General features: G+C 37.9%; 3 protein-coding genes across 3 annotated transcripts; 1 reads left to right on the top strand and 2 right to left on the bottom strand.

Moving 5' to 3' along the window:
- Positions 1-22,002: 22,002 nt before the first annotated feature.
- Positions 22,003-22,938, bottom strand: LOC124982908 (olfactory receptor 6C76-like). Its single transcript, XM_047549785.1, has one exon. It carries the CDS (start codon positions 22,936-22,938, stop codon positions 22,003-22,005), a length of 936 nt encoding a protein of 311 aa, XP_047405741.1.
- Positions 22,939-47,780: 24,842 nt separating this feature from the next.
- Positions 47,781-48,716, bottom strand: LOC124982907 (olfactory receptor 6C76-like). Its single transcript, XM_047549784.1, has one exon. It carries the CDS (start codon positions 48,714-48,716, stop codon positions 47,781-47,783), a length of 936 nt encoding a protein of 311 aa, XP_047405740.1.
- Positions 48,717-62,480: 13,764 nt separating this feature from the next.
- On the top strand, positions 62,481-63,419 carry LOC124983960 (olfactory receptor 6C74-like). The gene has a single exon (XM_047551667.1). It carries the CDS (start codon positions 62,481-62,483, stop codon positions 63,417-63,419), a length of 939 nt encoding a protein of 312 aa, XP_047407623.1.
- The last annotated feature ends 8,670 nt before the right edge of the window (positions 63,420-72,089 follow it).

Raw genomic sequence — 72,089 nt, 5'->3', positions numbered from 1 at the left:
ACTGCATGGCATATGAAAAAAAAAATGTTGCGATGATTAATAGTGAAGGACTATCCCAGGTTGTATGATCCAAGACCAAGTATTTGGTATCTTGTTTCCTAAAATTTCTTTAACAAGAACAAAGTCCTGACCCTAGATGGTAGGAAACCTGAAATGCATTTTACTTGGCTCTTACCAAGTATTATTTAAAGAAAGATTGGTCGTATTTTTTTTTTTATTTTGTTTACCTTCAGTTAGAAAACTTGGTTTTACAAATACTCTTTCTTAAATCACCGAACTAGTGTTATGTGCTTTTTTCCTCCTCCAAATAGACACAGGGGATTCTTGTTGGAGAGCAGAATTAAAGTGCCTCTGGAGAGTATGGTACTGATGAGAGCACCCTAAACTAATTTTAATTAGCCATCTTTCAGAAATCATGTTTTTTTTTTCAACATTAAACAGCAGTAACATGTACAATGCTAGCAACAACAATGGAGAAATGATGACCTTGATTTACTTTGGGCTTCACATTGTCAATCTTATTTTCTTTCACACTGAAATAAATATGCCAAAGTAACATAATCCCACTTCTTGAGAACATGTAAGAAAGCAGAAAATAGTAGGAGGTGAGGCCATGAGAATGTTGTGTTAGTCAGCTTTTGGTTACTCTGACCAACATACCATCAAGGACAGTTAGAGGATAGCCTATTTATTGGATCACCATTTCATTGGTTCAGTCCATGGTTGGTTGATTCCATTGCTGTGGGTCTGAGGCATAAAGCAGTATCCTGGCAGAACTGTGTGGTGGGGAAAAGTTGCTGACCTCATGGCAAATAGGATGGAGATATATATGTAGATAGTGAGAATGAAATATAAACAGGCATGCCTCCAGTGACCTACTTTCTCAAAGGAAATCCAATCCACCTAGTTAATCCATTCCAGTTAAGATGATCTGATATTTTTGCACTCTTATGAACTAATTATTTTATCTTTGTACATTTTTGCATTTATTTAGGAACTTGTTGGGGACACCTCATATGCAAACCATAACACATATTAACTGTTCCATTCAGATTCTTATTTTTTGATAGGAAGAATACTGAGTATGTATTTTCAGCAAAATAAAGTTAGTAAATAGGCACATTAGCAAGATATGATGAAAATCAAGAGTACAATATAAACATAAAGCTCATGAAATTGATATCTGAAAAACCTCCTCATATATTGTTTCTTTCTATCGTCCATGTATGTGTAATTATGTGAAAATATACTCTACTGCTATGGGTATCTAAAGAGTAAATATAACAAATTAAAAAATACGGTTCCTTACAGGTTAGAAACAAAACAAGCAATGTTCATGTGCTGTTTTTATTTCTATGTCTGATTTTGTGTTGGACATTTGGAGTCTGGTGCCTTGTTTCAGGTACTGAATTCTCTGAATACAGTTGTTTGTTATGTATGCTAAATTTGAATTGCTTTTGTCCTTAGAATTGTGTTGAATCTACTTGGATGTGCTATGGCAGATGGATGTATAGCAATGGGGGAGTAATACTGGTGAATTATTTTGATTGTTTTATTTTAAGAGAATGTTCAGTGAAGACAGCATTTTTTAACGAAAAACAAAAGAAGTCTCTTCCCTCTTTCTCGTGAATTTTAATTGGTTATTTTCAGTTATACATAACATTAGAATTCATGTTGACACAGAATTAAAGCATGGAATATGATTAGCTGTAATTAAATTCCCTCTGTTTGCCCTTTCTCTTCTCCTCCCTGTCTTTGTTCCCTCTCCTCTACTCTACTGTTTTTTCTGCCATTTACTTACAGTTTCGTTTTAGTATTGTTGTCTTGTGGATATGCATAGTTTGAGATTCACTGTGGTATATTTGCATAAGTACATAGGAAATATAGGTCAGATTTCTTCAGCTGTTCTTCCCTTACCCTGTTCCCCTACACACTCAATTCCCTTCTTCTCCTTCATTGATCTTTATACTGTTTGAATGAAATCCCCCCTCTTTGTTTAAAATTTCCCTTCCTTACTTTGGACTAGCTTTGGCTTATCAGATAAAACATTTAACTTTTTGGTTCTGGCTTATTTCACTTAGCATGATAATCTCCAGTTAGTTTGCATTGATCTGCAAATGCCATCATTTCATACTTTTTTATAGCTGAGTAATACTTCATTGTGTCGGTACACCACATTTTATTTATCGATTCATCTATTGAAGGGCACCCAGGTTGGTTCCACAGCTTGGCTATGGTGACTTGTGGTGCTATAAACATTGATTTGGGGGCTGGGGATATAACTCAGTTGGTAGAGTGCTTGCCTTGCAAGCACAAGGCCCTGGGTTCAAATTCCCAGCACCACAAAAAAAAAAAAAATTGATTTGGCTATTTCAGATAGTAGCGATTCTTCATCAGATTTTTTTCTAGACAGAGTCTTTTTTTTCGGTACTAATTAGTTATAAATGAAAACGGGATGCATTTTGACTCATTTTATACAAATAGAGTACAGCTTTTCATTTCTGTGATTGTACAAGATGCAGAGTCACACCATTCATGCAATCATATATGTACATAGGGTAATGATGTCCTTCTCATTTCCTCATCTTTCCCACCTCCATACCCCTCCTGTTCCCCCATTCCCCTCTGCACAATGCAAAGTTCCCCCATTCTTCTTTGCACATCCTCCCCTGCATTATGGATGAAAGTCCACATATCAGAGAAGACATTGGTTTTTGGTTTTTGGGGACTCGTTTACTTTATTTAGTGTGATATTCTCCAACTCTATCCATTTACTGGCAATTGCCAAATCTCATTATTCTTTAAGGCTGAGTAATATTCCATTGTGTATATATACAACAGTTTCTTTATCCATTCATCTATTGAAGGACATCCGGGTTGGTTCCACACATTAGTGTAAATTGAGCTGCTATAAACATTGATGTGCCTGTGTCACTGTAATATGAAATTTTAAGTCCTTTGGGTATAAACTGAGGAGTGGGATAGCTAGGTCAAATGGTGGTTCCATTCCAAGTTTTCTGAGAAATCTCCATACTGCTTTTCAGAGTGGTTGAACCAATTTGCAGTCTTACCAGCAAGGTGTGAGTGTACCTTTTCCCCCACATCCTCACCAACACTTATTATTGCTTATATTCTTGATAATTGTCATTCTCTTTGGAGAGAGATGAAATCTCAAAGTAGTTTTCATTTGCATTTCTCTGATTTCTAGAGATGTTGAACTTTTTTTCATATATTTATTGATCATTGTATTTCTTCTTCTTTGAAATGTCTGCTCAGTTTCTTTGCACATTTATTCATTGGGTTATTTGTTTTTTGGTGTTACTTTTTTGAGTTCTTTATATATCCTGGAGATTAGTGCTCTATCTGATGTGTGAGTGGTAAAGATTTTCTCCCGTTATGTAGGCTCTCTCTTCATAATTATTGATTGTTTCCTTTGCTGAGAAACTTTTTAGTTGGAATTCATCCCACTTATTGATTCTTGATTTACTTCTTGAGATTTAGGAGTTTTGTTAAGGGAGTCAGATCCTAAGTGGACATGGTGAAGATTTGCACCTGCTGTTTCTTCTATTAGGTGCAGGGTCTCTGGTCTAATTCCTAGGTCCTTGATCTACTTAGTTGAGTTTTGTGCAGGGTGAGAGATAGGGGTTTAATTTCATTTTGCTACATATGGATTTCCAGTTTTCCAGCACCATTTGTCGAAGAGACTATCTTCTTCAATGTATGTTTTGGCACCTTTACGTACTGTGAGATTGTGTTTCTGTGAGTTTGTCTATGTGTCTTCTTCCCGGAAGCCAACCCCAGCAACTTGCAGTGTCCCCGAAGGATGGGTGCAGTCAGCGCAGAGGAACGACACGAACCCCTGGAGCAACTTGAAGCAAGTGTTGCTCAGATGTTTTTTTGCTCTTCTTTTATAGTACTAAGAAAAGCAGGATTAAACAAGATACAAGCTATAGAGAAATTACCACAAGATTTGTCATTAACCACACTTTCCAGCAGGTGTCTCCAACACATATTGGGTACATTATGGTCAACTTTCTATATATACTTAAAACTACTCATATAAGCATATTACAGTGAAAGATATTTTCCTCTTTTTATCCTACTGACCTTTGTTTACCCTTTGGTGTCAGACTTATTGTCAGTTTAAGGCTCTATTTTGTTTTAAGCTAATTTTACGCGAACTGCTAAGCAAAACATGTACTTAATCTTTAGCTCATATTATTCTATTTTTGATTTGACCTTAAAGGTCTACTCTATTACCTAAACAAGATCAGTTAAAACTAAGTTAGGTTATTTACTGCCAATCAGTGTGAGTGCTTAACTTTTATCCTAATATTCTTTATACTATTGATTTATTCTCTAGCTATTGTAATGCACATGTGAGACCTAAGCCAGCATAAACTACTCATGACCAGTTAACATGCAATGAGGGCATTTCATCTTAAAATAATATTTTTTTCATTGTCTGCATATGCTGTTTCTTTGTTCTTTAGTACTACATTTCCTGGGTGGCCCTTGATGTCCAAGTCTTTGAAGGAAGGACAAATATTGGATATTTGTCCATTTACCATTAGTATTAATTATTCATTCACCATTTTCATTGTACACTCCCGTATAGGGAAGAGGTGGATCTGTGGGAGGTGGGTCCTTATACTTACTTGCTTGTTTCCCTCTACATGAATACCACAGACATCCCCTAATCTTGTAAGTTAAGTAGGGCGGTCCTAGTACTGTGGGGACAACAAGTCTCCTGTTCTGTTTGTCAGGCTGTTTTACTGGGGCAGGTGTGGTCAGCATAGGAGCAAGCAGTTCCTATAACTGTATTTTTCCAAAGAACTCCTCAAACTCTGTACTTTCAGATTTATCATGTGTGATATTGGTACATTTTTTAAAGCATTTCTCATCCTCCCCCAAACTCCGCAGACTCATTGAAGTGAAATTCTTATCACAACAATCCAGGGAATATGATCTGCAGTTGCATAGTTGTAAGTATGATAATTACAGGACAACACACAATTCCTAGGAGAGGTGGCAGCGGCAGTTTCCTGGAATGGTGGTCTTGCCAAGCCCTTCCCCATGCTCCGACCTTGTCAAGCAGCATGGCGGAAACGGTCCCTGCCACAGCTTCTGCTCTGTACCATTGGTCTACAAGTCTGTTCTGGTGCCAATACCATGCTGCTATTGTTACTATTGTTCTGTAGTGTAGTTTAAGGTTGGTAGTGCGATGCTTCCTGATTCACTCGTCTTGCTAAGGATTGCTTCTGCTATTCTGGGTCTCTAAATTTTCCAAATGAATTGCCTGAATGCTTTTTCAATGTTTTTGAGGAATGTCATTGGGATTAATTGGAATTGCATTAAATCTGTATAACACTTTTGGTAGTATAGCCATTTTGACAATATTCTGCCTATCCAAGAACGTGGGAAGCCTTTCCATCTTCTAAGGTTTTCTTTAATTTCTGTAGTATTTTGTAGTTTTCATTGTAGAGGTCTATTTTAGTCAACTTTTTTGCTACCATGAGTAAAGTATCTGACCAGCACAATTATAGAGAAGGAAAAGCTTTATTTGAGGGCTCACGGTTTCAGAGGTCTTAGCCCATAGAATGCTGGTTCCATTCCTCGGGGCTGGAGGTGAGGCAGGACGTCATGGCAGAAGAGCATGGCAGAGGGAAGCAGCTTGCATCATCAAGAAGCAGAGAGACAGTCTCCACTCTGCAGATATAAAATATACCCCATAGCACACCCCAATTCCAATCTCCTCCAGCCACGCCCTACCACTTCAATTAATCCCATCAGGGATAATTCACTGATTGGTTTAAGACTCTTACAACCCAATCATTTCTCCTCTGAACCTTCCTGCATTGTCTCACATGTGAGCTTTTGGGGGACACCTCACATCCAAACCATAACAAGGTCTTTCATTTCTTTTGTTAGATTAATTCCCAAATATTTTTTTTGAGGTTATTGTGAATGGGGTAGTTTTCCTAATTTCTCTTTCAGAGGATTCATCACTGATGTATGAAAATGCATTTGATTTATGGGTGTTGATTTATATCCTGTTACTTTGCTGAATTCTTTTATTAGTTCTAGAGTTTTCTGATGGAATTTTTTGGATCCTCTAAATATAGAATCATGTCTTTGACAAATAGTTATAATTTGAGTTCTTCTCTTCCCTGTTCATATCCCTTTAATTTGTTTACTCTGCCTAATTGTTCTGGCTAGTGTTTCAAGGACTATGTTGAATAGAAGTTGTTAAAGTGGTCATCCTTGTCTTGTTCCATTGTTTAGAGGGAATACTTCCAATTTTTCTCCATTTAGAATGATGTTGGCCTTGGGCTTAGCATAGATAGCTTTTACAATGTTGAGGTATGTTCCTACCATCCCTCACTTTTCTAGTGCTTTGAACATAAAAGGGTGCCATATTTTGTCAAATGCTTTTCCTGTATCTATTGAAATGATTATAAGATTCTTAACTTTAGGTCTATTGATGTGATGAACTACATTTATTAATTTCTGGATGTTGAACCAACCTTGCATCCCTGGGATTCACCCCACTTTATCAAGGTGCACTATCTTTTTAGTACATTTTTGTATGTGATGTGCCAGAATTTTATTAAGAATTTTTGCATATATGTTCATCAGTGATATTCATCTGAATTTTTCCTCCATGTGCCTTTGTCTGGTTTTGGTATTAGAGTGATACTAGCTTCACAGAATGAGTTTGGGAGGGTTCTGTCCTTTTCTATTTCATGGAACAATTTGAGGAGTATCACTATTCTTCTTTGAAGGTCTTGAGGAACTTGACTGAGACTCTGTCTGGTCCTGGACTTTTCTTGGTTTGTAGGTTTTTGATGGATTCCTCTATTTCATTGGTTGAAATTGATCTGGTTAAATTGTGTATGTCCTCCTGACTCAGTTTGGGTAGATCATATGTCTCTAGAAATTTGTCTATGTCTTTGAGATTTTCTATTTTATTGGATTATATATTTTCAAAATAGTTTCTAATTATCTTCTATATATCAGTAGTGTCTGTCATGATATTTCCTTTTTCATCATGGATTTCAGTAATTTGAGTTTTCTCTCTCCTTATCTTCATTAGTGTGACTAAAGTTTTATCAATTTTATTTATTTTTCAAAAAATGAACTTTTCATTTTGTCAATTTTTTGAATTCATTCTTTTGTTTCAATTTTATTTATTTCAGCTCTGATTTTAATTATATCCTTTCTTATTCTATTTTTGGTGTTGATCTGTTCTTCTTTATCTAGGGCTTTGAGATATACTGTCAGGTCATTTATTTGTTGACTTTTTATTCTTTTAATAAATGAGCTCAATACAATGAACTTTCCTCTTAGTGCAGCTTTCATAGTATCCCAGAGATTTTGATATGCTGTATCAGTGTTCTTATCTACCTCTAAGAATTTTTTTTTATTTCCTCCCTGATGTCTTCTGCTATCCATGTGTCATTCAATAGCATATTATTTCATCTCTAGGTGTTGGAACGGCTTCTATTTTTTATTTTATCATTGATTTCTAATTTGATTGCATGATGTGATAGAATGCCCAATAGTGTCTCTATTTTTTGTGTTTGCTAAGACTTCGTTTGCATCCTAACATATGGTCTATTTTAGAGAAGGATTCCTGTGCTGCTGAGAAAAGAGTATTCACTCGTTGATGTGTGAAATACTCTATATATGTCTGTAAAGTCTATATTATTGATTGTATTTTTGAGTTCTATAGTTTCTTTGTTTAGTTTTTGTTTGGAAGATCTATCCAGTGGTGAGAGATGTGTGTTAGAGTCACCCAGTATTACTGTGCTGTGGTCTGTTTGCTTCTTGAATTTGAGAAGGATTTGTTTGATGTTTATAGATGCTCCATTGTTTGGGGCATAAATATTTATGATTATTATGTCTTGTTGATGTATGATTCCCTTAAGGAGTATGAAATAGCCTTCTTTATCTCTTGTGAATAACTTTGGCTTTAAGGTCACTTTATATGGTAGGAGGATGGAAATCCCTGCTTTTTTTTTTTACAGAGACCATGAGAGTGATAGCGTTTTTCCCCATCTTTTCACCTTCAGTTTCTGGATGTGTTAGGAGGTGAATCTCTTGAAGGCAGCATATTTCTGGGTCTTTTTAAAAAATTCAATCTGCCAGTCTATGTCTTTTGATTGATGAATTTTTGTCATTAACATTCAGGGTTATTACTGAGATATGATTTGTATTCCTGTTCATTTTGGTTTATTTTTGTTTCTTTTATTGTAAACAAATGGGATACATGTTGTTTCTCTGTTTGTACATACAGTAAAGGCATAGCATTTGTGTAATCATAAATTTACATAGGGTGATGTTGGTTGATTCATTCTGCCATTTTTTCCCTTCCCCCCACCCCTCCCATCCCTGTTTTCCCTCTATACAGTCCTTCCTTCCTCCATTCTTGCCCCCCTCCCTAACCCTAACTCTAACCCTAACACTAACCCCTCCCACCCCCCATTATGTGTCATCATCCACTTATTAGCGATATCATTCTTCCTTTGGTTTTTTGAGATTGGCTTATCTCACTTAGCATGATATTCTCCAGTTTCATCCATTTGCCTGTAAATGCCATAATTTTATCACTCTTTATGGAGGAGTAATATTCCATTGTATATATATGCCACAGTTTCTTTATCCATTCATCAATTGAAGGGCATCTAGGTTGGTTCCACAATCTGGCTATGGTGAATTGAGCAGCAATGAACATTGATGTGGCTGTATCTCTGTAGTATGGTGATTTTAAGTCCTTTGGGTATAGGCCAAGGAGTGGGATGGCTGGGTCAAATGGTGGTTCCATTCCAAGTTTTCTAAGGAATCTCCATACTGCCTTCCAGAGTGGCTGCACTAATTTGCAACCCCACCAGTAATGTATGAGTGTACCTTTTTCCCCACATCCTCGCCAACACCTGTTGTTGCTTGTATTCTTGATAATCGCCATTCTGATTGGGGTGAGATGGAATCTTAGGGTGGTTTTGATTTGCATTTCTCTTATTACTAGAGATGTTGAATATTTTTTCATATATCTGTTGATTGCTTGTACATTTTCTTCTGTGAAGTATCTGTTCATTTCCTTAGACCATTTGTCGATTGGGTTATTTGTAGTCTTGGTGTTGAGTTTTTTGAGTTCTTTATAGATCTGGAGATTAGTGCTCTATCTGAAGTATGATTGGCAAAGATTTTCTCCCACTCTGTAGGCTCTTTCTTCGCATTGCTGATAGTTTCCTTTGCTGAGAGAAAGCTTTTTAGTTTGAATCTATCCCAGTTGTTGATTCTTGCTTTTATTTCTTGTGCTATGGGAGTCCTGTTGAGAAAGTCTGGTCCTAAGCTGACATGTTGAAGATCTGGACCTACTTTTTCTTCTATAATCTGCAGGGTCTCTGGTCTGATTCTGAGGTCCTTAATCCATTTTGAGTTTAGTTTTGTGTATGGTGAGAGATATGGGTTTAGTTTCATTTTGTTGCATATGGATTTCCAATTTTCCCAGCACCATTTGTTGAAGAGGCTATCTTTTCTCCATTGCATATTTTTGGCCCCTTTGTCTAGTATGAGAAAATTATATTTATTTGGGTTTGTGTCCGTGTCCTCTATTCTGTACCATTGATCTACCTGTCTATTTTGGTACCAATACCATGCCGTTTTTGTTACTATTGCTTTGTAGTAGAGTTGAAGTTCTGGTATTGCAATACCCCCTGCTTCATTTTTCCTGCGAAGGATTGCTTTAGCAATTCTGGGTTTCTTATTCTTCCAGATGAATTTCATGATTGCTTGTTCTACTTCTGTAAGGTACATCGTTGGGATTTTAATTGGAATTGCATTGAATCTGTATAGCACTTTTGGTAGTATGGCCATTTTGACAATATTAATTCTGCCTATCCAGGAACATGGGAGATCTTTCCATCTTCTAAGGTGTTCTTTAATTTCTTTCTTTAGTGTTCTGTAGTTCTCATTGTAGAGGTCTTTCACCTCTTTTGTGAGATTGATTCCCACATATTTTATTTTTTTCGAGGCTATTGTGAATGGGGTAGTTTTCCTAACTTCTCTTTCTGAAGATTCCTCATTTATGTATAAAAATGCATTAGATTTATGAGTATTGATCTAATATCCTGCTAATTTACTAAATTCATTTATGAGTTCTAAGAGTTTTCTGGTGGAATTTCCTGGTTCCTCTAAGTATATAATCATATCATCAGCAAATAGGGATAGTTTGAGTTCTTCTTTCCCAATTCGTATCCCTTTAATTTCTTTGGTCTGTCTAATTGCTCTGGCTAGAGTTTCAAGGACGATATTGAATAGGAGTGGTGAGAGAGGGCATCCCTGCCTTGTTCCAGATTTTAGGGGGAATGCTTTCAGTTTTTCACCATTTAGAATGATATTAGCCATGGGCTTAGCATAGATGGCCTTTACAATGTTAAGGAATGTTCCCACTATCCCTATTTTTTCTAGTGTTTTGAGCATGAAGGGGTGCTGTATTTTATCAAATGCTTTTTCTGCATCTATTGAAATAATCATGTGATTCTTGACTTTAAGTCTGTTGATATGGTGAATTACATTTATTGATTTCCTGATGTTGAACCAACCTTGCATCCCTGGGATGAAACCCACTTGATCATGGTGCACTATCTTTTTAATATGTTTTTGTATGCGATTTGCTAAAATTTTGTTGAGAATTTTTGCGTCGATGTTCATTAAGGATATTGGTCTGAAATTTTCTTTCCTCGATGTGTCTCTGTCTGGTTTAGGTATCAGGGTAATATTGGCTTCATAGAATGAGTTTGGGAGAGTTCCCTCCTCTTCTATTTTCATGGAATACTTTGAGAAGTATTGGAATGAGCTTCTTCTTTAAAGTTTTGTAGAACTCGGCTGAGAAACCATCAGGTCCTGGACTTTTCTTTGTTGGAAGGCTTTTGATGACTTCTTCTATTTCATTACTTGAAATTGGTCTATTTAAATTGTGTATGTCCTCCTCGTTCAGTTTAGGCAATTCATATGTCTCTAGAAACCTGTTGATGTCTTCGAAATTTTCTATTTTGTTGGAGTATAGATTTTCAAAATAGCTTCTAATTATGTTTTGTATTTCAGTCGTGTCTGTTGTGATATTTCCTTGTTCATTCCGAATTTTAGTGATTTGGGTTTTCTCTCGTCTTCTCTTTGTTAGTGTGGCTAAAGGTTTATCAATTTTGTTTATTTTTTCGAAGAACCAACTATTTATTTTGTCAATTTTTTGTATTGTTTCTTTCGTTTCAATTTCGTTGATTTCAGCTCTCAGTTTAACTATTTCCTGTCTTCTACTACTTTTGGTGTTGGTCTGTTCTTCTTTTTCTAGGGCTTTGAGCTGTAGTGTTAGGTCATTTATTTTTTGAGTTTTACTTCTTTTATTGAATGCGCTCCATGAAATAAATCTTCCTCTAAGTACCTGCTTTCATAGTGTCCCAGAGATTTTGATATGTTGTTTCTTTGTTCTCGTTTACCTCTAAGAATTTTTTAATTTCCTTCCTAATATCTTCTGTTATCCATTCATCATATAGTAGCATATTGTTTAATCTCCAGGTGTTGGAGTAGTTTCTGTTTTTTACTCTTTCATTAATTTGTAACTTCAATCCATTATGATCTGATAAAATACAAGGAAGTGTCTCTATCTTCTTGTATTTGCTAACATTAGCTTTGTGGCATAATATATGGTCTATTTTAGAGAAGGATCCATGTGCAGCTGAGAAGAAAGTGTATTCACTCTTCGTTGGATGGTATATTCTATAAATGTCTGTTAAGTCTAAATTATTGATTGTGTTATTGAGATCTATGGTTTCTTTGTTCAATTTTTGTTTGGAAGATCTGTACAGTGGTGAGAGAGGCATGTTAAAATCACCTAGTATTATTGTATTGTGGTCTATTTGGTTTCTGAGATTGAGAAGGATTTGTTTGACATACATGGGTGAGCCACTGTTTGGGGCATAGATATTTATGATTGTTATGTCTTGCTGATTTATGGTTCCCTTAAGCAGTATGAAATGTCCTTCTTTATTCCTTCTGATTAACTTTGGCTTGAAGTCCACTTTATCTGAAATGAGGATGGATACCCCAGCTTTTTTGCTGGGTCCATGTACATGGTAAGTTTTTTCCCATCCTTTCACCTTTAATCTTTGGTATCTCTTTCTAAGAGATGAGTCTCTTGCAGGCAACATATTGTTGGATCTTTCTTTTTTATTCAATCTTCCAGTCTATGTCTTTTGATTGATGAATTCAGGCCATTAACATTCAGGGTTATTATTGAGATATGATTTGTATTCCTGATCATTTGACTCATTTTATTCATTTATTTGTTTATTTTGACATGACTTGGTTCCTCTTTATTTGAGAGTTCCTTTAGGATATCTCCTCCCTTTGCTGATTTGCTTCTTTGTTTTTCATCTCTTCTTCATGGAATATTTTGCTGAGAATGTTCTATAATGCTGGCTTTCTTTTTGTATATTCTTTTAGCTTTTGTTTATCATGGAAGGATTTTATTTAATCGTCAAATCTGAAGGTAAGTTTTGCTGGGTATAAGATTCTTGGTTGGCATCCATTTTCATTTAGGGCTTGAAAAATGTTATTCCAGTCCCTTCTAGCTTTTAAGGTCTGGATTGAAAAATCTGCTGATATCCGTATTGGTTTCCCCCTGAATGTAATTTGGTTCTTTTCTCTCACAGCCTTTAAGATTCTGTCTTTATTTTGTATGTTAGGTATTTCATTATAATGTGCCTTGGTGTGGGTCTGTTGTAATTTTGTGTATTTGGAGTCCTATAAGCCTCTTGAACTTGATTTTCCATTTCATTCTTCAGATTTGGGAAATTTTCTGAAATTATCTCATTGAATAGGTTGTTCATTCCTTTGATTTGTTTCTCTAAGCCTTTCTCAATCCCAATAATTCTCAAATTTGGCCTTTTCATGATATCCCATAGTTCTTGGAGATTTTGTTCATGATTTCTTACCATCTTCTCTGTTTGTTCAACTTTGTTTTTGAGGTTAAATATTTTGTCTTCAATATCTGAGGTTCTGTCTTCCAGGTGTTCTATCCTATTGGTTGTGCTTTCTATGGAGTTCTTAATTTGGTTTATTGTTTCCTTCATTTCAAGGATTTCTGTTTGGTTTTTTTCCAATATCTCTAACTCTTTATTGAAATGGTCTTTTGCTTCCTGTATTTGTTCTTTTAACTGTCAATTGGTGTGTTCATTCATTGCCTGCATTTGCTCTTTCATTTCATCGTTTGCTTCCCTTATCATGTTGATTATGTACATTCTGAACTCCCTTTCTGACTTTTCTTCTGCCATGCTGTTATTGGATTTTATTGATGTACCATCCAGATTTGTTTGAGGCATTTTCTTCCCTTGTTTTCTCATGTCGTTCAGGTATCAGTGGACTGCAGAGATGTTGCAGATTTCCTCTATTGACTTATAATGTCCCTGAAGATTGCTAGTGTATCCCCTCTTACCCTTCAGTAGCCTGAAGTCTTAGAGGAAGTTGATACTGCGGTGTTCCCCTAGTAAGCTGCCTCTCTAGGGGTGGTGGTCTTCAGGTGGGGTATATTCCCTGCTAGTGGGCAGAGGTGCCTCTACTTGTTGACCAATGGTCATCCAACGGGGATCTAGACTGTGGGCTGAGGCAAGGCCTGTTTGGGCCTGTGTCTCTGGTTTTACCGTCCTTGTGGGAAAACCTCACCCGGCGGGGAAGACTCACCCGGTGGGGAGGTCTCGCTGGTCAGTTCCCCTCCTAGAGGTTCCCGTCAGTCCACATCTACTGCCTGGGCAGGGCAGCCTTCCCAGGCAACGTTCCCAGGGGCCTGGACCTACCTCCTGGGCCTGGGAGCCCTGCCCTTCGCAGACGAGTCTCCTTAGGTAGCCCCTCCTCAGAGAAGCTGCCCGCAGTCCTGGAACCTTCTCTCCGCCCCTCAGCTTGTCTCAAGAAAAGGTGCCTAGGTTCCCAGACCGGACCGTGCTTTGCACCTAATTGCCTGGCTATGAGACCCCTCCTCTGAGCAGTCACTTGGAGCCTCGTACATATACTCCAAGCCCCAGTGACCCGCCGCTCGTCTCTTCCTCCAGGCAGCCACCTGGTGTTCTGTGTGGGCGCTTGTAGACCAAGCAACTCACTGCACACCTCCACCTCCTCAGAACAGCCCCCTCCCCATTTTCAGGCGGTTACTGAGTCCAAATAGCTCGCCGCCCAACTCTTTCTCCGGCAGCCGCCGGAGCCCTGGCAGATTGCTCCAAAACTAAGCGGTGTGCTGTGCGGCCTCCTCTGCAAAGTTCCCCGCTTTCTGAGTTCACTGCTCCAGAGGGGGGAGGGATGTCTTGCCGCCTGGGCAAGGCAGACTTCCCAGGCAACGTTCCCAGGTGCCCGGACCTACGTCCTGGGCCTGGGAGCCTCACCCTTCGCAGACGAGTCTCCTTAGGTTGCCCCTCCTTAGAGAAGCTGCCTGCAGTCCTGGAACCTTCGCTCCGCCGTTTTTTTCGCTCCGCTTTGCTGTCCGTGTTTACCGCTCCAGCCGGGGGAGGGGCATCTTGCCGAGCCACTCTACTTCACAAAGTTCTCTGTGTTCCGGGGCTACCGCCCCATCCAGGACACCTCCCCAATGGGAGAAACTCACCCGGCGGCTTTGAGTTGGTCCCAAGTCACTCACTATTTCCTCTTTTGAATCTTGAGTCCTGGAGCAACATGAAATGCAGCCGCCCTCTAGTCCGCCATCTTGAAAACCCCTATTTTTGGTTTTTAACCTGATTTGGTTTCCCCTTTGTTTAGCTTTTCCGTTAGTATAGTTCCTCCCTTTGCTGACTTACATTGTTGTTTTTCATTTCCTCCTCATGGAATATTTTGCTGAGTATGTTCTGTAGTGCAGGCTCTCTAATTATAAATTCTCTAACTTTTGTTTATCTTGGAATGTATTTATTTTGTCATCCAATCTGAAGCTTAGTTGTGCTTGATATAACATTCTTGGTTGGCATCCATTTTCTTTGAAAGCTTGGTATGTGTTGTTCGAGGACCTCCTAGTTTTAGGGTCTGGGTTGAGAAATCTGCTGAGATATGAATTGGTTTCCCCCATATGTAATCTGATAATTTTCTCCTGCTGATTTTAAAATTCTACCTTTATTCCGTGTGCTAGGCATTTTCATTATAATGTGTATTGGTGTGGGTCTCTTGTATTTTTATACATTTTGTGTTCTGCCTCTTGTATTTGGTTTTTAATTTCATTCATTGGGTTTGGGAAATTTTCTGATATTATTTCATTGAAAAGATTGTGCATTCCTTTGGTTTGTATCTCTGTGTCTTCCTCTATCTTGATAAATCTTGTATTTATTCTTTTCATGTTTTCCCATAATTCTTGGAGGTTCTGTTCACCTTTATTTTCCAGATTATATATTTTGTCTTCATTGTCTCACTCTGTCTTACAAGTGATCTAGTCTCTTTGTGATGAATTTTTTTGTGTGTGTGTCTCTGTATTGAATTTTTAGTTTGATTTATTGTTTCCTCCATTTCAAGGATTTCTGGTTTTTTTTCTCTGAATATCTTTCTCTTGATTGAAGTAATCTTTTTTTTACCTGTATTTGCTTTCTTATGTCTTTATTAGTGTGATCTTTTTCTGCCTGCATTTGCTTTCTTATATCATCCTTTATTTTGCAGATCATTTTAACTACGTACATTCTGAACTCCTACTTTGACATTTCTCCTACTTTGCTATTAGTGGATTCTATTATTGTAGTATCTTGGTTTGTTTGGGGACACTTTCTTCCCTTGTTTTGTCATGTTTTTCATGTGTATTTTAGCAGTGCAGAACTGAGGTATTACACTTTCTTCCCTATAGGCTTATAGTTTCCCTGCAGGTTTCTAATAGCTCACCTTAAAGGGGGAGACCAATATTAACAGCACCCAATGCAAACAATATGCAGCCTTAAACCAACTACCTCCTATTAAGTACTTGGTTTCAAAAATGTTGGGAAGGGTCTGGGGTTATGGTTCACTGTTAGAGTGCTCACCCAGCACATGAGAGACACTGGGTTCAGTCCTCAGCACCACATACAAATAAATAAATAAAACAAAGCTATTTTGTCCATCTACAACCAAAAAAATATTTAAAAAATGATGGGAATGTGAGAGGAGGAAAAGAAAAAAAGTTTTGAAGGAAAATTGAACATATGTTTCAGTTGGAGTTCAGTATCTTCTCTGCTTCCCTTTTATCTGATAGGTGGGTTGTCTGGAGTTTGCTGCTATCTCCACCCTCAGAATGATGAAGGTACTAGTGTGGGAGGTTAGTCTTGGAGAAGGAACTTCTGGAGGTGGGGTATAGCAATTGCTGGTCCCCATTGGAAGATTGCACCCCAGGAATCCTCTTTTGGGTCCACTCCTTTGATGTATAAGCCTGGACTTAGCCCCTTACATTGCCTGTGGACCCCACAATTCCTGGTCTCTAATTTAGTCTTTAAACTGTATCTTTCTTGCCCCTGCCTTTTCAACTTCCCAATCAGGAACCTCTCTTGGAAGTAACCCAAGATGGCAGCAGTGGTGTCCCAAGATGAAGATGACCACTTTCAGAGATGGGGCAGTGTTGGGCTGCTTGTTCGGAAATGCAGTGCTGTGGCAGGTGATGCTGTGGCTGCTTCCAGGTCCTGTCTGGTGTCCCAATGTGGAGGGGGCTATGGTGGCGCTGCAGTGCCTATGATGGAGGCATTTGGGGGAGCCTCTGGTGCCAACGCAGGAGGGGCACACGGCTGGGAAGTGCGTGCAGATTCCTAAGAGACCCCTGGCAGGACACTCCCTGTGGTTTAGTTTGTTGCTTACTGGAGATGGGAAGATGCTTTGTTGATGTGAAGCATGTCTGTTTCGCTGTGGGCTCCACAAAATGGTTGCAGAGTTCAGCTCACCTTTCTCTTTATGAATGCTTTAAAGTGCTTGATCAATTGATCTGTTTTAAGGACACTGGTGCTCCTGTCATGCTTTAATTTGGTTTGTTTATGTTCCCCAGCTGTTGTTAAGGGGGTTTTTGTGCTTTTCTGCTCTCTTTCTCTCTGTTTCCCTCTTCTTTCCTCATCCTTGTCTGGGTTTTGGGTTAAAGAACTCTGTTTATTTTCTACTCCAAGAACCAATCTTCAAGTCTCTTCAAGTCCCAGAGTTTGTAATATTGGGTCTTAGACCATTTATTCTGCAACTACCTCTCAGATCAACTGTTCCTTCACTGCCTCCTTTCTGTGTTGTGGGGATGGGGAATGGCTGCCTAACTCTGTTCTAATCCTCCTTTCTCTTCCCTCTTTTCCTAATATTTTGTAAATGTTATGGTCAGTTTCTTTCAGACAATATATTATTTTTTTACATGCTACAATAGACGTGAAGAAAACAATAGTTCCTTTTTGAGATGTAGCAAGAAGCTTTAAGGTAGGATTCCTGATCACCATGTTCATGCCCTTTCATAGTCTTTTCTTTACCAGTGTTAAGGCTGTGACTTGCTTCTAATCAACACAGTTTGGTAAAGATGATGTGCTGTCACTATTGTGATTATGTTATACAAAACTCTTGCCAGCCTGGTTGCTCTCCAGTATCTTTCCATTGCTGGCTGGGAAGAAAGAGTTTTCAGGAATTCCAAAGCCATGATCAATGTGATGCTGGCAACAACCTGAGTAATCCTGGAAGTGCTCCCATGACTCCCAGATGAGCCTCAGCATAAGGACGCAGCCCACAAGATGACTTGGTAGCAATATGGTAGGATACTCAGGTTCTCCACTCACAGACACTGTGAGAATTTGCATGTGAATCCTTTTAAGGTGCTAATATGTCATTATTAGTTACACAGCATTGAAAACTAATATACAAGATACCTGACTTGGCTTCAGAAGTGAAAGGTTTTTTAAAAATATATTTTTAGTTGTCAGTGGGCCTTTATTTAATTAATTTATTTATAGGCAGTGCTGAGGATCAAGTCCAGGAGCTCACACATGCTAGGCAAGGGCTCTATCATTGAACCACAACCCCAGCCCTACCACTGAGCCACACCCCCAGCCCCTGGAAGTGAAAGCCTTTAAAGGTAGTGTTGAGTTCCTTCAAGATTTCTAATGTTTCCTTTGGACTCTTTTTTCCATTTGAAATGTTTTAAAAATTCATTTTATATTCATACTTTTTATTTTTACACAATTATGGGGCTCATTTTGACATATTCATAAATTAGTATAATGGTATTTGTTCAGTTTCAACCCCTGGTACTACATCTCCATCTGGTCTTATTATTGAACTGGGAATTGCCATTCAAGTGAGAGAGAAAGAGAAAGGGAAAACAAAGGAAGGAAAAAAGATGAGAAATGTATTGTTGTGGTCTTCTGGGTGTTGGGGAAAAAGAGTAGACTAGAAGATGCAGAATGGGTATAGATCGCTCATCCACTCTGCAAACAATCTTGTCCCGTTTATGATGGATCCTGGTCCCAATTCTCACTGACTTCATCAGGGAATACAGATCAGCTCCCTAGTGCAGAACTGCTCCCAAGTCTTGGGTTTGTAGTTCTATACTTAAAACTGCAAATTGTATATCTGTCTGAAGTTGTGGTCTGTAATTCTTGAAATCTATGATATCTGCATCCTCTCCCAGCATTCCGAAAGGGAGTTCCCCATTTCCTCTGAGCAGCCACACTCCAGGTGTGCTTGTTGACTGTTATTTGGACTCACCCCACCCCTGCAACTCTCTTATTTTTGTGACTATCCTTTATTTCTGTGCTGCTGCTCATCACTGCTCCACTGAGTTGGAATACAGCTCTGCTCTCCTGTCTCCTTTTGGAGCTGCACAACTGTTGCTGCACTTCAAAGACAGAGAAGCCAGTATGATCTCGCTGCTCCTCACCCACCACCTTTCTCCATAATTGCAGACGTTTTTACATACATAGTAATGTAAAGTCCATGAGAATGGATACCTTAAATCATATGGAAAGAACAAGTGGAAAAAGCAGTTTTCCTTTGCAGGGTAGAGGGACTCTTCAGATGTCCAAGGATGAGTGTTTTATGCTTTGGTATGATATTACTTATCTGGAACTTATTTATAAGTCAAAATAGCACTAAGAGTGTGCATTTAAGAGGATATATTTTAAAGAAAGACAGGTGGAAAATTGCAATAATGTATATATTAAGAAACTCAGGTATACAGCAAATACAGTTTTATTCAATAACCTAACAGAACCCCCTTTGTCCTACATTTTTGAGAATACAGGATAGTGCCACAGTGTTAAGCTTTTCAAAACCTTGGTAGGCAGCCATTGAACAAATTCACAATTTTAAATAAATCCTGCAACCATAATTAATTCAATTTTTATTTGAAGTTAATCTAATAACTATTCAAAACTTTTGTTATGAGATTTAAAGATGGAAAAAGCAGATTGAAATACAACTTTGTTTTTCAAACTGTGGTTGAATGGCAAACATTGCCTTCTTATGAACTAAGTTTGGAAAAAAACCAACAAAAACATTGTGTAAAAATGAATTGTGTTTATGACATTTGCAATAAAGTGTATTGTTTTTATGCTTTATCATTATTATTGACAGTTGCATTGCAAAATTTATGTCTTAGGATTTTTGTGGATGAACATTTAGTTGTTAAACATTCACCAGCACATCTTTTCTCTATTTGAGTATGCACTGAAGGAACTGGACTTCTGAGTACCATAGTGCTTGAGTCATATCTATGTCAATAGGTGCAAAGAAAACGCATACTTGCACAGAATCTCCAAAGCAACTACTGGAAAAATAAAAGGCCTTGTCAAGCAAAACTAAATTCTGAAGCAAAAACATAATTCTGGAAAGACTAGAAGATTCAGCTCTTTGATGCCTATGAAGAGATTCCAGTGAATGTCCCAATTCTAAAGGAAATTGCTATCAATTTAGCAGAACACTTCTTGCAAGCACAGGAAGTCAATATTTTGGTTAAGAAATATGGATGTTTTAAATATTCATTCTTCCAGAATAAATTTGTTAATTTTCATTTGTTTTTGATTGTGCATAACCCTGTTTCTATAAACTCTTGTTAGAAAGATTCATTGTTTTCACTGAGGAGAAAAAGAAGAACTAAAGCACTGAGAATTCAAATGAATAGTAAAGAAAGTCTTTCCACAGTAAACACAACGATTTCATGTGTAGATGCATTGCTGTAGAAGAATATGGTAAAGTGGTGAATGATGAATACTGAAAATTTTTCTTCTTACAAATTAAGAATTATAACTAATAACCTCTTAAAGATGGGATTATGGAATATGGGGAAGGAATGATAGTAGAGTGAAACAGACATTATTACCTCATGTACATGTATGACTGATGTGATCCTGCAATATGTATAATCAGAAAGATGAGCAATTACATTTCATTTATGTATGACCTACCAAAATGTATAAATGTATTCTACTGTCATGTACAACTAATTAGAACAAAAATAATTAAAAATTTTAAAAAGGAAGGAGTTTTACCTAAGTGTGAATATTTTAAACATTCTTAATTTCACACTCTCCAAAGTGTGTATGTGTGTGTACAAATATAAAAAATAACGTGATACACATACTGGAAAGTAATTTAAGATATCATCAGTGTAAAAAGATTTTGAGAACTGCAAGTATGATCTGATGCATACAGGTTCAAATTGCCACAGAAATAAATGATGATAACATCAGCTCCAGCAAAACCAAGGCAAGACAGGTTCTTTTCAAAAACAAACAAATAAACAAACAACTCCCCCTCCAGGATCCTCCAAGATGACATCCAACCTCAGCATTAGTAAATTAAAAGAAAACAATGAATATGGGGAAACCATCAGAGTTCTTTAAAGATGTATCCTGGTGAGAATACTGGGGCATGCTAGAAACGTTGCTTTAACTTTGAAACTGGAGTCAAAAAGCATTCAGCAACACACACTGCAACATTTAAGGATTTATTTCACAATGAAGATACAGCACATGTGCACTAAATAGCACAGGGCAATATGCATGATGTGAGAACCAATGGAGATCGGAGGAGAAAGAGAAACATACTAGAAGACATTACCTCACAGAAGATTCTACTTTAGTACTCTGTGCTTATGAAGCAAGAATTAAAGTCAGGCAGTTAGTTTGATAGGTAGTTGGGTTAGATGGTGAAAATGGAGGCCAGTTTGGGTCCTGGCAGTTGGAGACTGTCCCTGGGAGTTTGGAATGTTAATGCCTCCGTAGTCCTTTGATTACCAAGATTACCTGCCTATATGCCCATCCCAGAAAGTTGTTAATGAAGTACCCTCTGAGCAGACAGGGAGCTTCTAATTAATGCCTCTGGGTTGCCACTCCCTTCTGATCCCTCCACCTAGACCCTTCCAGCCTACAATCTTCTCACCTTCTGACCATCCCACCAGCATCTCTGGGCCTAACAGGAAGACGAGAGATAAGGGCATGAGAACAAAGAAGGTCTAACATGTATAAAAGAGGCAGGACGCTCTCAGTTCCTGGGATACCAGTACACCATCTATGGCCCCTTTCCCCTTCCTGGGAGAAGTCTGTATTATTATTTTTTAAATAAAACTTGGTTTCTACACTTGCCTTGGCTGCTTTTCTAATGTTCAAACTTCAACATTTGAGGAAGCAGAACTCATGACTGTTAACTGGTGGTATCACTTATGCCCTTGGAAAAATAATTTTCAGAGAGGTTTGGTAAACTTTACTAAGTTTTGCCTTGGTGCTCAAAGGGAAAGTCCATCGATGATCCTAAAACCTGAATTCTGGCAATTTGTTTAAATGTCATCTTCATTTTTGTGACATCAAAACATTCACACTTAGGAAATTTTCAGGGCAGGTAAATGTAAAATGATAACTGCTCTAAATGAGATCAAAATTGAAAGATGAAGAATACAACATCCAGAAAAGGCAGTTGATTAGGGAGTGAGGGTCCAAGAACAACAATATTGGTATTGCATTGCATGTGAGTTTCCTTTTAAAGTCCAGGCAATGGATTTCTTTACCCTTAAAATTTACTTGACAAATACCTCTTGACCAAGTTCTTAAAAGATTGTTTTACCTGCTGGTTCCTTAAGGAGTAAATAAAAGGATTTAGCATTGGGGCCACAGAGGTATTGAGCACTGCTATACCCTTGGTCAATGCTTCTCCTTCTTTTGCTGAAGTTTTGACATACATGAAAATGCAGCTTCCATAAGAAATGGAGACAACGATCATGTGTGAGGAGCAGGTGGAAAAGGCCTTTTTCCTTTGCTCAGCAGAGGGGATTCTCAGAATTGTCCTAATGATGAACACATAGGAAAGAATCACTAAGGTTAAGGTTGCAAAGAGAGTTAATATTGCCAGAAAAAATCCTAAGAGCTCTAGGAAGTATGTGTCTGTGCAGGAGATCAGGAGCAAAGGAGAGGAGTCGCAGGTGAAGTGGTCAACAATGTTGGAGTCACAGAAATCCAGTTGAAGTCCCATGATCACAGGTGGAAAGATGATGAGAAAGCCAGTCAGCCAAGAACAAATGACAAGCAGAGAGCAGATCCTGGTGCTCATGATTGTTGTGTAGTGCAGTGGCTTACAGATGGCCACATAGCGGTCATAGGACATGGCAGTCAAAAGGAAAAATTCTGTTGCACCCAGCAGTATGAGGAAAAATACCTGGGCCATGCAAGAATTATAGGAAATGGTCTTATCCCCTGTTATGATGCTGACCAGGTATCTAGGAATAGAAACCGTTGTGAATGAGATTTCTAGGAAAGAGAAATTCCTAAGGAAGAAATACATGGGTGTTTTTAGGTGCAAGTCTATCAGAGTGAGGGTGATAATTGTTAAGTTTCCAGTAATGCTCAGTATGTAGGTGAAAAATAGAAAAAGGAAAATGAAAATATTTAGCTTTGGGTCATCTGTTAATCCTAGCAGAATGAACTCAGTTGCAGATGTTTGATTTTTCATTTTTTATTGTTCAGTTCTTCCAGGTCTAAAAATGAAAATAAGAAACAATGGTTTATGAGAGTTGGACTTCCTTTTCATCACATGTCCTGAGTTAGGAAACATAAAAGACCTGAAAAGAAACCATAAAATAACCATCAAGATGTACTACATTCATAAAATATGCATTAACCATAAAATAATTAATCTATGTCTATTATCTGTCATATACATCCCAAGTCATTTAATATAAAGTTGTTCTCTTGATAGGTTTAATAAGTCCATCTGCATAAGAAAATTATACTATTACAATGTGTCCTACATTCTGTTAAATATCTGAACATGTGTGTGTGTAAAAACTAAGTAGAAAAATCTTAAAATGTAAAATACTCTTTTGTTGTTAAAACGTTATTCCAATGAGCACATGTTCTGAATTTTTGAACAAGAAACATTTTGAAGTGTCTTTCTGAATTTTCCATGATATTCAGTATCACTCTTACTGGTATAAAGAATTAATAATTTCACAAATGAATAAGGACCATGAAAAACATTGCTTATATAATTCTAAAGAAACAAGCTCAGAATTTTCCAGAGTCTTCAAGTTTTTCCTTCTTGACACGAATAATAATTTATCATGATACAGATGAATTTCTGAGGTCAAAAGTTAGGTGATATAGGATATACAATGATTAGAAAGGATAAAAAAATAAATGAAGGGAGAAATAAAAAAAGCACTTACATTCACACGAATGCAGTTGAACTGCTGAAACCCAAATCCAAGGTTGCTTTTCTTTGAGTGACAATGTTTGATGCTTCACTTTCAGAACTTTTCATACATTTCTCAACCTGTGCCTACCTCTGATTTTCTTGCATAATGACAAACTAAAAGCATATTGGTGGAATTTGGGCTGATGGTCTTTGTCCTATACAGTGAACTTGCTGTAGGAATGACTCCATTAGAAAAGCAGAGAGGCTAACAGCAGAGAGGCCCTAAGGGGATGGGGACATGCCTCAAGCACGGGGAGAAGGTCCTACAACCAGACCTAGGCAAAGTATCCAAGACTTCCTGCTATTTATGGTCTGGGAAAGAGTTTGTGACCTGATGAGAAATCTGGTGTCCTGAGCAGTGGCAGAAGCTCCAAGGGCAGTCCACAATAGTCAATCCGTGTTCTGTCTGAATGTCTGGAACTCATTGCAAAATTGTCACTGACTAAAAGTGTCTCTGGTACCCACTTATTATTGAGGAGTAGGCCTCTGAGCTGTGGAACTGGAGATGGAGGTAGAAAGACTGACACTTCAGAAATGGTTACAGGGCAGGATTTCAGAGTCAGAGATCATGCTTTCTCGGAATGTGGAAAAACTATTATAAAGAAAGAAAGAGGGAGAAAGGGAAAAAAGGGATAGCAAGGGAGAGAGAGCGAGAGAGAGAGAGAGAGAGAGAGAGAGAGAGAGAGAGAGAGAGAGAGAGAGAAAGAGAGAGAAGAAAAAGTGGAATTCTTTCAGTATTTTGGGGGCAATACTTACTGAGATGTAGGTGATAAAGGTGTATGTCTTGCTTGTGAAACTTGGTTCCTAACCCAGAGAGGGCTCCTATTGTGAATAAGAATCAAGGTTCAATAGCCATGGAGAAGAGGTGAACTGCATGGCATATGGAAAAAAAAAATGTTGCGATGATTAATAGTGAAGGACTATCCCAGGTTGTATGATCCAAGACCAAGTATTTGGTATCTTGTTTCCTAAAATTTCTTTAACAAGAACAAAGTCCTGACCCTAGATGGTAGGAAACCTGAAATGCATTTTACTTGGCTCTTACCAAGTATTATTTAAAGAAAGATTGGTCGTATTTTTTTTTTTTATTTTGTTTACCTTCAGTTAGAAAACTTGGTTTTACAAATACTCTTTCTTAAATCACCTAACAAGTGTTATGTGCTTTTTTCCTCCTCCAAATAGACACAGGGGATTCTTGTTGGAGAGCAGAATTAAAGTGCCTCTGGAGAGTATGGTACTGATGAGAGCACCCTAAACTAATTTTAATTAGCCATCTTTCAGAAATCATGTTTTCTTTTTCAACATTAAACAGCAGTAACATGTACAATGCTAGCAACAACAATGGAGAAATGATGACCTTGATTTACTTTGGGCTTCATATTGTCAATCTTATCTTCTTTCAAACTGAAATAAATATCTGCCAAAGTAACATAATCCCACTTCTTGGGAACATGTAAGAAAGCAGAAAATAGTAGGAGGTGAGGCCATGAAAATGTTGTGTTAGTCAGCTTTTGGTTACTCTGACCAACATACCCATCAAGGACAGTTAGAGGATAGCCTATTTATTGGATCACCATTTCATTGGTTCAGTCCATGGTTGGTTGATTCCATTGCTGTGGGTCTGAGGCATAATGCAGTATCCTGGCAGAACTGTGTGGTGGGGAAAAGTTGCTGACCTCATGGCAAATAGGATGGAGATATAGATGCAGACAGTGAGGATGAAATATAAACAGGCATGCCTCCAGTGACCTACTTTCTCAAAGGAAATCCAAACCACCTAGTTAATCCATTCCAGTTAAGATGACCTGATATTTTTGCACTCTTTTGAACTAATTATTTTACCTTTGTATATTTCTGCATTGATTTAGGAATTTGTTGGGGACACCTCATATGCAAACCATAACACATATTAAGTGTTCCATTCAGATTCTTATTTTTTGATAGAAAGAATACTGAGTATGTATTTTCAGCAAAATAAAGTTAGTAAATAGGCACATTAGCAAGATATGATGAAAATCAAGAGTACAATATAAACATAAAGCTCATGAAATTGATATCTGAAAAACCTCCTCATATATTGTTTCTTTCTATAGTCCATGTATGTGTAATTATGTGAAAATACACTCTACTGCTATGGGTATCTAAAGAGTAAATATAACAAATTAAAAAATACGGTTCCTTTCAGGTTAGAAACAAAACAAGCAATGTTCATGTGCTGTTTTTATTTCTATGTCTGATTTTGTGTTGGACATTTGGAGTCTGGTGCCTTGTTTCAGGTACTAAATTCTTTGAATACAGTTGTTTGTTATGTATGCTAAATTTGAATTGCTTTTGTCCTTAGGATTGTGTTGAATCTACTTGGATGTGCTATGGCAGATGGATGTATGGCAATGGGGGAGAAATACTGGTGAATTATTTTGATTGTTCTATTTTAAGAGAATGTTCAGTGAAGGGCAGCATTTTTTAAAGAAAAACAAAAGAAGTCTCTTTCCTCTTTTTCATGAATTTTAATTGGTTATTTTCAGTTATACATAACATTAGAATTCATGTTGATACAGAATTAAAGCATGGAATATGATTTGCTGTAATTAAATTTCCTATGTGTCCCCTTTCTCTCTTCTCCTCCTTCTCCTTGTTCCCTCTCCTCTACTCTACTGATTTTTCTGCCATTTACTTATAGTTTTGTTTTAGTATTATTGTCTTGTGGGTATGCATAATGGTGAGATTCACTGTGGCATATTCACATAAGAACATAGGAAATATAGGTCAAATTCCTTTAGCTGTTCTTCCCTTTACCCTGTTCCCCCCTCCCACTGGATCCCCTTTTTTTCCTTCATTGATCTTTCTACTATTTGGATGGAATCCCCCTTATGTTTAATTTCCTCTCACATATTTGAGAAAACACTTAACTTTTAGGTCTGACTTATTTCACTTAGCATGGTAGTCTCCAGTTAGCTTCCACTGATCAGCAAGTGCCATCATTTCATTCTTCTTTATTGCTGAGTGATACTTCATTGTGTATGTAACCACCTTTTCTTTATCCATTCATATGTTGAAGGACACCCAGGTTGGTTCACTAGCTTGGCTATGCTGACTTGTGGTGCTCTAAACATTGATTTGGCTACATTTCTATAGAATTCTCATTTTAGATTAGTTATTAAATGTTATAAAAATGTGTATTCCATCATATGGGGGCCGAGAGGGGGAAGAGTGAAAGATTGGGAAAATGGGAGAGAAAAAGGAAGCACAAGGAAAAAAGAGGAAAAAAGAGGAAAAAGAGGAAAAAAGAGGAAAAAGATGGATGGGGGAGGGAACATTTGAGGCAGTAGTAGATAATATAAGAGGGGGATTAAGGATAAGAGGAGCAAGTATATACCAGGGATAGGGAAACACAGAAGGATTCCAATTTAATGCTGTAAATGATTAGAAGAAATACACTGAAATATTTTGAAGGTACAATGTCAGCTATTAGTGTAATAACTAATAATCAGAGTAAAGAGTGGTATGTATTGATATTTATAATTAAGTTGATGTTGGTGTTATTTATAGTAAACAATGTCAAGGTGAAGAAAATTCTCATTGAATTTTGGTTTGGATTTTTATTAGGATTTGGACCATTTAGAAGATGTCCATCATTTTTGTCTTTGGATCCCTCCAGAGGTGCTGGGGTACAGGAGCCATTCCCCACGCTGCCATGGTTTTCCCACCTGCCAGTTCTATTTTGTCAGTTCAGGGGCCTGGGACTGACTGATGAGAGGTGCCATGTTGTGTCTGTGGGTTGTTTTCATTGTGTGCAGGAGTTCAGGATGCAGGGCTGTGGTTATGGCTGTGATTGCCATGAATCACCGTGTACTTACTCTCCTCTTCAGGATCCTTTTCAAGTGGTGTAGGGCCTGGTGTCTGTGTACAAGCACAGTCCTATGACTGTGGATTCTCTGTGGGTGATTTGTGGTCCTGAGGCATTTCCCCTGGCTGGCACAGGTCACTTGAGTACTGTTCTTCATACTAAGTAACGAGACTCAGCTGTTTTACCTGGGTTCCAGCTTCCACTGTCTGGGTTGTGAATGGCAGGCTCCATTTCCCCCTGCTAACTGTGACTGAGGTAGCATCCAGCAGGTGTTGAAACAGTGCCTAAACACTCACCATCTGTGGCCAGGGATCATTCTGGGTGCCATTGCTCTCCACTGCACTGAACTCAGGCAGCTTTCCACCTTGATTGACCTCCAACTGCCTATCGTCATAATCCAGGCACCTTCACTTGAAGCTTCCAGGGTTTGGACGACTTCTCCTCATGACCTTCTGCTGACTGGTGCCATGGTCCAAGGACAGCCCTTTATGCCTCGAGATTTCTGGGAAGCTTCCTTCTGGGACAGGCCCCACGCAGGCTGCAGCTGCCATCAGAGGAATAGTCCCTTCTTAGGACTCACACAACTTCCTGGCCAGGCCTCCTGGCAGGATCATCATGGGTAGTGATCCTGACAACTTTTCAGTCCTCTGTTGGGGCTCAAACTGACTTTTCACTTGGATATGAGCTCTCACTTCCTGCACAGAGGATTGTGGGTGCCCATTCCTTCTCTGCTGGGTTTTCAGAGGAGGATGTGTGAGGCACTGGAGTAGGCTTCCACTTCTCAGAGTGGGTCTGCTCTACCCTATTCCCCTTGTTCCTAGTGAGAATGAGGGGGTTCAGCTATATCGTCTAGTAGTGATACCTCAACAAGTTCTTTCTAGACAGATTTTTAAGAGATCCCCTTGTAGGGGCACTCCTTCTGATTTTGCTTATTGCTTCCTGGAGATGGGAAAAAGATGTGTTGGTTTAAAGGGTGTTTGTTCATATGTGGGCTCCACAAAACGACTGTAGATCCCAGCTCAGCCTTCTCTTGAGCAATGGTTAAAGCACTTGATCTGAGCTGGGCGTGGATGTGCATGCCTATAATCCCAGTGACTTGGGAGGCTGAGGCATGAGGATCCCAAGTTCAAAGTCAGCCTCAACAACTCAGTGAGGTACCAAACAACTGAGTGAGATCCTGTCTCTAAATTAAAAAAAAAAAAAGGAGACTGGACATGAACTGCTCCAGTCATGCTTCAATTTGGTTTATTTTTTGTTCCCTGGATGTTGTTAAGGGGTGAGTTTTTGTACTTTTCTGCTCTCAATTTCTCGGTAACCTCCCCTTACCCCATCCTTGTCTGGGTTTTGGGTTAAAGAATCTGTTTATTTTCTACTCCAAGAACCAATCTTCAAGTCTCTTCAAGTCCCAGAGTTTGTAATATTGGGCTTAGACCATTTATTCTGCAACTACCTCTCAGATCAGCTGTTCCTTCACTGACTCCTTTCTGCGTTGTGGGGTGGGGAATGGCTGCCTAGGTCTGTTCTAATCCTCCTTCCTCTTCCCTCTTTTCCTAATATTTTGTAAATGTTATGGTCAGTTTTTTTCAGACAATATATTATTTTTTTACATGCTACACTAGACATGAAGAAAACAATAGTTCCTTTTTGAGATGTAGCAAGAAGCTTTAAGGTAGGATTCCTGATCACCATGTTCATGCCCTTTCATAGTCTCTTCTTCACCAGTGTTAAAGCTGTGACTTGCTTCTAATCAACACAATATGGTAAAGATAGAGATCCAAGATGGTGGACTAGAGGGAGGCTACGTTCCTTGTTGCTCCGTAACTCCGATTTCAAGCAGAGGATATCTGTTTCTTGGTGAGGCAGTTTTTGCTGCTTATTGATCCCCTGCTGTTTACCCCATTTGTCTGCTGTGATCACCTGCAGTCTGCCAGCATATCAACGCCTTTTTTGAGTGCAGATTGCTCACTGTCAGGCATCTATTGTCCACCATTTGCCTGCCTCTCACCTGTCCATCGCCTGCCTTACACCTATCCATCACCCAACACACCAGGTTCACCTCCCGATCGTCCGACAACAGTCAGCAAGTTGAGTGCCGACCGCCAGTGGAGCACCAGCTGCCTGCTGTTGCCTGGAAGTTCACTGTTACAGTACCTGCAGGTTTGATTACATGGTGGTTGCTGCCATTTTGAGACAACAGCCAGGCCCTGTAGGACCCCTGGCCGGACTGACTGAGCCCTGTCTCCAGGATCCCTCAACCCAAATGATCACTCCCTGCCTCTGGGGCCCTCACATTGACTGACTGCTCCCTGCCTCCAGAACCCCAGACCAACTGACTGCGCCCTATCACTGGGACCCCAACCGACTGATTGCACCCCGCCTCCAGGATCCCGCAATCACACCAAACACACCCGACCTCCAGGACCCCTGCCTGACCAACCGCACCCCGCCTCCAGGACCTCCAGCTGACCACATCCACACCCTGAGCTGCAGCTCCTCATTTGCCAACACATTTGGAAGCCAGAGCAGCCATCTTTGATAATCGTGGAAGCCGTAGCTCTGATCTTTAGGTGGGGCAAAACCCATCCTAAGATGCCTGCTGGAGGCTTGAAGCTCATTGTCAGGTACCTCTCATGCATCAGGCTACTGAACACTGGGAGGTTTCATTTCTATATGACTGTTATACTGTAGATTTTTTTCTCCTTATTGAAAAAATTTAAGTTTTTATTCCTTTACTTTTCTTGCTCTCTTTTCCTTTTGTTTACCTGTTCCCTCAGAGTCTCTTTCTCCCTTTTTTGCATGCTAACATCCAATTTCTTTTGGTTACACTCTCACCCTTTCTATTATCTAGAACTTCTGTATATTCTTTTCTTATCCCATTAACAGCCACATAGTACATCCCTCTGCATCCTCTTCGTCCTCCATTAGAAACTGCAGACTTTACTGCAAATCTGTTTGTTTTACCGAAGATAGTATTTGAACTCATTCTGTTTATTATGACAATTTTGTTATTGTGCTCCTAGGGGCTATTTGGTCTAGAATTGCATAGAGTCTGATTTGGGCACTGCTAATATTGATCTCCCCTTAAAGAAAGGGTTTTGGAAACCTATAGGGCCACTATAAGCCTATAGGGGGAAATCTGCAATACCCCAGATACAGGGGAAGATACAGGAACAACATGAAAAAACAAGGGAAGAAAATGATCCAAACAAATCTAGATTCTATAGTAATAGAGTCCAATGACAGTATGTTAGAAGAAATGTCAGAAAAGGACTTCAGATTATACATGATTAAGATGATTTGTGAAACAAAGAATTAGATAAGAGAGCCAATGCAGGCAATGAATGATAATACCAATAAACTGGAAGAGCACCTGCAGGAAGCAAAAGATCATTTCAACAAAGAGATAGAGATTCTCAAAACAAACAAAAAAAAAAAAACAAAAAAAAAAAAAAACAAAAAAAAAAACAAAACGGAAATCCTTGAAATGAAGGAAACAATAAACCAAATAAAAAACTCAACAGAAAGCATCACCAAAAGACTAGACCACTTGGAAGACAGAACCTCAGACAATGAAGACAAAATTTTAATCTTGAAAATAAAGTTGACCAAACAGAGAAGATGGTAAGAAATCATGAACAGAATCTCCAAGAACTATGGGACATCATGAAAAGACCAAATTTAAGAATTATTGGGATTGAGGAAGGCACAGAGATACAAACCAAAGGAATGAACAACCTATTCAATGAAATAATATCAGAAAATTTCCCAAACCTGAAGAATGAAATGGAAAATCAAATACAAGAGGCTTACAGAATACCAAATGACAAAATCACAACAGGTCCACACCAAGGTACATTATAATGAAAATGCCTAACATTCAAAATAAAGATAGGATTTTGAAGGCTGCAAGAGAAAAGCATCAGATTACATATCGGGGGAGACCAATACATATAGCAGCTGACTTCTCAACTCAGACTCTAAAAGGTAGAAGGGGCTGGAACAACATATTTCAATCTCTGAAAGAACATGGTTGCCAATCAAGAATCCTATACCCAGCAAAACTAACTTCAGATTTAAAGATGAAATAAAATCCTTCCATGATAAACAAAAGTTAAATGAATTTACAAAGAGAAAGCCTGTGCTACAGAATGTTCTCAACAAAATATTCCATGAGGAGGAAATGAAAAACAACAATGTAAGTCAGCAAAGGGAGGAACTACCTTAGAGAAAAACCACTCAAAGGAGAAACCAAGCCAACTTAAAAGCCAAAAATAAGCCAAATGACTAGGAATACAAATCATATCTCAATAATAAACCTGAACGTTAATGGCCTAAACTCATCAATCAAAAGACAAAGACCCCGGCAGAATGGATTAAAAAGAAAGACCCAACAATATGCTGCCTGCAAGAGACTCATCTCATAGAAAAAGACATCCACAGACTAAAGGTGAAAGGATGGGAAAAAACCTACCACACACATGGACTCAGTAAAAAAGTGGGGGTTTCCATCCTTATATCAGATAAAATGGACTTCAAGCCAAAGTTAGTCAGAAGGGATAAAGAAGGACATTTCATACTGCTTAAGAGAACCATAAATCAGAAAGATATGATGATAGTAAATATTTATGCCCCAAACAATGGTGCATCCCTGTACATCAAACAAATCCTTCTCAGTTTCAGGAATCACATAGACCACAACACAATAATTCTGGGTGACTTTAATGCACCGCTTTCACCACTAGATAGATCTTCCAAGCAAAATCCAACCAAAGAAACCATAGAACTCAATAACACAATCAATAACCTAGACTTAATAGACATATATAGAATATTCCATCCATCAATGAGTGGTTTCACTTTCTTCTCAGCAGCACTTGGAACCTTATCGAAAATAGACCATATGTTACGCCACAAAGCAGCCCTTAGGAAATGCAAAAAAATAGAGATACTGACTTGTGTTCTATCAGAGCATAATGGACTGAGAGTAGAAATCAATGACAAAATAAAAAGCAGAAATTACTTCAACACCTGGAGACTAAATAATATGCTATTGAATGAAACAGTGATAACAGAAAACATCAGGGAGGAGATTAAAAATTTCTTGGAGGTCAATGAGAATGACGATACAACATATCAAAATCTCTGGGACACTATGAAAGCGGTACTAAGAGGAAAATTCATTGCATGGTGCACATTCCAGAAAAGAATGAAAAGTCAACAACTAAATGACCTAACATTACAGCTCAAAGTCCTAGAAAAAGAAGAACAGTAGAACAGCAAAAGTAGTAGAAGACAGGAAATCATTAAAATCAGAGCTGAAATCAATGAAATTGAAACAAAAGAAACTATTCAAAAAATTGACAAAACAAAAAGTTGGTTCTTTGAGAAAGTAAACAAAATAAACAAGCCCTTAGCCACACTAACAAAGAGAAGGAGAGAGAAAACTCAAATTACTAAAATTCCTGATGAAAAAGGGAATATCACGACAGACACCACTGAGATACAGAACATAACGAGAAGCTACTTTGAAAATCTGTATTTCAACAAAATAGAAACTACCAAAGACATTGACATATTTCTAGAGAAACATGCTCCTCCCAGACTGAACCAGGAGGACATACACAATTTAAACAGATCAATATCAAGCAATGAAATAGAAGAAGGCATAAAAACCTGCCATCCTAGAAAAGCCCAGGACCAGATGGATTCTCAGGTGAGTTCTACAAGACCTTCAAAGAAGAACTAATTCCAATACTTCTCAAAGTATTCCACGAAATAGAAAAGGAGGGTACCTTGCAGAACTCATTCTATGAAGTTAATATCACCCTCATACCCAAACCAGGAAAAGACACATCAAGGAAAGAAAAGTTTAGACCAATATCCTTGATGAATATAGATGCAAAGATCCTTAACAAAATATTGTCAAACCGTATGCAAAAACATATTAAGAAAATTGTGCACCACGATCAAGTGGGGCTCATTCCTGGAATGCAAGGATGGTTTAACATCCATAAATCAATAAATGTAATCCATCATGTCAATAGACTTAATGATAAGAATCATATGGTTATTTCAATTGACGCAGAAAAGGCATTCAAAAAAACCAACACCCCTTCATGCTCAAAACACTAGAAAAAATAGGGATAGTAGGAACATACCTGAACATTGTAAAGGCTATTTATGCTAAGCCCATGGCCAACATCATTCTTAATGGAGAAAAACTGAAAGCATCCCCTTTAAAAACAGGAACAAGACAGGGATGTCCTCTTTCACTACTTCTATTCAACATTGTCCTGGAAACTCTAGCCAGAGCAATTAGGCAGACTAAAGAAATTAAAGGGATATGAATAGGAAAAGAGGAACTTAAGCTGTCCCTATTTGCTAATGATATGATTCTATGTTTAGAGGATCCCGAAAACTCCTCCAGAAAACTTCTAGACCTCATCAATGAATTCAGTAAAATAGCAGGCTATAAAATCAACACGCATAAATCTGAACCTTTTTTATATGCAAGCGACGAAACATCTAAAAGGGAAATGAGGAAAACAACTCCATTTGCAATAGGCCCCCCCCCCAAATAAATTCTTGGGAATCAATCTAACCGAAGAGGTAAAAGATCTCTACAATGAAAACTACAAAACATTGAAGAAAGAAATTGAGGAAGACCTTAGAAGATGGAAAGATCTCCCATGTTCTTGGATAGGAAGAATTCATATTGTCAAAATGGCCATACTACCAAAAGTGCTATACAGATTCAATGCAATTCCAATTAAAATCCCAATGATGTACCTTACAGAAATAGAGCAAGCAGTCATGAAATTCATCTGGAAGAATAAGAAATCCAGAATAACTAAAGCAATCCTTAGCAGGAAGAATGAAACAGGGAGTATTGCAATACCAGAACTTCAACTATACTATAAAGCAATAGTAACAAAAACAGCATGGTACTGGCACCAAAATAGACAGGTAGAATAATGCTAAAGAATAGAGGACACGGACACAAACCCAAATAAATACAATTTTCTCATACTAGACAAAGGAGCCAAAAATATGCAATGGAGAAAAGATAGCCTCTTCAACAAATGGTGCTGGGAAAACTGGAAATCCATATACAACAGAATGAAACTAAACCCCTATCTCTCACTGTGCACAAAAATTAACTAAAAATGAATCAAGAACCTTGAAATCAGACCAGAGACCCTGCATCTTATAGAAGAAAAAGTAGGTCCAAATCTTCAACTTCTTGGCTTAGGATCATGCTTCCTTAACAGGACTCCCATAGCACAAGAAATAAAAGCAAGAATCAATAACTGGGATGGATTCAAACTAAATAGCTTTCTCTCAGCAAAGGAAACTATCAGCAATGTGAAGAGAGAGCCTACAGAGTGGGAAAATATCTTTGCCACTCATACTTCAGATAGAGCACTAATTTCCAGAATCTATAAAGAAGTCAAAAAACTCTACACCAAGAATACAAATAACCCAATCAACAAATGGGCTAAGGATATGAACAGACACTTCACAGAAGAAGATTCACAAGCAATCAACAAACATATGAAAAAATGTTCACCATCTTCAGTAATAAGAGAAACGCAAATCAAAACTACACTAAGATTCCATCTTACCCCAATTAGAATGATGATTATCAAGAATACAAGCAACAATAGGTGTTGGAGAGGAAGTTGGGTAAAAGGTACACTCATACATTGCTGATGGGGCTGCAAATTAGTGCAGCCACTCTGGAAAGGAGTGTGGAGATTCCTTAGAAAATTTGGAATGGACCCACCATTTGACCCAGCTATCCCACTCCTTGGCCTATACCCAAAGGACTTAAAATCAGCATATTACAGAGATACAGCCACATCAATGTTCATAGCTGCTCAGTGCACAATAGCCAGATTGTGGAACCAACCTAGATGTCCTTCGATTGATGAATGGATGAAGAAACTGTGGTATATGTGTACAATGGAATATTACTCAGAATATAGAATAATAAAATTATGGCATTTGCAGTCAAATGGATGAAATTGGAGAATATCATGCTAAGTGAGATAAGCCAATCTCAAAAAACCAAAGAACGAATGATCTTGCTGATAAGGGGATGATGACACATAATGGGGGGTGGGAGGGGGGCAAGAATGGAGGAAGGAGGGACTGTATAGAGGGAAAAGGGGGGTGGGAGGGGTGGGGGGGAAGGAAAAAATAACAGAATGAATCAAACATCATTATCCTATGTAAATGTATGATTTCGCAAATGGTATGCTGTTACTCCATGTACAAACAGAAACAACATGTATCACATTTGTTTACAATAAAAATAAATTAAAAAAAAGGCATCTGATTTAAGAAAAAAAACAATATGGTAAAGATGATGCACTGTCACTATTGTGATTATGTTATGTAAAACTCTTGCCAGCTGAGTTGCTCTCCAGTATCTTTCCATTGCTGGCTGGGAAGAAAGAGTTTTCAGGAATTCCAAAGCCATGATCAATGTGATGCTGGCAACAACCTGAGTAATCCTGGAAGTGCTCCCATGACTCCCAGATGAGCCTCAGCATAAGGACGCAGCCCACAAGATGACTTGGTAGCAGTATTATAGGACACCCAGGTTCTTCACTCATAGACACTGTGAGAATTTTCATGTGTATCCTTTGAGTAGTCACACTTCTAGTGCTATTTTAAATTGTCACTATGATCCCCACATCCCTACAACTCTCTTATTGTTGTAAAACTGAATTATTCCTGTGTTGCTGCTTATCACTGCTCCACTGAGTTGGAATACAGCTCTGCTCTCCTGTCTCCTTTTGGAGCTGCACAACTGTTGCTCTACTTCAAAGACAGAGAAACCAGTGTGATCTGGCTGCTCCTCACCCACCACCTTCCTCTATAATTGCAGACGTTTTTACATACATAGTAATGCAAAGTCCATGAGAATGGATACCTTAAAACATATGGGAAGAACAAGTGGAAAAAGCAATTTTTCTTTGCAGGGCACAGGGACTCTTCAGATGTCCAAGGATGAGTGTTTTATGCTTTGGTGTAATATTACTTATCCGGAACTTATTTATAAGTCAAAATAGCACTAAGAGTGTGCACTTAAGAATATATATTAAAGAAAGACAGGTGGAAAATTGCAATAATGTATATATTAAGAAACTCAGGTATACAGCAAATACAGTTTTATTCAATAACCTAACAGAACCCCCTTTGTCCTACATTTTTGAGAATACAGGATAGTGCCACAGTGTTAAGCTTTTCAAAACCTTGGTAGGCAGCCATTGAACAAATTCACAATTTTAAATAAATCCTGCAACCATAATTAATTCAATTTTTATTTGAAGTTAATCTAATAACTATTCAAAACTTTTGTTATGAGATTTAAAGATGGAAAAAGCAGATTGAAATACAACTTTGTTTTTCAAACTGTGGTTGAATGGCAAACATTGCCTACTTATGAACTTAAGTTTGGAAAATACCCAACAAAAACATTGTGTAAAAATGAATTGTGTTTATGACATTTGCAATAAAGTGTATTGTTTTTATGTTTTATCATTATTATCAATAGTTGCACTACAAAATTTATGTCTTAGGATTTTTGTGGATGAACAGTTAGTTGTTAAACATTTACCAGCACATCTTTTCTCTATTTGAGTATGCACTGAAGGAGCTGGACTTCTGAATACCATACTGCTTGAGTCATATCTATGTCAATAGGTGAAAAGAAAACTCATACTTGCACAGAATCTCCAAAGCAACTACTGGAAAAATAAGGCCTTGTCAAGCAAAACAAAATTCTGAAGCAAAAACATAATTCTGGAAAGACTAGAAGATTTAGCTCTTTGATGCCTATGAAGAGATTCCAGTGAATGTCCCAATTCTAAAGGAAGTTGCAATAAATTTAGCAGAACGCTTCTTGCAAGCACAGAAGTCAATATTTTGGTTAAGAAATATGGATGTTTTAAATATTCATTCTTCCAGAATAAATTTGTTAATTTTCATTTGTTTTTGATTGTGCATAACCCTGTTTCTATAAAATCTTGTTAGAAAGATTCATTGTTTTCACTGAGGAGAAAAAAAAGAACTAAAGCACTGAAAATTCAAATGAATATTAAAGAAAGTCTTTCCACAGTAAACGCAACAATTTCATGTGTAGATGCATTGCTGTAGAAGAATATGGTAAAGTGGTGAATGATGAATACTGAAAAATTTTTCATCTTACAAATTTAGAATTATACCTAATAGTCTCTTAAAGGAAGTAGTTATATTGAAGTGAGAATTTTTTAAACATTCTTAATCCCACACCATGCAAAGTGTGTGTGTGTGTGTGTGTGTGTGTGTGTATAAATATAAAAAAATTGCATCATACACACTGGAAAAAATATAAGGTATCATTAGTGTACCAGAATTTTGAGACCTGCAAGGATGATCTGATGTTTAAGGGTTTAAACTGACACACACACACACACATTGATGATAACATCAGATCCAGCAACACCAAAGGAAAGACAGGTTCTTTCCAAAAACAAAGCAAATAAACAACTCCCCCCGCCAAAAAAAAAAAAAAAAAAAAAAAAAAAAAAAAAAAAAAAACTCTATGATGAAATCTAGCCTCAGAATTAGCAAATTAAAAGAAAATAACAAATGCGGGGCAACCATCAGTGTAGTTCATTAAAGATGTATCCTGGTGAGAACACTGGGGTCTGCTAGAAATGTCAATCCCATCAACGCTGTAACTTTTATTTTTTAATATTGTAAACAAATGGGATACATGTTGTTTCTCTGTTTGTACATGGCGTAAAGGCATACCATTTGTGTAATCATAAATTTACATAGGGTAATGTTGTTTGATTCATTCTGTTATTTTTTCCCCTTCCCCCCCACTCCTCCCACCCCTCTTTTCCCTCTATACAGTCCTTCCTTCCTCCATTCTTGCCCCCCGTCCCTAACCCTAACTCTAACACTAACACTAACCCCTCCCACACCCCATTATGTGTCATCATCCACTTATTAGCGATATCATTCGTCCATTGGTTTTTTGAATTTGGCTTATCTCACTTAGCATGATATTCTCCAATTTCATCCATTTGCCTGCAAATGCCATAATTTTATCATTCCTTATGGCTGAGTAATATTCCATTGTATATATATATACCACATTTTCTTTATCCATTCAACAACTGAAGGGCATCTAGGTTGGTTCCACAATGTGGCTATTGTGAACTGAGCAGCTATGAACATTGATGTAGCTGTGTCTCTGTAATATGCTGATTTTAAGTCCTTTGGGTATAGGCCAAGGAGTGGGATAGCTGGGTCAAATGGTGGTTCCTTCCAAGTTTTCTAAGGAATCTCCACAATGCTTTCCAGAGTGGCTGCACTAATTTGCAGCCCCACCAGCAATGTATGAGTGTACCTTTCTCCCCACATCCTCGCCAACACCTGTTGTTGCTTGTATTCTTGATAATCACCATTCTAATTGGGGTGAGATGGAATCTTAGGGTGGTTTTGATTTGCATTTCTCTTATTACTAGAGATGTTGAACATTTTTCCATATGTTTGTTGATTACTTGTAGATCTTCTTCTGTGAAGTGTCTATTCATTTCTTTAGCCCATTTGTCAATTGGATTATTTACATTCTTGGTGTAGAGTTTTTTGAGTTCTTTATAGATTCTGGAGATTAGCGCTTTATCTGAAGTATGATTGGCAAAGATTTTCTCCCACTCTGTAGGCTCTCTTTTCCCATTGCTGATAGTTTCCTTTGCTGAGAGAAAGCTTTTTAGTTTGAATCTATCCCAGTTGTTGATTCTTGCTTTTATTTCTTGTGCTATGGGAGTCCTCTTGAGGAAGTCTGGTCCTAAGCGGACATGTTGAAGCTCTGGACCTACTTTTTCTTCTATAAGATGCAGGGTCTCTGGTCTGATTCCAAGATCCTTAATCCATTTTGAGTTTAGTTTCGTGCATGGTGAGAGATATGGGTTTAGTTTCATTCTGTTGCATATGGATTTCCAATTCTCCCAGCACCATTTGTTGAAGAGGCTATCTTTTCTCCATTGCATATTTTTGGCCCCTTTGTCTAGTATGAGAAAATTGTATTTATTTGGGTTTGTGTCCGTGTCCTCTATTCTGTACCATTGATCCACCTTTCTATTTTGGTACCAATACCATGCCGTTTTTGTTACTATTGCTTTGTAGTAGAGTTGAAGATCTGGTATTGCGATACCCCCTGCTTCACTCTTTCTGCCAAGGATTGCTTTAGCTATTCTGGGTTTCTTTTGCTTCCAGATGAATTTCATAATTGCTTGCTCTATTTCTGTAAGGTACATCATTGGGATTTTAATTGGAATTGCATTGAATCTGTATAGCACTTTTGGTAGTATGGCCATTTTGACAATATTAATTCTTCCTATCCAAGAACATGGGAGATCTTTCCATCTTCTAAGGTTTTCTTTAATTTCTTTATTTAGTGTTCTGTAGTTCTCATTGTAGAGGTCTTTCACCTCTTTTGTGAGATTGATTCCCAAGTATTTTATTTTTTTCGAAGCTATTGTGAATGGGGTAGTTTTCCTGATTTCTTTTTCTGAAGATTCATCACTTATGTATAAAAATGCATTGGATTTATGAGCATTGATCTTGTAACCTGCTACTTTACTGAATTCACTTATGATATCTAAAAGTTTTCTGGTGGAATTTCCTGGTTCCTCTAAGTATACAATCATATCGTCAGCAAATAGGGATAGTTTGAGTTCTTCTTTTCCTATTCGTATCCCTTTAATTTCTTTGGTCTGTCTAATTGCAGTGGCTAGAGTTTCAAGGACGATATTGAATAGAAGTGGTGAGAGAGGGCATCCCTGCCTTGTTCCAGTTTTTACGGGGAATGCTTTCAGTTTTTCACCATTAAGAATGATATTAGCCATGGGCTTAGCATAGATGGCCTTTACAACGTTAAGGAATGTTCCCACTATCCCTATTTTTTCTAGTGTTTTGAGCATGAAGGGGTGCTGTATTTTATCAAATGCTTTTTCTGCATCTATTGAAATAATCATGTGATTCTTGACTTTAAGTCTGTTGATATGGTGAATGACATTTATTGATTTCCTGATGTTGAACCAACCTTGCATCCCTGGGATGAAACCCACTTGATCATGGTGCACTATCTTTTTAATAAGTTTTTGTATGCGATTTGCTAAAATTTTGTTGAGAATTTTTGCGTCGATGTTCATTAAGGATATTTGTCTGAAATTTTCTTTCCTCGATGTGTCTCTGTCTGGTTTAGGTATCAGGGTAATATTGGCTTCATAGAATGAGTTCGGGAGGGTTCCCTCCTCTTCTATTTTATGGAATACTTTGAGAAGTATTGGAATGAGCTCTTCTTTAAAAGTTTTGTAGAACTCGGCTGAGAACCCATCTGGTCCTGGACTTTTCTTTGTTGGTAGGCTTTCGATGACTTCTTCTATTTCATAGCTTGAAATTGGTCTATTTAAATTGTGTGTGTCCTCCTCGTTCAGTTTAGGCAATTCATATGTCTCTAGAAACCCGTTGATGTCTTCGAAATTTTCTATTTTGTTGGAGTATAGATTTTCAAAATAGCTTCTAATTATGTTTTGTATTTCAGTGGTGTCTGTTGTGATATTTCCTTGTTCATTCCGAATTTTAGTGATTTGGGTTTTCTCTCGTGTTCTCTTTGTTAGTGTGGCTAAAGGTTTATCAATTTTGTTTATTTTTTCGAAGAACCAACTATTTATTTTGTCAATTTTTTGTACTGTTTCTTTTGCTTCAATTTTGTTGATTTCAGCTCTGAGTTTAACTATTTCCTGTCTTCTACTACTTTTGGTGTTGGTCTGTTCTTCTTTTTCTAGGGCTTTGAGCTGAAGTGTTAGGTTGTTTATTTTTTGAGTTTTACTTCTTTTATTAAATGCGCTCCATGAAATAAATCTTCCTCTAAGTATTGCTTTCATAGTGTCCCAGAGATTTTGATATGATGTTTCTTTGTTCTCGTTTACCTCTAAGAATTTTTAAATTTCCTTCCTAATATCTTCTGTTATCCATTCATCATATAATAGCATATTGTTTAATCTCCAGGTGTTGGAGTAATTTCTGTTTTTTACTCTTTCATTTATTTCTAACTTCAATCCATTATGATCTGATAGAATACAAGGTAGTGTCTCTTTCTTTTTGTATTTGCTGACATTAGGTTTGTGGCATAATATATGGTCTATTTTAGAGAAGGATCCATGTGCTGCTGAGAAGAAAGTGTATTCGCTCTTGGTTGGATGGTATATTCTATAAATGTCTGTTAAGTCTAAATTATTGATTGTGTTATTGAGATCTATGGTTTCTTTGTTCAATTTTTGTTTGGAAGATCTGTCCAGTGGTGAGAGAGGCGTGTTAAAATCACCTAGTATGATTGTGTTATGGTCTATTTGGTTTCTAAAATTGAGAAGGATTTGTTTAACATACATGGATGAGCCACTGTTTGGGGCATAGATGTTTATGATTGTTATATCTTGCTGATTTATGGTTCCCTTAAGCAGTATGAAATGTCCTTCTTTATCCCTTCTGATTTACATTGGCTTGAAGTCCACATTATCTGAAATGAGGATGGATTCTCCAGCTTTTTTGCTGAGTCCATGTGTATGGTATGTTTTTCCCCATCCTTTCACCTTTAGTCTATGGTATCTCTTTCTATGAGGTGAGTCTCTTGCAGGCAACATATTGTTGGATCTTTCTTTTTAATCCAATTCGCCAGTCTATGTCTTTTGATTGATGAATTCAGGCCATTAACATTCAGGGTTATTATTGAGATATGATTTGTATTCCCGGTCATTTGGTTCACATTTAAAATTTTATTTATTTATTTATTTCTTTTTTGACACATCTTGGTTTCTCTTTTATTTGACAGTTCCTTTAGGATAATTCCTCCCTTTGCTGATATGCTTCTTTGTTTTTTATCTGTTCCTCATGAAATATTTTGCTGAGAATGTTCTGTAATGCTGGCTTTCTTTTCGTAAATTCTTTTAGCTTTTGTTTATCATGGAATGATTTTATTTCATTGTCAAATTTGAAGGTAATTTTTGCTGGGTATAAGATTCTTGGTTGGCATCCATTTCCTTTCAGAGCTTGAAAAATGTTGTTCCAGGCCCTTCTAGCTTTTAGGGTCTGGACTGAAAAATCTGCTGATATCCGTATTGGTTTCCCCCTGAATGTAATTTGGTTCTTTTCTCTCACAGCCTCTAAAATTCTGTCTTTATTTTGTATGTTAGGTATTTTCATTATAATGTGCCTTGGTGTGGGTCTGTTGTAATTTTGTGTATTTCGAGTCCTATAAGCCTCTTATACTTGATTTTCCATTTCATTTTTCAGATTTGGGAAATTTTCTGATATTATTTCATTGAATAGATTAGTCATTCCTTTGGTTTCTTTCTCTAAGCCTTCCTCAATCCCAAAAATTCTCAAATTTGGCCTTTTCATGATATCCCATAGTTCTTGCAGATTCTGTTCATGATTTCTTACCATCTTCTGTTTGTTCTACTTTGCTTTCAAGATTAAATATTTTGTCTTCAATATCTGAAGTTCTGTCTTCCAGGTGTTCTATCCTATTGGTTATGCTTTCTATGGAGTTCTTAATTTGGTTTATTGTTTCCTTCATTTCAAGGATTTCTGTTTGGTTTTTTTTCAATATCTCTAACTCTTTATTGAAATGATCTTTTGCTTCCTGTATTTGCTCTTTTAACTGTAAATTGGTGCGTTCATTCAATGCCTGCATTTGCTCTTTCATCTCTTCATTCAATGCCTGCATTTGCTCTTTCATCTCATCATTTGCTTCCCTGATCATTTTAATTATGTACATTCTGAACTCCCTTTCTGTCATTTCTTCTGCCATGCTGTCGTTGGATTTTATTGATGTAACATCTAGATTTGTTTGGGGCATTTTCTTCCCTTGTTTTCTCATATTGTTCAGGAATCAGTGGGTCATTAAGATATTGCAGATTTCCTCTATCAACTTATAATGCCCCTGAAGATTGCTAGTATATCCTCTCTTATCCTTCAGTAGCCTGAAGTCTTGGAGGAAGTTGATAATGCGGAGCTCCATGAAGAAGTTGCCTCTCTAGGGGTGGTGACCCTCAGGTGGCATATATTCCCTGCTAGTGGGCAGAGGTGCCTCCACTTGTTGACCAATGGTCATCCAACGGGGAACTAGGCTGCGGGCTGAGGCAAGTCCTGTTTGTGCCTGTGTCTCTGGTTTTACCGTCCCTGTGGTTAAACCTCACCCGGCAGGGCAGACTCACTCGGTGGGGACGTCTTGCTGATCAGTCCCCTCCTAGAGGTTCCCCTCAATCTACAACTACCTCCTGGGCTGGACTGTCTTCCTCTGCAACGTTCCCAGGGGCCCGGACCTACCTCCTGGGCCTGGGAGCCTCACCCTTCCCAGGCGAGTCTCCTTAGGCTGCCTTTCCCAGAGACTCTGCCCACAGTCTTGGAAACTTCACTCTGCCCCTAGGCGTGTCTCTGTGTGGCTCTTCCAGCAAGAAGCCACCTAGCTCCTGGGACCCTGCTCTGCACCTAATCGCTTAGCTATGTGGCCCCTCCTCTGAGCCACCACCTGGAGCCCCGTACAATAGCTCCGAGACCCAGAGACCCACCACACACCTCCTCCTCCGGACAGCGGCCAGGTTTCCGACGCAGTCACTAGGAGCCCAAGCAATTCACTTCGTGTCTCCTCCTCCCGCCAACCACCCGTAGCCCTAGGCAGTCACTCCAAGTCCAAGTGACCCGCCCTGTTCCTCCTCCTCCTCCTCGGGGTAGCCCCCCCAGTGTTCAGGAGCGGTGGCTCCGAGACCAAGTGACCCACTGCTCTCCTCCTCCAGGCAGGCCACCGGTGTTCAGGAGTGGTCGCTTTTAGTCCAATCAACTCACCACTTGCCTCCTCCTCTGGCAACCACCTGTGGCTCTGATGCAGTCACTCCTAGACCAAGTGACCCACCGCACTTCTCCTCTTCCTCCGGGCAACCCCCCGGTATTCAGGAGCGGTCGTTCTGAGTTCAAACAGTTCGCCAGGCAGCTCCTCCTCTGGCAACCGCCCGTAGCTCTGATGCAGTCACTCCTAGACCAAGCGACCCGCCGCGCTCCTCCTCTTCCTCCGGGCAACCTCCCTGTGTTCAGAAGCGGTCGTTCTGGGTCTAAACAGCTCGCCACGCAGCTCCTCCTCAGGCAGCCACCTGGAGCCCCAGTGGTTGCTCCGAGTCCAAGCGCTGTGCTGAGCCGCCTCCTCTACTGTTCTCAGTTGTCCGTGTTTACCGCTCCTGTGGGAGGAGGGGCGTCTCGCCGAGCAACTCTACTTCACAAAGTTCCCTGTGTTCCGGGGCTACCGCCCCATCCGGGATGCCTCCCCAATGGGAGAGACTCACCCAGCGACTTTGAGTTGGTCCCAAGTCTCTCACTATCTCCTGTTTTGAATCTTGCGTCCTGGAGCAACGTGAAATGCAGCCGCCCCCTAGTCCGCCATCTTGAAACCTGTCTGTAACTTTTTAATTGGAGTCAAATAGCAAAAGAAAAGTGTGGTAGGAGGCATCACTATACCAGACCTCAAAGTATACTACAGAGCTATAGTAGTAAGAAACAGCACCGTATTGGCACCAAACAGACATGTAGACCAATGGTACAGAATAGAATACACAGAGACAGACCCACATGAACACAAGTATCTCATACTAGACAAAGTTGCCCAAAACATTCACTGGAGAGATGATAGCCTATTCAACAAATAGTGCTGGGAAAAATGGAGAGCCCCATGAAACAAAATGAAATTAAACTTTTATCTCTCACCTTGAATTAAACTCAAAGTGAATCAAAGATTTAGGCACTAAAACACAGACACTGTGCCTAATAGAAGAAACAATAGGCACAAATCTTCACCATGTCGACCTAGAATTGGGACAAGACCCCTAAAGCACAAGAAGTTAAATCAAGAATCAATAAATTGAATGGATTCAAACTAAAAAGCTTCTTCTCAACAAAGGAAATAATAATGTGAAGAGAGACCCTACAGACTGGGAGAAAACCTTTACCACATACACCTCAGATAAAGAATTCAAAAACCCCTTAACACCAAAAAAAAAAAAAAAACCAAAAAACTAATAATCCAATGCATAAATGGGCTAAGGAACTTAACAGACACTTCACAGAAGATATTCAATTGATCAATAAAAATATGAAAAAATGTTCAATGTCTATAGAAATTAGAGAAATGCAAATGAAAACTACTCTAAGATTTCATCTCACTCCAATCAGAATGGAAATTATGAAGAATACAAGCAACAATAAGAGTTGGCAAGGATGTGCTGAAAAAGGAATACTCATACAATGCTGGTGGAAAGGCAAATTGGTGTAACCCTTATGGAAAGCAGTATGGAGATTCCTCAGAAAACTTGGAATGGAACCACCATTTGACCCAGTTATCCCACTCATTGGTTTATACCCAAAGGATTTAAAAATAGCATGTGACAGTGGTGCAGCCTCATCAATGTTTATAGCAGCTCAACTCATAATAGTTAAACTAGGGAACCAACCTAGTTGCCCTTTAACAGATGAATGGATAAAGAAAATGTGGTATACAAATATGATGGAATATTACTCAAGTTTAAAGAAGAATGAAATTATGGCATTTGCTGGTAAATGGATGGAGTCAGAGAATATCATGCTAAGTGAAATAAGCCAAACCCAAAAAACCAAAGGATGAATGAAAGTTTCCTTTGATTTGCAGATGCTAATTCACATTAAGGGGTGGGTCTAGGGAAGAACAGAGTTACTTTATGTTAGGTAGAGGGGAATAAAGGGAGGGGAGGGGGTGTGGGGTTAGGAAGGATAGTAGAGTGAAACAGAGATTATTACCTCATGTACTTATATGATCGCATGACGGATGTGATCCTATAATATGTATAATCAGAAAACCGAGAAATTATACTCCATTTAGTATGATTTATCAAAATGTATAAATACATTGTTCTGTCATGTACAAGTAATTAGAACAAAAAAAAATTAAAAATACAATAATGCCTTCAAATGTATGAAGACAGATTTCCAACCTAGAAATATCTACCCAAACAATAGTTAATTGTACATGAGTGTAAAATAAAGAAACTTTCCGATATGCAAAAAAGCATTAAGCAACGTACAGTACAACAACAAAGTATTCAATTCAGAGTGAAGATACAAACCCTACGCACTAAATAGCATACCACAAAATGCACGATTCAAGAACCATTGGAGATATTAGGAGAAGTACTAAATAACAGAGAAGTTATTTAGTATACTGCTTTTGCCCTTGGAAAAATAATTTTCAGAGAAGTTTGATAATCTTTACTAAGCTTTGACTTTGTGCTCAAAGGGAAAAACTTTCAATGATCCTAAAACCTGAATTTTGATATTTTTGTTAAATGTCATTCTCATTTCTGTGACATCAAAACATTCACACTCAGGAAATTTTCAGAGCATGTAAATGTAAACTGATAACTGTGATAAATGAGATCAAAATGTGTGGAGAGTGGTGACAGGATGGGAGAGCAGTGACTGAGACGGGGGTCTCTGATGACCTCACGTCTGCAGCATGCCTGGTGCCTGGGAATGTTTCTGTGCAAGGGCACAGTATGCTTCACTGCTGTGGCAATGCCCTGCATGAGGAGGCTCTGTGCAAGAGTCATTTCAGGTCTGATCTTGATCTCAGGCACACAGCTCCCAGAAAGGAAGCAGCTCTTATGCTAGACAACTACAATGTTTCACCAGCTCCACTTCTCTGGTTCCTGCCTGCTTTACAGTAACTTTTACCAATGAACTTTCTTGAGAGCCACACAAACTCCTAACATTACACTTTGCAACTGTGGATTGAAACTGTGTAAAAGCTACATAGATGTCCTAGTTTCTGTAACTTTCCTAAATACATAGAACAATGCTTGCATAGTCTTTTACCTGATAATGAGACATATATAAATAAAGATTGCTGGAGTAGTTCTTTAGATCTGCATCTCCATCAGAGAGCAGAGCTCCACCTGATTCCAGTTTAATATTCGAAATCTGTGTCTGTGAATCTTTATTTTCCAATCCCCCTTAGCCCCTCACTGGACCAGAGTGTTTGGTTGTGCTGATTGCAACAAAAATGAAAAGATGAAGAACATAACATTCAGGAAAAGGCAGTCAATTAGAGAGTGGATGCCCAAATACAACAATATTGATAAGACATTGCATGTGAAGTTCCTTATCATTAAAATTTACTTGACAAACATCTCTTGACCATGTTCTTAAAAGATTGTTTTACCTGCTGGTTCCTCAGGGAGTAAATAAAAGGATTTAGCATTGGAGCCACAGAGGTATTGAGCACTGCTATACCCTTGGTCAATGCTTCTCCTTCTTTTGCTGAAGTTTTGACATACATGAAAATGCAGCTTCCATAAGAAATGGAGACAACGATCATGTGTGAGGAGCAGGTGGAAAAGGCCTTTTTCCTTTGCTCAGCAGAGGGGATTCTCAGAATTGTCCTAATGATGAAGACATAGGAAAGAATCACTAAGGTTAAGGTTGTAATGAGAGTTAACACTGCCAGGATGAATGCCAAGAGCTCCAGGAAGTATGTGTCTGTGCAGGAGATCAGGAGCAAAGGAGAGGAGTCGCAGGTGAAGTGGTCAACGATGTTGGAGTCACAGAAATCCAGTTGAAGACCAATGATCACAGGTGGAAAGATGATGAGAAAGCCCGCCAGCCAAGAACTAATGACAAGCAGGGAGCAGATCCTGGTGCTCATGATTGTTGTGTAGTGCAGTGGCTTACAGATGGCCACATAGCGGTCATAGGACATGGCAGTCAAAAGGAAAAATTCTGTTGCACCCAGCAGTATGAAGAAGAACTCCTGGGCCATGCAAGAATTATAGGAAATGGTCTTATCCCCTGTTATGATGCTGACCAGGTATCTAGGAATAGAAACCGTTGTGAATGAGATTTCTAGGAAAGAGAAATTCCTAAGGAAGAAATACATGGGTGTTTTTAGGTGCAAGTCTATCAGAGTGAGGGTGATAATTGTTAAGTTTCCAGTAATGCTCAGTATGTAGGTGAAAAATAGAAATAGGAAAATGAAAATATTTAGCTTTGGGTCATCTGTTAATCCTAGCAGAATGAACTCAGTTGCAGATGTATGATTTTTCATTTCTTCACTTTTTCAGGTCTAAAAATGAAACATTGACACAATGATTTAGTGAGCACAGTACTAACTTTTCATCACATCTCCTGAGTTAGAAACATAAAAGGCTAGTAAAAACAATGAATTAGCCCCAAAGGTGTACCATATTTTGAATATATGTATTAGACAGAACAAAAAAAGTGTGCTTGTTTTGTGCTTTATATATCACCATTTAATATGAAGTTAGTCTCTTTCTGGGCATAATAATTGCATATGAAGAAGAAATATATACCTAACAAATGTACTCTACTTACTTAAAAAGTAAAAACGAAGTACAACATCTGAAAATGTAAAATATTTGTTTATTGTATTGTAATATTTGTTTGTGTATTGTATAAAAGCCCTATTACCCCAAGTTCCTTTTTTTATGAAAATGAAGCATTTTGACTCTTTATAAATTCTTCAATTTTTCATGATATTGAATGCCACTCATATGTATAGAGAATCATCTAACAAATAAGTAAGAACCATCAAAACTAATTCTTACATAATCTAAAGAAGTAAATTCATGATATTTCAAAGTATTTAAGTTTTTCCTTTTGTGAATTAAATAACTTATCACTGCATAAGTGAGTTTCTGTGCACCAAACTTGAGTTTTGTAGGTTATACAATGATTAGAAAGGAGAAAAATGAATGAAACCAGGGATTAAAAACTGTACTTACCTTGAGATAATCCTATGCGTGGTAGCCGGTGAACTGCTGAAACCTTAATTCTAGGTTGCTTTTTCTTTGAGTGACAATGTTTGACGCTTTACTTTCAGAGCTATTCATACACTTCTCAATCTGTGTCTACCTGTGACTTTCTTACATAATGACAAAGTTATATAGCATATAGGTGGAATCTGGATACATGATCCTTCTTATATGCAGTGAATATACTGTAAAAATGACTCCAACAGAAAACCTATTTTTAACATCAGACAGACTTTGATGGGAGGGGTACATAGCTTCAGGTACTGGTAGAAGTTGCTGGAATCAGACCTAGACCATATATCCAAGAAGTTCTGGAATTTATGATCTAGGAAAAGAGTTTGTGACCTGATGTGAAATCTGGTGTCCTGGTCAGTGGCAGAAGCTGTAAGGGCAGTCTCAAGTAGTTAATCGATGTTATGTCTATAAGCCGGAAACTCAGGTAGCATTTCAAAAGTTGTCATGAATAAAAGGGTCTCTGATACCAACTTATTATTTAAGAGCAGAACTATGAGCTCTGGAATTGGGGGTTGTAGTAGAAAAACAGACACTTTAGAACCGCTTAGAGGGTAGGATTTCAGAGCTAGAGCTAGAGATCATACATTCCTGGAGTGTAGAAAAGCTTCACAGAGTGAAAGGATGAAAGAAATACAGAAGAAAAAATGGAGGAAGGAGAGGACAAGAAAGAAAAAAGGACTAAGGAAGGAAAAAGGGAGAGAGACTGGGAGAAACAAATAGCAGGGAAGTGAAAGAATGAGAGAAGGAATGAAAAAAGTGGGGTCTTTATTAGTTTATTTTGAAAAAAACTTACAGAGAAGTAGGCAAGTAGAGGTGGTAAAGGTGTATATTTTGCTTGTAAGTTAAGTGAAACAGTTCATAAGCAGGAGAGGGCTCATATCATGAATGAGAATCAAGAATCAATACGTATGTAAAAGAGATGAGCTGCATGGCATATAAATGAAAACGTGGAGATAATAGTAAGGAGTTATGCCAAGTTATATGATCATGATCAAAAGTTATATATAACATTTGGTATATCTTGTTTTCCAAAAATTCTATTAAAAGAAAAAAGTCCTGCCCCAAAGTGCTAGAAAAACCTGCCAATATATTTTACTTGGCTCTCACTAAGTTTAAAGAAAGATGGGTTGTATTTTTTTTTTACTTTGTTTACCTTCCAGTTAGAAAATTTGGTTTTATATGTATTCTTTCTTAAATAAACAAACTATTTTTATCTGCTTATTTTTTCCTCCTTCGAGCAGTCACAGGGGATTCTTGCTGGAGAGGAGAATTAAAATGTCTCTGGAGAGCATGGTACTGATGAGAGCACTTTAAAGTAAAGCTGAGTCATTTTAATTAGGCTTCTTTTAGAAATTATGTTTTTTCAACATTACATATCAGAGAAATGTACAAGCCACCAACAACAGTGAGGACATGACAGTTTTGAATTATTTTGGACTTCATGTTGTCAATCTCATTTTCATTCAACCTGAAACAATTGTCCACCAAAGTCATATAACCTCACAGCATGGGAAGTGTAAAAAAAAAAAAAACTGAAAAGAGCAAGAGGAGAGGTTACATGACATTAAATTTGGAAGTCAAATCAATTTTATGTTGATAAAAACATATTAAGTGCCTATTTTAGGCAGGAAAAGTTACTTAGTAGATAGGCACATCAGCAAGATACAATGACAACTGTGAATATAATTTAAACATGAAATTGGCAAATGAGAAAACCTCCTCAAGTATTGTTTCTTTCACAGTAAAAATAAAGCAAGAAAAGTATGTGTTTGCAGCTACCTGCATGGCCAAATCTTAGAAACCAGTGAGGGTTCAGCGGGGGATTAAGAAAGAGAAACAAACACTTAATGAGAGAAAGCTGGAACCAGGTGGGTCACTGTCCTGTAGGAACAATGACCCAGAGCTAGTACAGTATGTTTATTGTATAGGTTTTATTATTAATAGGTTATTTTTGGGAAAGTTTCTACAAAGAAGACAGGCTTGAAGGTCACAGCACTGGCCAGACATTTGTGGTTATCTTATTATGCTCAGAATTCTCTATCCCTGGCATCTGGTGTCTGAGTTTATGGTCAAGACTGATATAGTTCCCTGCAGAGGTTCCTCAGGAAGATTCTTGCCAGCTTAGCTGCTCTCCAGCACCTTTCCATTGCTGTCTCTGGAGAAACAAGCTTTCAAGAATTCCAAAACCATGATAAATGTGGTGCTAGGAAGAGCCTGAGTAATCCTGGAAGAGAACTCATGATTCCCCGTTGAGCCTCAGTAGGATAGGGACCCAGTCCATAGGATGCCTTGGTAGCAGTATTGTAGAATATCCAGGTTTTCTAATCACAGACTCTGTGAGACTTCACTTGTGTTTCCTTTGAAAGTGCTAAATTTGTGTTCTTGATAATAGTCATTCTAACTGGAGTAAGATGAAATCTTAGAGTTGTTTTAATTTGCATTTCTCTAATTATTAGAGATGTTGAACACTTTTTCACTTATTTATTAATCACCTTTATTTCTTTTTCTGTAAAGTGTTTGTCCAGTTCCTTGGCTCATTTATTGATTAGGTTCTTTGTATTTTTGGTATTTTATAATTTCTTTATAAATTTTGGGGATTAGTGCTCTATCTGAAGTGCATGTGGAAAAGATTTTCTCCCAATCCATAGGCTCTCCTTTCACATTATTGATTGTATCTTTTGCTGAGAAAGAGTGTTTTAGTTTGACTCCATTCCATTTATTGATCCTTGCTTTCATTTCTTGTGCTTTAGGAGTCTTGTTAAGGAAGTCCGCTACTAAGTCAACATGATGGAGATTTGGGCCTACTTTTTCTTCTATTTGGTGAAGGGTCTTAGATCTAATTCCTAGATCCTTGATCCATTTTGAGTTGAGTTTTGTGCAGGCCATGAGATAGAAGTTTAATTTCATTTTATTGCATACACATTTCCAGTTTTCCCAGAACCATTTGTTGAACAAGCTATCTTTTCTCCATTATATGTTTTTGGCTCCTTTGTCTAGTATGAGAACACAAACAATAATAGATGTTGGCGTGGATGTGGGGAAAAAGGCACACTTTTACATTGCTGGGTGGAGTTGCAAATTGGTGCAGCCACTTTGAAAAGTGGTGTGGAGAATCTTCAGAAAACTTGAAATGGACCCACCTTTTGCCCCAGTTACCCCACTCCTCGGTTTATACCCAAAGGATTTAAAATTAGCATACTACAGTAATGTAGCCACATCAATGTTTATAGTTGCTCAATTTACAATAGTTAGATTGTGGAACCAAACTAGATGCCCTTCAACAGATGAATGGATAAAGAATCTGGTATATATACAAAAAGGGATATTATTCAGTCACAAAGAAGAATAATATTATGACATTTGTGATAAATGGATGGTATTGGAGAATATCATGCTAAGTGAAATAAGCCAATCCCAAAAAACTAGAGGTTGAATGTTTTCCCTGAGAAGTGAATGATGATATATAATGGGAGTGGGGTGTGGGGGGTTTAGAGAAGAATGGAGGAACTTTAGATTACATAGAGGGAAATAAGAGGGAGGAAGGGGCAGGGGTATGAAAAATTGTGGGATGAGACAGACATCATTACCCTACGTACCTGTATGATTACATGAATGGTAGGAATCTACATGGTGTGCAACCACAGAAACAAAAAGTTGTACCCCATTTGTGTACAATGAATCAAAATGCAGTCTGTAAAAATAAAAAAAAGTAATTAAAAATGGTACTAAAATGAATTAATGGTAAAATAATGTAGATTCACTCTTAAGAAAAAAGCTGAAGTGCTAAATTTGTAGTACTTAGTTCCAGGGCATCATAAACTATTACAAAGATGTCAGATGTGCCTCCCAAGTGGAAACTTTGTAAGGAAGAGCACTGGGATCCATCAGACTTGACATCCATTTCCTTTAGACTCTTCAGTATCTGGCAATCTTGTGCACTCAAGTGTAGATGTTCAGAGACAGGTTTGCTGAGGGTGAGGACGAACGATGCCTACCCTACTTAGCCTTACCCAGCACACTTACTCAGGCATCGGAGATCAAGCTCTGAAGGCACGGATTTAATTTTATTTAGGGTTGCACAGGACATATATAGACACATTATCCAATCAGGTTAACACACGCGTTAAAGTACAACAGAGTCAGCCTATAGGTGAACTATACGTTGAGGGTCCAAGTATTGTAAACAAACCAAGCATGCCTAAGCAATTCTGCCCAGCAACAGGTCTGAGACAAAGGACTGGGGGAATGGCAAGCTCCTGCACACAGCATGAGGCACGGCAGCGCAGGCGAGCTCACATCACAGCTTTCTGTGATGCATGACAGAACGAGGCCTCCTCTCAGCTCAAACTCAGCCTCAGCAACTGCAAAGACCTTCATTCCATAGCGAGTCTTTACCATTACCTCAGTTTCTCTGTTCAGACCGTTTGGCTTACTTAGACCATGGTGTCAGTGACTGCTGTCAGATAAGCTTGAGGAATGTTCCCTACACTCAAGTCCTTATTTTTCCACTTAATGAGAGCATTTTTCTTGTAAGGTAAACCCTCAGTGAGCTTATCAGTTTATATCTAGTTTTCATGTTTTGCTCTTTTCTCATCCAAGACTCCAGGCAACTTTCCTCTACTCCACAAAATTGCTACTTTACTCTTTATTTTGTTGTAGACTTGATTTTTCTAATCTTCCATTTGTGCTAAGGGCTTGAATGATGGGTAGTCTTAGTTACTCTTTTTTTCAACATATTGTTTTTAGGTGTGTGAAAAATTTTGTACCTAGGGAAACACAATATTTCTAAAAGAAATTAGCTCTTGAGAAACATATTTGACCCTTTTATCTCTTCAATTAGAAAGAGGGTAGAAAAGACGTCAGAAAATGCATGGTGGGCAGCATAGACTCCTCCTGTGATTCTTACACCAATAAAAACCCAAACCCAAACAAAAACTTTATTTATATAAAACCCTTAGATGAGAAACCGAAAATGACATACCAGTGTCCAATATAAAATTGCTGTCTCTCAGACCATCAAACACATGCTCCATTTCTTCAATAAAGGAAAGGACAGATTATTCTGGCTTTTATTCTTTGGGTAACATGCATTCCTTTTGTACTTTGATGAAATTTTTCTAATATCTTACAAATGATGCTTAAATGTTATAGGTCACTACCACAACATATTTTTATTAAAGAGATGGAAATATAGAAAATATAGAGGAGTAACAAGAAACACAGTAATATTTATTCACTATTTATATATTTAATATTTTTCTGCAATTGTTTATAGATACCTTTGGAATAATCTTGAAAAATTTTTTTTCCTCTTCTTTTTAAAAAATTCTTTATTTCTTCTTCTTCTTCAACTCCTCCTCCTCCTCCTTCTCCTCCTCCTCTTCTTCCTCCTCCTCTTTTTCCTCCTCCTTTTCCTCCTCCTCCTCCTTAAGGTTATTCTTTTAAAATTTATTGTACCATTCTGGATTGAACCCAAGGCCTCATACATATTAGATAAGTGTTCTACCACTGGCTGTGCCCCCAGCCTTGGGGATTTTCCAGGGTGTTATGGTTCAGATGTGAGGTGTATTCTAAAAGCTCATGTGTGAGACAATGCAAGAAAGCTTAGAGTTGAAATTATTGGGTCAAAAGAGCTTCAGCCTAATCAGGGCACTAAACTTCTGATAGGGATTAACTGTGTGATAACTGTAGGCAAGGTGGGGTGTGTCTGGAGGAGGTGGGTCACTGGGGGTGTGACTTTGGGGTGTATATTTTTTCCATGATAAGCGGAGTTGCTCTCTATCTCTTGCTTCCTGATTCCATACAAATAAGAGCACCAATTTCATCTAGCAGCAACTCTGAACTCATGTGTTCTGAAAATCCACCTCTTTGCTCAGAATAGATAATCCAATAGACCAAGGCAAAAGCATCAGCGGCATCTGTGATCTTTCCTCAGGGGCCATGCATGTGTATATTCTTTATTCAAACATCTTCCTTGAGGAGATATTTATCATCTCTGGGTGACCTCCGTGTTCCTCCCCACTCCCTCTTTCTTTTCCCTTTTCCATGAATAAAAAGTACCTTGTGTTAAATTTGTGCTAGTGATGTTTCTTTTTCCCTTCTGGCTCCTATCCAATGAAAAAAAATATAAGTGAAGGCAAGAAAGGACGACCACATGTAGTACTAATGCATCATTTCTCCATTAACTACTCTACCTCTCTTTGGTCTTGATCTAAGTATGTTTACCTTCTATCTAGAGAGGTACACAAACTCATATTGAGGGCTTTGAACTCAGTGACTTTGTCCTTGTTCCATTTCAGCTGGCTTTATTGAAGAGAAAACCAAGTGCAGTTTTTGCTTGAGGTTCACTGAGGTTTGAGGTTTTGGGTTGACACCTTTTATTTTATTTTTAATTAATTACTTTTTTAATGAGACAGGACCTTGCTATTTCGCCCAGTCTGGCCTTGAACTTGTGATCTTCCTGCTTTAACCTCATGAGTAAACTGGGTTGATATGTTTAAATGGGTGAGGAAATTATTTGCAGTTATTATTTTGAATATTGCTTCTGTCCTATTTCTCTCTGTTCTTCTGGGATACTAATTCACACATATTCTAGAACTTTATTCTCCTCATGAAATGCTGTATTTCATATATTTTGTCATCTTGTCTACAAATTGCATGACATAATATTTCCATTTTCATAAAATTCCTTTTATTCCATGCTAGTCATAATAAGTTTTCTTCATTAACAAACTCTATCAAATTTTTCACTGTTATGGACTATTTTCAAAATCCATGTAAAGAGAATATATATATATATTTTTTACAGTTTTTTTTATTTATTTTTATTTTTTTACATTTACATAGGGTAATGATGTTTATTTTATTTTTCTCCTCCCCCCACCCCTCCCACCCCTCTTTTCCCTCTACACAGTCCTTCTTTCCTTCATTCTTGCCGCTCTCCTTAGCCTAACTCTAAACCTAACCCTAAACCTAATGCTAGCTCCTCCCACCCCCCATTATATGTCCTCATCCGCTTATCAGCGAGATCATTCGTCCTTTAGTTTTTTGAGATTGGCTTATCTCACTTAGCATGATATTCTCCAATTTCGACCATTTGCCTACAAATGCCATAATTTTATCATTCTTCATTGCGGAGTAATATTCCATTGTATAAATATGCCACAGTTTCTTTATCCATTCATCAACTGAAGGGCATCTAGGTTGGTTCCACAATCTGGCTATGGTGAATTGAGCAGCAATGAACATTGATGTGGCTGTATCTCTGTAGTATGCTGATTTTAAGTCCTTTGGGTATAGGCCAAGGAGTGGGATAGCTGGGTCAAATGGTGTTTCCATTCCAAGCTTTCTGAGGAATCTCCACACTGCTTTCCACAGTGGCTGCACTAATTTGCAACCCCACCAGCAATGTATGAGTGTTCCTTTTTCACCACATCCTCGCCAACACCTATTGTTGCTTGTATTCTTGATAATCGCCATTCTAATTGGGGTGAGATGAAATCTTAGGGTAGTTTTGATTTGCATTTCCCTTATTACTAGGGATGTTGAACATTTCTTCATATATCTGTTGATTACTTGTACATCTTCTTCTGTTAAGTGTCTGTTCATTTCCTTAGCCCATTTGTTGATTGGATTATTTGTATTCTTGGTGTAGAGTTTTTTGAGTTCTTTATAGATTCTGGAAATTAGCGCTCTATCTGAGGTATGGTTGGCAAAGATATTCTCCCACTCTGTAGGCTCTCTCTTCCCATTTCTGATAGTTTCCTTTGCTGAGAGAAAGCTTTTTAGTTTGAATCTATCCCAGTTGTTGATTCTTGCTTTTATTTCTTGTGCTATGGGAGTCCTGTTAAGGAAGTCTGATCCTAAGCCAATAAGTTGAAGATTTGGACCTACTTTTTCTTCTATAAGATGCAGGGTCTCTGGTCTGATTCCGAGGTCCTTGATCCATTTTGAGTTGAGTTTTGTGTAGGGTGAGAGATAGGGGTTTAATTTCATTCTATTGCATATGGTTTTCCAGTTTTCCCAGCACCATTTGTTGAAGAGGCTATCTTTTCTCCATTGCATATTTTTGGAACCTTTGTCTAGTATGAGAAAATTGTATTTATTTGGGTTTGTGTCCATGTCCTCTATTCTGTACCATTGATCTACCTGTCTATTTTGGTACCAATACCATGCCGTTTTTGTTACTATTGCTTTGTAGTAGAGTTGAAGATCTGGTATTGCGATACCCCCTGCTTCACTCTTTCTGCCAAGGATTGCTTTAGCTATTCTAGGTTTTTTATTCTTCCAGATGAATTTCATAATTGCTTGCTCTATTTCTGAAAGGTACATCATTGGGATTTTAATTGGAATTGCATTGAATCTGTATAGCATTTTAGGTAGTATAGCCATTTTGACGATATTAATTCTGCCTATCCAGGAACATGGGAGATCTTTCCATCTTCTAAGGTTTTCTTGAATTTCTTTCTTTAGTGTTCTGTAGTTCTCATTGTAGAGGTCTTTCACCTCTTTTGTGAGATTGATTCCCAAGTATTTTATTTTTTTCGATGCTATTGTGAATGGGGTAGTTTTCCTAATTTCTCTTTCTGAAGATTCATCACTTATGTATAAAAATGCATTGGATTTATGAGCATTGATCTTGTAACCTGCTACTTTACTGAATTCACTTATGAGTTCTAAAAGTTTTCTGGTGGAATTTCCAGGTTCCTCTAAATATATAATCATGTCATCAGTGAACAGGGATAGTTTGAGTTCTTCTTTTCCTATTCGTATCCCTTTAATTTCTTTGGTTTGTCTGATTGCTCTGGCTAGAGTCTCAAGGACGATGTTGAATAGAAGAGGTGAAAGAGGGCATCCCTGCCTTGTTCCAGTTTTTAGGCGGAACGCTTTCAGTTTTTCACCATTTAGAATGATATTAGCCATGGGCTTAGCGTAGATTGCCTTTATAATGTTTAGGAATGTTCCCACTACCCCAATTTTTTCTAGTGTTTTGAGCATGAAGGGATGCTGTATTTTATCAAATGTTTTTTCTGCATCTATTGAAATAATCATGTGATTCTTAACTTTAAGTCTGTTGATATGGTGAATGACATTTATTGATTTCCGAATGTTGAACCAACCTTGCATCCCTGGGATAAAACCCACTTGATCGTGGTGCACTATCTTTTTAATATATATTTGTATGCGATTTGCTAAAATTTTGTTGAGAATTTTTGCATCAATATTCATTAAGGATATTGGTCTGAAATTTTCTTTCCTCGATGTGTCTCTGTCTGGTTTAGGTATCAGGGTGATATTGGCTTCATAGAACGAGTTTGGTAGGGTTCCCTCCTCTTCTATTTCATGGAATAGTTTGAGAAGTATTGGAATGAGCTCTTCTTTAAAGGTTTTGTAGAACTCGGCTGAGAACCCATCTGGTCCTGGACTTTTCTTTGTTGGTAGGCTTTTGATGACCTCTTCTATTTCATTGCTTGAAATTGGTTTATTTAAGTTGTGTATGTCCTCCTCGTTCAGTTTAGGTAGTTCATATGTCTCTAGAAATTTGTTGATGTCTTCGAGGTTTTCTGTTTTGTTGGAGTATAGATTTTCGAAATAGCTTCTAATTATGTTTTGTATTTCACTCGTGTCTGTTGTGATGTTTCCTTTTTCATTCCGAATTTTAGTAATTTGAGTTTTCTCCCTCTTTCTCTTTGTTAGTGTGGCTAAGGGTTTATCAATTTTGTTTATTTTTTCAAAGAACCAACTATTTATTTTGTTAATTTTTCCAATTGTTTCTTTGTTTCGATTTCGTTGATTTCGGCTCTGATTTTAACTATTTCCTGTCTTCTACTACTTTTGGTATTGGTCTGCTCTTCTTTTTCTAGTGCTTTGAGCTGTAGTGTTAAGTCGTTTATTTGTTGAATTCTACTTCTTTTTTTGAATGCACCCCATGAAATAAATCTTCCTCTAAGTACTGCTTTCATAGTGTCCCAGAGATTTTGATATGATGTGTCTTTGTTCTCGTTTACTTCTAAGAATTTTTTTATTTCCCTCCTGATGTCTTCTGTTATCCATTCATCATATAATAGTGTATTATTTAATCTCCAGGTATTGGAGAAGTTTCTGTTTTTTATTCTGTCATTTATTTCTAATTTCAATCCATTATGATCTGATAGAGTACAAGGTAGTATCTCTATCTTCTTGTATTTGCTAACAGTAGCTTTGTGGCATAAAATATGGTCTATTTTAGAGAAGGATCCATGTGCTGCTGAGAAGAAAGTGTATTCGTTCTTTGTTGGATGGTATATTCTATATATGTCCGTTAAGTCCAAATTGCTGATTGTGTTGTTGAGATCTATAGTTTCTTTATTCAATTTTTGTTTGGACGATCTATCCAGTGGTGAGAGAGGTGTGTTAAAATCGCCTAGTATTATTGTGTTGTGGTCATTTGAATTCTGTAATTGAGAAGGATTTGTTTGACGTACGTGGATGAGCCAATGTTCGGGGCATAGATATTTATGATTGTTATGTCTTGCTGATTTATGCTTCCCTTAAGCAGCATGTAATGTCCTTCTTTATCCCTTCTGATTAGTTTTGGTTTGAAGTCCACATTATCTGAGATGAGGATGGATACTCCAGCTTTTTTGCTGTGTCCGTATATTAATAGAAGAAAAGTAAAACATTTTCTTATTAGTTTAATATTAAATGTTAGTCATTTTATAAAATATAATTTAGAAAATAATTCCCTATAAAGAGAATATCCTATTAATACTATATGTGTCTTAAAGAATTACTGATATCAATCTCTGTAGAAATTTATCTGGCTGCTTCTTTTATCAATTTAAGTTGTTTTTCATCAGGTTTTACACATTTTACTAGTTTTTAAAATAAGGAGTAAATAAAGTAAATATGAAATATTTACTCACTTTAATGTAATTTTGCATTATGTTTAATGAAAGAATAAATCATCTCCATGGTTTAGAGGACATGTATACAAAAATCTAGATGTACTTTTCTTGAAAAGAACTTGTTTAATTATATTTCTATTTTAAGTTACTTCCTAAAATATCAGTCATGCCATTGTTTTTCTGGCCATGATATTCACTTGTAAATATTTCATGCTATAAGGTGGTGGGGAGACTATAAGAGACAAATATGTTTGACACCTCCAAAACATATACTATGAATTGATTTTAGAACATTCAGTGGTTAAAGATTATGAACAACATTGTCATTAGCTAGATGTTCCTCACTGAATTCTTTTGGAAGGGAGAAGGAGAAGGCTCCCCATTGCTCAGACAATTGGCACAACTCAGTTTTTCATACATCATTTGAATGCCATTATAGAAATCAGACTTCATTTTAACATCAACATTTCAGGCTTCCCTATAGACACTGTAACGAGGCTATTAATTAACTGTGATATTTTGTTTCTAGAGTTAATGATGGAAATAGTCAATTAGTTTCTTTTCCCATAAGAATCCCTGAGAACCTTTATCAGTTCTGAGTAAATATGGTCTTTATATAAAAGTGGAAATATAATGTACAGCAATGTGGAGACAAAACTGCTTTCATTCATGTCAGAATAAGAAATTGTAGCTAGTTCTTGAGAAAAACAGAAAAAAATAACCATGAATAATAAAATAATACAATTTTGATACAAATAAACAGATTTTAGGTTAGGCTGAAACTGAACATTAATCACTTGATTTGTAGAGAGGTCAGAATAACATGTTTGAAAATGCCACACATATACTGATTGGAGAGAGAACTACACAAATGTTTATGTATATTTTTAAATATCTCTGGATTTTAATGTGAACACAGTCTCTGTTGAAAAGGAAGCAATAAAAAAGTATGGGTTAGAAATTAAAGTTTAGAAGATTTCTTTTAAAAACCATGCCTAATATATATTTGGTTATAATAAAAAGGAATTTTCAGAATGCCTCAGCAGATAAAACCCCTGCAGAATTCGTGGAAAGTAAGTATTTTTGCTATTTTGTTGTTTTGGGCACAAAGAAGTTGTTATATAAACCATTTAATTCTGAATATGTGACTATAAGATTCAGCCAGTTAAACTCAGATATAGAGAAACAGAAAATATTTGTGCAACTTATGAAGAAAGATTCAAAGAACCTATTTGAAAGAGTTGCTTATCTGTCTATTGGACTAGCATCATGAGCAATAGCTCTCAAAAAATGTATGTTAAAAATGTGAGAGATACGTATCTATTATATCTAGTAAAGGATTCATTATTTTAATATTACTGAATACAAATTACTTCTTAATAGATAAAACTAATGATGAAGTGAAACTTACTGAACAAATGGGTAAACAAATTTCAAATTGCATGTAAATTTTCAACTGTGCCTTTATATACCAATTTTGCAACTGATATTGTTTTTAGTCTTAAACTTAATAAGTTATTTTTCTGTTGAAAATGTTCTAATGGCCACTACCAAAAAACTCAAAACTAACTATAGATGTATCATCAGCAAATAACCATTAGAAAAGATTAATTGCAAAATGTCAGCTTTGATTAGCTACACATTTTGGAATACAGAAATATGCAGAAAATATGCATCTTTCTGAAAGAAACTGAGTAGAAGGTGTTTTTTTTTTAGAAAGTGATTTTAATAATAGTGGGATTAACCATGTTAATCTAAAATGTTTTCCTGTGTAATTGGTGAGATTGTAGGAGTTAGGTCCACATGTATTAGGCAAACTAGGTAAGTGTGCAGATAGATCTAACAGGAAATAATAAGCCATCCTTTTGTAAAGTAAAAAATATCTGGAAGGAGAATTAGGTAAATTAGCATCCGGAAAGGAGATCAAAGTAAGAGGGGTTAGTAGCCTGGGGCTCTGGCTGTATGTAAATGTGAAAACTCTAGAAGGAAGACAAAGCACATGTGTGTTCAATGAGTTGCTGGGCTTTTCATTTTCACTTTGAAATCTGCACTTGATATATCTTTTTAAATTGTTGTTTAATTATTTATAACCTCTACCCCCTTGCAGGTAGGATGGCATCTTGGCAGAATTGAACCATGAGGAACCACACAATAGTGACAGAGTTCATTATTGTAGGACTGACAGAGGACCCAAACTGGGAAATTGTAGTTTTCCTTTTTCTATTTGTAACATATCTTTTAAGTACTATGGGAAATCTCACCATCATCCTTCTGACCTTGCTGGATTCCCACCTCAAAACACCCATGTATTTCTTCCTCAGAAATTTTTCCTTCTTAGAAATCTCATTGACAACTTCATGCATCCCTAGATACCTGATCAGCATAGTGACCAAGGAAAAAACTATTTCCCGTGATGCTTGTTTGGCACAAGCACTTTTTGCTGTTTGCATTGGTATAACTCAGTTTTTCCTGTTGGCTGCTATGTCCTATGACCGCTATGTGGCCATCTGCAAACCCCTTCATTATTCGACTATTATGAGCAGCAGAGTGGGCCACCTGCTGGTTGCTGCCTGTTGGTTAGCTGCTCTGGTAGCTATTACTCCTGGAGCTATCGTGAGTTTGACCATAGAATTCTGTGATGACAATATTATTGAACACATTTACTGTGACTACTCTCCTGTCCTGAAACTCACCTGCACAGACACACAGGACATAGAATTGTCAAATTTTATTTTAGCCATTATCACACTCTTGAATACATTGGCACTGGTATTGTTCTCTTATTACAAAATCATAAGAACAGTTCTGAAGATCCCTTCTGCCCAGGAGAGGAAGAAGGCTTTTTCCACCTGTTCTTCCCACCTGATTGTTGTCTCCATCTCTTATGGCAGTTGTATTTTTATGTATATCAAACCTTCTGCAGAGGAAAGGATATCGTTAAACAAGGGCGTATCAATACTCACTGTTTCAATTGCACCTGTACTAAATCCTTTCATATATACCTTAAGAAATAAGCAAGTGATACAAGCCCTGAGGGATCTAGTAAAAAAATGTACCTGTACAACTTTGAAATAACAGCTTTGGCTTTTGTAAAAGCATACTCTGAACATTTGTGAAAACTGTAGCCTGTACCAGCTACCTGCATAACACATCCTTTTAATTTATTTGTTTTTATTATGGCAGTCACGGAAGTCACCCATAAGGAGCCTTCATTGTCCTCCTGGATATTCACCTTTTAATAGCATGATGTCTCCCCACGATATTCTCTCTTGCCTTGCTGGAATCACTTCATTCTTTGAATGTAATTGTGTGATCTTGCTCATCAAAATATTCCTCTATGAATCCTTATTAGAAATCTCACACATCAATGATTTACTAACATTAGATAAGCCCATTTGTGACCTCTGTAAATATTATTTTATTTTATCAGTTGCTAAGGAAGACTGCCTTCTTAGCCACACAATGTTAATATTTTATTAAAATATGTGATGTTGCTTGAAACCATCCTGTCTTCTTCCTTCACTTCTTTCCTGCCTTCTGTTCTTTTTTCTTTTTCTCTTATTTTTTGAGCATATAGGATGACAGTTATTTCCACATATTTTCTTTCTCTTCATTTTTTGTAAGTTTTCTATTACTTTAAAAAAAAACTTCTCTGTTTCTCTCGTGTCTCAGCTAAATATCTAAGGTGTATACTTGTAAGAGTGAATATTTTATACAGCTCCCACTGCTACTTTTTCATGTGACAGTCTGGTATCCCCTGTCTTTATGCATTTGATCTCTGGAACTAAGGAACAATAAGACATAGCATCACAAACATGGTGTATGCTACATCCCCCTTCCTGTGCATGTGTGTACTGTATCTATGAATATACAATGACGTGCAATTTTATTCTTCCCTTTTCATGGGTGTGGCTGTTTTGAAGATATATGATCAGGTTCCAAAACTTCACTATCTTTCACATATTAGAAGCTATGGGAATAGCACATTCATTTTAAATTTTCTTTGTTACCAGCAAAACCACCTATTCTCCAACTTGAGGACAAAGGTTGAAGTTTGAATTTATTATTTTTAGATGGACTGAATTTCTTGAGTTGATGTCTTTATAGATTTTATAGTGAGTATTACATTCAAAATTTGTATTGGTTTATAATAATTATACATATAGTGGATTAAATTGAGGCATATTCATAAATGCACATAATTTGACCAATTTCATTCCCCAGTACCTACATTTACCCTCCCCACATTTCTACCCCTGATCCCTTTCCTCTGCCCTACTGGTTTTTCTTTTGTTTTCATGTGATCCCTATTGTTCCTTTTTGCTCTCTAGCTTCCACATGTAAGAGGAAATTATAGGACCCTTCTTTCTTACCTTTGATTATTGTCTAATTCAGATAACTTTTCATTAGGGGTTTGTTTCAAAATAGTTATGTTAGATCCTGTGCCTCTTCTCTCAGTGCTTCACAATTATCAGTGTTTGCATCATGTGTTGACAGTAATCTGCAGGTATTGTTGCTATGGACATGGAACATTCAGAGAAGTTTTAAGAGGTTTTTTTCTTAAATCTAAGAAACTTCACCTTCTTTTACTTTGCTGTATCAACTAACCTGTCTCATTCTTTCCAAAGTTACTAAAATTCCATCTGATACTGGCCACACTGATGTGCTTTCCTTCAAATTTTGTACACTTTCTATCATTTGTAACATTGTACTATAGATTTTTCAGAAGGAGAGAAAATAATCCAGAATGTATACTTTTTGCTCTTTAAAATTTCTGCAAATAATTCTATTTAAACTGGGACTATAATAAAGCAATCTATATGTTTATAAGAAAGACATACAATTTCTGAACATGTTTTTCACTACCAAGGCTCTAATCTCTCTATTACCTCCACATGACTTAGATTGCAGACTCAGTGGAAGTAGGAGAATTATACAAGTAGAAATAATCCACTACCTTATATAAAAGCATGTGCCTAGTGCATTATTGTTAACTGATAATGAATTCATAGACAACATTGGACAAATATTTCCATTTTTGAAGTCTAAATCTATAAAGTTTAGATATGCATACAGTATTTTTGGCAAGGAGGGATCAGAGTTATCTATGAATTCCCCAAATATAATTTTCCTACTTCCTTATGTTTTACCACTTTAGTTGTTTATGAAAAAAAAAATTGTAAAATCTTTCAATTTTCAGAGTTTCTTACTCCAATTGAAAAAGAATTAATTTCTTATTGATGTACAATCAAAATACATTGCTGGCATCTTGCACCTGATCAAATGTTAATGAATGTACAGTGCAAACTGAGATTCTGTTTGGTAGCAGAACCATAGAGAATGTCATGAAATTATAAATCCTAGTTTAATCTTAATAAAAACCAAAGAAAATTAGTCCTGAGTTCATACTCATCCTAAGTGAAAGAAATGGAGACTTACAAAACCCTTAGGGAAAAGGGGAGCTCAGGAATCTGAACTGTGGCAATCTCCTTATCTGCCAAAGCCCCGCTGCCTGCAGAAAGTAAGCCCGCTGAAAGTAACTGACCAACTCCTCCTGTGACTTGGCCCTGCTAAACCCTATAAAACTCAGATTCTTCTTGTAGTCCATTGCCATTTTCCCCTCTTGAAAATGTGCCCCTATAAAGACCAAATAAAAAAATTTTTAAAAATTTTAAAAAAAAGAAAATGTACCCCTCTACTGCTTAATAAAGCATCCCTGATCCATTGAGGTCTGTCTCCCTTTCTTTTTATTTTTGTATTCCCCTTCATTTGCTTCCACTAAGTAACCTCAATTAACAGAATGTGAATCCAGTGAAAAAGACTTAAATTTGTATCTCCAAAAAACTGAATTATGTACTGATTTATTAAAAAAGTACATGTGTATTTATTCTTTTGATAGATTTTATTTAGTCATTTTAGAGCCTATAAATAAAGTGTGGAACATGAACTCACATAAAGAAAATGTGTAACATAATAGACTATGCCCTTGCTATTTTTTAATAAACCAAATACCTGCTCAGAAGATTTAAATGTCTTTTCCCCGTTTTTAATATTTTATTTAAAATAAGATTTCTATTATGTCGTATAAACTGCACCTTTTTGAAGTGTACAGCATAATGAAGTTTGCCTTATGTATATAACTGTGGAATCACAGAGTAGTTTTATAAATAATAACTGAAGAATGATAAGTAAATATATTATAAAATGATGGAATCAGATATATGGTACAATTTAATAAACAATCTATAGTTTAAGTTCTCTCCAAATTATCTTAATGAAGAGATTACTTAAAGACTGTTAATGCTCATTATTTCTGCTACTTTCCTGAGAGTGGAATAGAGGTTCACCTCATGCTTTGGCTATAACCCTCTGTAATGGTTCAGTTTAAATTGTCAACTTGATTGAATTAAGAGATGTGGATGATTAAGAGGTTTCTGGGAGTGTTAATGAAGGCATGTCTACAAATGATTGGAAGGTGGGATAGGAACTGAAGTGGAGCCCCTCCCTAAGTGTGGGCAGCACTGCCCAATAGGATGGAATAAAAGCTGGAAGAACAAGGCTTCTTGAATAGATTCTTGGTCACTGCTTCTATAGTCCGAGGATACCGAACTCTCACTTCTTCACTCTTCCAAAGTGGACTTTGCCAGTGATTCTCCAGGGAGTTTCCAAAAGCCTTGGTCTTGGGCTAGGGTAGCACTGTTGGATCTTTCTTGTTCTGGGGTTTCTGCATTTTGGACTTCTCAGCTGCTGGTTCTTCCAGCTCTGTAGCCTGCAGACGGCCACTGTGGACTATCCAGCTTCTGGTCATGTAAGCCAATCTAATAAATCCCCTTTTAAATCACACTTCCTGTTGATTCTGTTCCTCCAGAGAACCCTGGCTAATACACCCTCTGTGCTCTGCCACCAAAGCTTATTTTAAAAGAGACACGTACTGTACCCCCCACCCCCGTCTCCTTCTCCTTCTCCCCTTCCCTAACAGGATTAGAGGGACAGAGTTATCTTTTCTTCCCATTTTAGACCTATTGTCTGTCCTTGAGCCCACAGCCACCGCAGGACAGTTGGAGATGTCCCTGGAAGATCTAAAAAGTGACTATCTCCCAAATTAACAAGTGAATTTCAGCACACCATCAGGCGCACCTGGGACTCTGTCAAGGCACACCTGGAATGTAGCCTTTGAATCCTCTTTTAAGAACTCTCTGTTCTCCATGATGGGCAGAATCTCAACCTCTGGGCAGGAGCCCCTGTGCTTCTCCTTTGCTAGCAAAGTAATACACTTTCTTTTTTCTCAAAACCATGTCCTCCATATTAAATTGGCATCAGGGGCAAGGACTGAGCTTTTGGTAACAAAATTTGCAACAGACCAAGGGGCCTGGGAGCATCTCCTGCTCCAGCTTTCTTGGGCAGACCTGGCACTCCAAGTGACCCCACATCCATGCTGAGGATGTAAAGCAAACTTGTGAAGGGCTGACTGCAAGAGAGTTAGGAGACTGGTGAGTTTGCCTCTGTAGAACCAGAGGAGTTATTTGTAGTAAAGGGAGGGACTAAGAGACCATCCCAGAAACTGCTGAAGCCACTTCTGCTTCTGGGAACTCCTGCCTTCCTTCCCAGAACTTTGTGGATTGTTCCATTTTGGCCTACTTTGAGAGACAGGAAACTGAACCCCGTAAAGTTGGGATACCTTGGACATCTGGTAGGCTCCCCTGGTATGCAAACTGAGACCCTTGATTCTACACATTTTGTTCCCCTATATGGGAACATCTGGTCTCTCCCCGTGGGGATATCTATGGCACTGCTAGTGCAGAAGTCCTGGTTAAGCAGAAGTTGGGAACTTGGGGGGATTTTCCCACTATCTGTTCTTTTTTAAATGTTCCCATCTGTTGGCCATGGTTTGGGAAATGATCCTCTGTTTGTACCTGTTTTTTTTTTTTTTTTTTTTTTTTTTTTTTCCTTTTCTATCTGTTTCTGGCCCTTTAATTCATGGGCAATACTGCATTGATTCTATAGGTAGTTTTTTGGGAAAGATCTTGGCTGAATGGGACACCTATTATAAACCTGTCTAAGAAAATGGTGATGGTTTTACTATAACAATCTGACCTTTGAATGGTTTTCTGAATTATTGTACAATCTTATAGTTGGAGCTGGTCTGTCAGAGAAAATACATGAAATAAATTCTCTATGTACAGGTATGTATGCAATTGAATAATAAGGAGTCTGAACAGTCAAAAATTAAGTTGAGGGTGCAAAAAGGCACTTCCTCTGATGTGCAAGGACAGTAGAACACCAGAAGTAAGGGTTTTAAAAAAGATTTAAATCCTTTCGAACCAGGGCTGGCAGTCCCAGCAGTGATTCTCAGCTTGGCCCTAGAAACCCATGCAGAGAAGGAGCAGAAAACAGTAACAGTGGCAGGAGAGATGAAAGCTCAGATCTGAGCAGCAAGGCAGTTTTCGTGCCTAGCAGAGGAAAGCAGAAAGGTGAGCTGTTAGAACAGCTGCTGTTGCTAGTTCCCACTGTGGGGAGGCATAGCAGGAAGTTGTCTGGGTTCCAGGAAATGGAACTGTCCTCCTGATTGTGGCCCTAATCTGTATGGGGCCATCCTGGAGGGAAGCTGCCTGGATATCCAGTACTATAGAGGGACAGTTCCCCAGATCATGGCAGCAACTTGTGAAAGATAAGATGAGAAGTTGCCTGAGTCCCCAGGAAGGTTTAAAGGAAAAGTGCCTGAATTTTTACCATAGCCTGTAGGAGGTCAGTCAAGGTGGAATGTTGCCTGGGTCCAAGGCAGTGAACAATGGCCCTGGCCTGACCTAGCTCTCAGCCTGACTCTTAGCCACAACTGCAGTTAGAAACTCTTGCATACTGTGTGGACCCTGCCTTAGTTATACTCAGCACAGGAAATCTGTGCCTGCCCTTCACAACCTGGTGTAGTGGAAACTAGAAACCAGGTGAGCAAGCTGAGTCCCTTTACGCAGTAGTAAGGACAGTACCCCAGTGATCAGCATAGGCCACAGGGAGCATCTTGGCTGCACAAATCACTCATGGAGAATCCACACCAAAGGACTTGTGCTTATAGACAGCCACTGGGCTCTATGCCATCATGAAAAGGATCCTGTGGAGGGGAGCAGGTCCATGGTGGCCCACAGCAATCACAGTAATATGCCAGAGCTCTGCATCTTGAACCCCTGCACACAGTCAAAACAACCAACAGAACAACCCCACACCTTCCAATCAGTGAGCCATAGGTTCCTGAGATGATAAATCGGAACTGGCTGTTGGGAGGTCCATAAGAACCAAGGGAGTGATTCCTGCACCCCAGCCCCTCTAGAGGGAGCCAAAATCAAAGAATGATGGACATCTCAAGATTTCAAATACTAAGGAAATACAAGCCAAGATTCACCAAGAATTTTCTTCACCTTGGCATGGTGAACTCCAGCATCAACTTTGATCATATATATTATGCTTCATCTTGAAGGTTGTTGCTCTAATAATAAGCACTATACCTTCAACCCACTTTCATGTGTTTCTTCTAATGTTTTAAGATATTAATTGGAATTGTTCTCCCTATCTTTGTTTTCCTAGTCTTAATTTATACTTACTCCTCTTACCCCCTAGTTTCCCTCTTACATTTTCTGCTACCACCTCAAATTCCCCCATCCATCTTTTTCTCCTTTTTATCATGGGTGCATTACTCCCCTCTCTTTTGCCTATTCTTTCTTCATCCCCCCTGAGTTCTCATGTAATGTTTTGCTATATTTAATAATTTATTTTTCAACCTGTTCCAGAAGTTTGCTACAGTTTATACCTGGCTTAGAGGAACTGTGGCAAACAATATCAGCAGGTGTTTCATTTCATAAGGTTGAATAGTATACAGCTTGGCTCTGAAGTGATTGTAGTAAATAGGGTTTAGTTACTTTTCTCAAAGTGGTGCTGATACTGGGATCAGCAGGGACTACACAGTGAGCTAAAGTATCAATACCTGGATATTCACCCAACCCAGGGTTCTTAAGAGAAAAAAAAAAAAACTCTTGTAGTAGTCCCTTGCTTAAAAGATAAAGCAATAAACTTCCCAGTATATGGGTAGACATATAAGCACTCTTTAAAAAAGAAAAGGAAGAAACCTCCCAAAACAGCCCATAACACTTCAACAACTGACTCTATTGACACTACAGTGGAGGAAATGTCAGAAGTAATTTAGATAGTTCATAGATAAAATGGTCAACGAACTAAAAGAAGATGTGTACACTTGCTACTACTTTTGATATGCTATCTGTTATGATCACCCACTGCCCGCGGGGACAATCACAACGTGTACGCTTTTCTTGATCACAGGAACCAAAAGGTTTTATTCCACAAGTCTCAGACTTACATTGAGAACATCAGCCTATCAGAGAGTAGACTACCAGGAAAGTCAGCCTATCAAGGAACAGTCTCCAGGCAGATACCAGGATTGCCTCATGTACTACAGTCAACCAGAGTTACTTCCTAAAACTTGTATATGAGTGCAGCTATGTCTGGCAAGCTGCCAGGCACCATCTTAGAGATCAGGCCACGGTGCGGCTCTGGGGCCCTCAGAGCCCACCCCTGACATCTCCCCCTTATTCTTTAAATAAAGAAAAGATGACTTGGGACCATGCCTGTCTTAGGTTGTCCATGGCAAATTACATCCTTACCCGTCATTGGAATTCTGACCTCCAGGCGTCAGAACCCTGTCTTAGGTTGGTATGCATTTCCACGGATCTTACCCGTCTTTGACTACTGGTCCAGCATGCTTAGCCATACTTGGGGGGATGTGCCTGTCTCAATGGTTGACAAAGTCTGTACTATAGCCCGTTGATGACATCGGGCATCTTGGCGAGCTCTGATTTGGCTGCGTATAACATAGGCTATCCCTAAGCAGATAATAATCAGAACAGTTACTGTTCCAGCCCACTGTTAACAAAGAGAACATCTCGGATACCGATGCAACTTGAACCCTGGTAGCATTGACTCTGAGTATCAAACGTAGATGACCAATTACCAGTAAGGTAGACAGAGAGAATTTTAGATAACATAACCACAGAGCTAAGGTTATTATAAGCAATAGGGGTGACACACACTGCTCTTAAAGGATAAACACATCCCAGTCCCAAAAGTTCTTGCAAGATATCCACTTGTTCTTGTAGTAAGTCCACTCTTTGATTTACAAGGAGTAAGCCTGCTGTTAGATGTTGGTTTAGGGTCTCTTTAGTCTGTAAGGCTGCAGCTGTATTTTCGGCCAAGTGATTGACTGCTGTTGCTGTAGGTATGGCAGTTGCTAGTGCTGCTGTTGCAGAAACCACTATTGCAGTGACCATAGCCGCTGTGATGCCAAATTCTCTCCTGTTTCTTGATGGTAACTGGCAATTCCGCATCTGTAACAGAGACTGGGAAAACACTCAATCTCCGTCGCTTATCCCACGAACTTCAATTCCATTGCTTCCTGCGAACTTTAACTCGTCGCTTCCCGTGAACTTTAACTCCGTCGCTTATCCAGCGAACTTTAACTCGTCACTTATCCAGCAAACTTTAACTCATGGCTTATTGAGCAAACTTTAACTCGTCCCTTACCCTGCGAACTTTAACTCGTCACTTACCCTGCGAACTTTAACTGGTCGCTTATCCAGCGAACCAGCGAACTTTAACCTGGCCAGACTGTACTTTACTTTCCCTGTATTTACCTGATCAGTTTCTTCTTTATAACTCGAGGTCCCGGGTTTCGGCACCACTTAT

Source organism: Sciurus carolinensis, chromosome 4, assembly GCF_902686445.1.
Source record: "Sciurus carolinensis chromosome 4, mSciCar1.2, whole genome shotgun sequence".
NCBI classification, from domain to species: domain Eukaryota; kingdom Metazoa; phylum Chordata; class Mammalia; order Rodentia; family Sciuridae; genus Sciurus; species Sciurus carolinensis.
This window is presented reverse-complemented; position numbering and strand designations above follow the sequence as displayed.

What these genes read in the sequence shown, in the direction of transcription:
- LOC124982908 (XM_047549785.1), bottom strand. Translation starts at nt 22,938, where the DNA reads ATGAAAAATCAAACATCTGCAACTGAGTTCATTCTGCTAGGATTAACA.
- LOC124983960 (XM_047551667.1), top strand. Translation starts at nt 62,481, where the DNA reads ATGAGGAACCACACAATAGTGACAGAGTTCATTATTGTAGGACTGACA.
- LOC124982907 (XM_047549784.1), bottom strand. Translation starts at nt 48,716, where the DNA reads ATGAAAAATCATACATCTGCAACTGAGTTCATTCTGCTAGGATTAACA.